Here is a 72,089-nt window from a genome sequence, read left to right as displayed (position 1 = left end):
TGAGCTAGGATTGCTTTCTCTCTTTAAGTACTTATGTAATGTCCTCTTTCATATGGAGATACATGTCACTCTCTCTCTCTCTCTCTCTCGCGTGCGCCCTCTTTCCATCCCTATCTGATGTTACCCCTTCTTCTTTGTGTGATGTGTCCATCCTCAGATCGGAGACATTTAGACGGAGTGGAGTCCTGCTGCGTAGCTCCGAAATGCAGCTTTAAATTGCAGAGAAATATCAGACACATTTCAAGAGAGTAAATAGATAAAGAGGTGAATAAAATGTTTGAATAAAAATGATAAATCCAATAGATTTATAAAAATCCATAAAATATTCATCAATACCTCAAAAATTCAACGATAATAAGATATTTTGTGCAGTGCAGTCGTTAAGATTTATGCGTGCCTTCATATTGATTAGACGGGCAGAGGATTTGTGTTTTGCTCAAGGGCACAAACTCATGCGTGTGACCACATTCTAGCTGTAGTGGAAGTCTGTGACTCTTCAGTTTTCAACCAGCTTCACTTAACATTAACTCCTTTTTCTGCACGTTGGCTTGATTGCAAACTGCTCAACCAGCAAATTGCTAATGAGCATAATTAATGTTTTTCAGCCAATCAAGCCACAGAGGATTAATTCACACGACCGAGTTTAATCCAAATCTCTCTGAGCAGCTCAGACAGTTAAAGTGGGATCCATGTTGTCGCGTTTGTTTGTTAGAAGGAATATATTTAACTCTGGACTTCATTTAGAAGTCGCAAATAATTGTATAATATTTGCAAGTGATTCATTCATTTTCTGTATTTTTTCAAGGATCATCACTCTCTCTTAATTTGCTGATTAAATTCTAATTAAATTTGTAGGGGTCTTTCTCTGTGAATAACAATTGTTATTATTGCACCAATTAGCCATAATTCATAATCATCGCAATTAATTCGAACAGCTAATATGCAAATGTGTTAAGTGGTAGTACTTGATAGAAACTGCATATAAATCCATCTCACTCTGAAAACCCACCCTGTTGAAGACAATGGGAGACATAAACAGATGTGGTCGGGGAATAAATTACCACAACACAGCAGCATGTAGCAGAAGGAATAGAAAATGTGGTGCAGCCTGGATGATTCAGAGTTCAGATCCATCCTCATGAGGTTGGTTTATATCCAAACTTCGCAGGGCTTTGAAAAATGTGTGGGTTCTTTTTGAGATGCAGGAACTTCTCCCTCTTCCTGGTAAAAACACTGTTAATCAGGATTTCCCCCGATGTCCTTCCGAACCGCCACAGCCCTCTCGTCCCCTCCAGTTGGGAGGTAAAAATGCGGGGAGAGATAAGATGGAAACGTCTGACTTGTCGGAAACTCTGAATATAAAACGAAATCTTTCCCTATCTTTAAGCTCAATGATTGCTCCTGCCAGGCACATGATATTTAATATCAGGGATGTGTTTATAAAAAGGCTTGTCTTGTCTGGTTTCTGGAGGAACAGTCTGTAATGCACTGTTGCAAACCCCAGTGGCTACAAGCCTCACAAATAAGTGTTTGAAATGGTAATGAGCACAAATAATGATGCTCATGAGATTTCTCTAAGAAACCATGAATGAATGTGTGCCACTTACAGACACACTGTACTCTTTCTTTCTTAAGCAGTTTGTGGACGACAACAGTAAGTTCCCATGGTGAAACACAGATAAAAACAGGAAATGCCCTAAAACCCCAGTGAATAATTGCAGCCCTGCCACAGCAGCATGATATTAAGGCCCGTCTACAGGAGAGAGTTTCAGCCACGAGTTTCAGTTGTCCACCTCACACACAGACCATTTGTATTTTTTATTCAGGCCCCAGTTCCCTTCTGAAACTGCATTTAAATTCACCCGTTTACTTGGATCTGCACCGAATTTCACAGTCTCATAAATATCTGTCCGCTAAACAAAAAAGAAATTCTCTCTTGCACTATTTAAGAAAGTGGAAAAAATGTACTCCCGGATCTACACCCTGATAAATCCTGTTTTGCGTAATCCTGTTAACTGTCAAACAAACAGAACGAGACAAGCAAACACAGATGAAAGCATAACCTCCTCGGTGGAGGTAATAAATCCATTAGTCTGCACAGGCTGCACAACATAACTCATAACACCTGAGTAACTGTCACGCCCCGCCCCGAGTCCAGAGGCCGTGACAAGGAAAGAGGGAGACGCAGGTTGAAAGCCAAAGGATGAGTAATCTATTTAAATAACATTGTCTGACAACGTGCATAAATCAAACTAAGGATGTACTGAGGTGTGTTCATCAGTGGAATCAGTGGTGATGAGTGAGTATGTATGAGTGAAACATATGTTGTGGGGGGGGGGGGGGGGTGAAAGGCTGAGAACAAAGGAACGACGAGGCATGAAAGACCATCACGCACACCCTTCCATCTGGCGTTCTGTTTAAGCTGCAACGATTTCCCATCTCTCTCTTGGCTTGTCAATGCCCTCGCCGGCCTGCGTCAGTATGCCACCGGTCGATTGATCCTTTCCACCACCTCAGCATCTACCTGTAGGCTCCTGTCAGGGTTAAAGACGTTTTATCTCTCTGCCACATCCATGTAATCATATCTGAGGACGTGATGAAGCTGGAGCCAATAGACACCAAAGTCTAAATATGCTGTAAGAACTATTTGAAAGCTGAGTTGTCAGACTGAAGTTCTCTCTGATTCGACACCACCTGTTCATGCAGATGTGCATGTTTGTGAGATTTGATCATTAGCACCATCAGCGCCCTTGAAGTTGTTTTTGTTTCCAGACAAGAATACATTTATACACTGAAGAGATTAAAGTCCTGCTGTCAGCCATCAACAAAAAAAATAAAAAAACACTCTTCAACGGTTAAAAATGAATCCTCTGTCATCTGGCACTAGTTTGGGAAAGGGGGACGTGGGACAAAAAGGCCAAACTAAACACTTTAAGGAAATGTGTGCACATCATAGGTGAAAAGGCATGAACAGTCTCAAAGTTGTTGTTTGGACACTTCGTCCCTTTTGGGCGCAAACTGGAAATAAGTCACTTCAGTGCGTCGGCATCTTCGTCTCTTAAACACCAGTGGCAGTTTAAAGTAGCTTTACTCAACTCTTTCTCGTTATGCAGCTCATTTGTCATTACGTAGTTTACTCCACACCATTTCTCTGATGAGGCCTCAAACCACGAAACAGACACAAAACTATAAATATATATATGTCATTTAATTTTTTAGCCACAAGCTGAATATTATGTGTTAAAATTTCTTAAAATAAGAAACGAGGCGATTACCAAACAGTTTCCCCACAAGAAGAAACTACAGTCCCTTTATAAATATGAAACAGCTTCTACACTGCTGTGAAAAGAGGAACATTTGTGGAACTCTGTTTAAACATATCATGACTGGGATTATTATCTGGAGCACACGGTCTTGACACATTTCTAAAGAGAACTGGTCAGCAAACTATATCTACAACGATTAAACACTCCTCCCAGGGTTGGTCTGTGAATGAGTGTGAATATCAGAACTGCAGAGGAGAAAATAAGATCTGCAGAGACTTTAAATCCGCCGGAACGATTTCCTGGCTGATAAACAAGAGCAGCTGATGAGACCGAAGGTAGCAGAAGAGTGGCAGCAGTAAGGAGATGTGTGAGCTTATCAGAAGGTGCCTCTTCCTGTTTCTCTTTCATTAGTTCTTAATTTTCCAACTCACGTGGATAATGCTGTTCTTAATAGATCCCTGTTGGCAAATTAGCCTTAACTTATTGATTTCAAAAGACCACATGAGTCTAGTGCATCCTGTTAGGGTCCATTTTTAGTCGCCAATGAGTCAATCAATCCATCACTCAAATTAAATTTTTACAATTTTAACAAGGTGTGACATCCTCTAACCCTCAACAAGAAATACACAAGAACCTCTGAGAAAGCCACATGTGAGGGGTCTTCTCCCAGCACGGCAGAACTGTTACTCAACACATCAATTTACATCATTGATTAGAAGAAATAGAAAAAAATGTATGATGAAGATAAAGGGAGCAGCAATGACAAATGAATTGAGGAGTTATTGACAGTGGTAGTAGAATATGTGAGTAGGCATATTGTACAAGCAGTCTTGTTGTAATCATGGTCCAGGATCAGCTGCCACCACGATCAGCATCCACCATCATGATCCACCACCACAATTATGATCCACCACCACGATCAGCATCCACCATCATGATCCACCACCACGATCAGGATCCACCATCATCATCAACCATCATGATCCACCACCACGATCAGGATCCACCATGATCATTATGAGTGCTGATGAACCTGTTGGTGCTGGATGGAAGCGCTCATCCTGCCCCAGTGGTTCAATAAATTAAAGGATAGAACAAGCGGGAGGTGGGGCAGGATTAACAGAGAATGAAGAGGGTGGCTGGGGGATTGCCCTACAGTTAAAGAGGATTGATTCACTTTTAACTGACAGCAGAATCAATAGCCCTGCTGATTATGCTATTGGCAGTATCAATTGAGCCCTTTCAGGTACAATTGAGCTTGTGCAGGTCTCAATTACACACAAAGCCTAATAGTGTATTATTGTGAACAGGTTAGACAAATGTTAAAAGCTGGTAACAGGATTTCTATTCAGTGCAAATCTATGGACTGAATCTTGACTCTGTTTGACACAGGAACCAGATTTATTGCGTGGTACTCAATTTAGCCAAAAGCATTTGGATTTAACTCTCAAAAGAAATATCCAACCCTTTGTATACTCCTAATTACTCCAGAATGTTCACCAGCTAGTCGCTGATAGTTTCTGCTCTTTGGTATCCCCTTCGCCTTTGGACAAAAATTTGATATTTGGGTTTGGGATCGGGTTGGATAGGATATCTAGTTGTCTGTCTTGAAGTCAAATGTTTCAATAATCTATCCGGTTCGAATCCCATTTCGGAGTTTGCATGTTCTCGCCATGTTTGCATGGGTTTTCTCCCGGTACTCTGAGCTCCTCCAACAGTATGAGGTTTGGGGTTATGTCAATTGGAGACTTGAAATTGACCAAGGCTGTGAATGTGAGTGTAAAAAGTTGTTTGATATATCGATACACCGGCGACCTGTCCAGGGTGAACCCGCCTCTAAGCTGAGACTGACTCCAGCTTCCCCATCAAGGGTTACCAGTATAGATGACTAGGAGCGCATAAGCACCCCCTCCACAATTTCCTGTTGCTCTCTGCACTGACTGTCCAAATAAAGTCAAAAGGCCCGAAAAACAATACTTTATTGAAGAGACAATTATTCATGGGATTCACAGAGCTGTAATAAGATTGGAAGTCGATATTGGCAGAGCTGAGGAATCTGAATCAGAGGAAAAAATTGTTTGCTGCATCCCAGTTTTAAAATGTCAGAGCATGTTTGAGGGCTTTTGTTGGAAATTGAGTTCGGGCCCCCTGAATACAAAGAGCTCAGGTTGAATCTTTCATGTGCCAATGAGAGAGCAGGACAGTGTGATCGTTGAAGGGATGCGTCACAACAGCTAAAAGCCGTCTAAAATATCTAACAGCCTCTTACCCAAGCACCACAGGGCTTTATCGACTCCACCACCCACCAGCAGCACGAACTGTAAGAGGGGTTGACATCCAGCTCAAGAGGCTGTGTGGTACCTTAGATAAAGCTCCCTCTTCGTCCTCACTGAAGAAGCCCTTGTTGTTTAAATCAATCACACTGGACTCTTATTGGCTTTTTTCCCAAGGATTAACTTATTCACAAGTAAAGAAACAACCAACAGAAACACACACAAAACGATCTTCATTCAAATGTCAGCTCTTCTTGTTGAACATTATTGTTGTTTATTTTTACATTATCCAACATGTTTCCAATTATGTTCACACATCAAGAATTCCACAATAAAAAAAAAAAAGATAAGAGTTTAATTTTTTGTCGACCTTTAATTCCGTTATATCAGCGTTACATCTGCTATTTTTGTTTGATGTGCAACATGAACAACACTTGTGTACATAGCTTCATCCATGAACATGATTTGCAGCTGAGTTGTGTCGGAAGTGAGAAACAACTCACACAATCCCACACTGCATCACAACTAGGTCTTTTGTTTTTGATTAGATTTGGAGACTCCTTGTGCTCGAAGTTACATTGTGTACGCTTAATAGTTCTTGACATGAATAAAATACAAGAAGTAATGTATGCAACTATAAAATGTGTTATTGCACCAATATCCCTAATCCAAAGTGAACTATTCCTTTATGCTAGTCCTATATGTTTAGTGTATTATGTCATCATGGTGGTGAATGGAGAAGGATAACAGGGATATGGAACTTTAACTGCCAACGTTCTAGTGATTAAATTATTTTCTATTTGTTTGAAGTCCATCGTCTTTTGAGTAAAGCCAACAAGCTTGTGAGGCTCTTCAGTTAAAAGGCATTGTGCGATCTCCCACACCATATATGGCAATAACGGCTAGTTTGGGGAATCACAAATACGATGCTGGGGCACAGGGGCTCGCACACTTCAAGTTCAATCCTGGTGCAAATATAACATGAGCTGGAAAAATATTATGTAATGGAAGAAACTGAATGCAACTATGGCAGATTCCATTATTGTAATAAAGATCCAGATCCATGATTACTAAGAGCAAAAGTAGAAGTGACTTTGTTTCCTTATACAACGTCCTGTGTGCAGAGGGTTAAGATTGGGGCGAGACCAGGAAAACGGTTAGTGTAGATTATTAAAGGGTTTTTCTCACGTTCTTTAACGTCTAAGTAAACATGCCATGCAGCTCCCTCTCTCTCCTTGCACACAGAATAATGTTGACGTTTGGGTCCGGGGCATTACGAAGATTACTCACTTCAGTTCATGTGCATTCCTGTGGGCCGTGTGACCTCTTATCCAAATGAGTCAGCGATCAAAAATAAGCACTGGTCAGGAAAAAAGACAATTATCATTCCCTTTGCTTTGTCACGTCAACATGCCCTTCTTGGGGAAACGTTCTTCATCACTCATTCCACAATATCTCTCCAATTCTTCCTCCTTCTGTCTTCCTCCCTCTCCTCCTCGATGGTTACCATTAGCGGGTCACCTGACCCAATGTGTCTAGTATCGTATACTGTTGATATACTGTTGTTTCTTATCCTTCTCCTGTGTCTTTATTTGTCAGCAATGGCTCCACTCAACTTACCCTTCTCTGCCTCTTCCCGGTTTACATTTCTCAGGTAACAAGTTTTCGTACAGACACGCCTGCCTCCTGATTGCTGGGGTCTGGTGCTTTGCTGGAGTCTTTGCTGTGGGGCCCCTGTCTGGCTGGGGAGAGTACGGGCCCGAGCCGTACGGCACGGCATGCTGCATCAGCTGGCATGCGCCCAGCGAAAGCACCGCAGCTATGACCTACATCATCTGCCTCTTCTTCTTCTGCTACATCATTCCGTGCACCGTCATCTTCCTGTCCTACACCTTCATCCTGCTGACCGTGCGGGGCTCCAGTCAGGCTGTGCAGCAGCACGTGTCCCCGACGAACAAGATCACCAATGCACATGCACTCATCATTAAGGTAACAGCATGCTGTGTAGGTCCACTATCCAACATTACTGTGCAGATTATTCAAAAGTACACATGTTCTTTACATGATAAATATATATGTGGTGTCTGTTGTTGTCTCTTTTCAGCTTTCTGTCGCAGTTTGTATTGGTTTCTTGACAGCATGGAGTCCATATGCTGTTGTGTCCATGTGGGCAGGGTTTGGGAACCCAGAAACTGTACCACCCATGGCTTTTGCCCTGGCAGCCATCTTTGCCAAGTCCTCCACCCTCTACAACCCTATTGTCTACCTGGTATTCAAGCCCAACTTCCGCAAGTCCCTGAGCCGCGATGTGGCCAAGTGCAGGAGGACACTCTGTGGAAGTCCGTGTCAGCACAGCTCTCCACAAAAGGGAACTTGCAGACAGCCAAATCACAAAGAAGAGTCCAACTCAACAAGGTTGTCCAACGGGCTACCAGAGAACCACAGGAGCTGCAGGCACTGTCCTTGCCCTGAAACAGTCCTTGGTGACAGAGAAAAGCTTACAGACATCAGCCTGCAGAAGACTGCAAGGATACTTAAAGGATCTCTGCACAACGAGGTGGCTATCAGTCAGCTCTCCAACGAAGTTCAGAGCGACTTCCTCTAGAGGAACAAACACACTCACACAGTGAGAAGGTGAACAATTCAGGAAAAGACAGCAAATATGAAGGTTGAAGACAATAACTGCAAGTGATGGAAAGCAATGCAAATAGAATTAAAGATTAAACGATCCAGATTGGCTGAAGGTAAAGGAAATGGGATGTTTTAAAAAATGAAGAACTTGCTTCATGCCTCAAATATGTGATACTGCCAAAATAAATATGGTTACAAAGTTAGAAGCCAACACAGAATTGAGTCAAACAGCCAGCGTGCAACAACAGATGTGTACATCAATATTTCATCAGGTCAAATTAGCCTGATCACCTTTACTGATCAGCACCAAGAAAATCCAGAATCACAATGCAAATCATTCAAGCTGGATTTAGAGGAAGGGGCCGATACTGCCACTTTGCGCTTGCTAAACTAGCTTTTATGTGTTTATTTAAAGTACTGTATTTGATGTTAGAAGTATTTATTCATGCATGAAGAACCACATGACGCTTGATGATGTTATCGAATAGAGAATTAGTCATGCACCCTGATTGCTGAAGATTAACAATACAAGATTTGAATTAAGACCCACTACTTTAGCGTCGGTCACTGCATTCATCTTCATAAATAGGCCTTTTAATGTTTTTAGGAACAAAGCGCTGTGATAAAGATTTGGCTTAGTGAGCCCTTAGTTACATGTGTACAAATTAACATGGACATTTTACTCCAGGGTTGTTGCATTGATTCCTCTGCAGAGAGGAGCTGCTGATGCCAATCTTTTCTAATTAGTTGTGTCCAGCACAAAAGACGTGACTGAATTTCAGAAGCAGAATAATCTGTTGACTCAGATTTATTTGGAGACTTTGTGATAAGAATCATTAAGACCGCAACAGGGAAGCAATTAAATGCCAAAATGTACACTTCCTGAAATCCACTGTGAAATAAGCTCCCCATTTTTACATGTACAAAACATCTGAAGTATTGAAACACATATTTGAATGTAAGCATCATTGTCTTTTTTACTAATAATGCAAGCAGTGTGAATCAGATTTAAATCATAGTAATCTATTAACATTTGTTTAAAGCAACCGGCACTACCGGCTGGAAGAGATTGTGGCAGAATTACAAAAAAAATCCCCAAATCAGCTGATTAATAAGCAGAGAGAAGGTGAGAGAATTGTGATTGAAAATCTTCCTGATTAAACTTAAGGTGAGATCATGCCTATGCATGGATATGAGCCACTTGCGTTTAGAGCTCCTCCTTCCTCTTTGAAGAGAGTGGGCTTGTTTTTCAATAAAAATATTTGTAACACAAGAGAGACATTGGGCCGCCCAAATTATCCATGTAAAAACAATGCACAGCGAGCATAGTAGAGCTTAACCACAATATTTGTCCAATCAAATTCAAATGGAAGTACACAAAGACCTGCCATGGACAACTCAAGCAGATCTGCCCAGGTGCATGTTGGGATTGACCCTCACGGCATGTCATGATTCCTCTCTGTACAAAGGTCAGAGGAAGTGTAGCACCTCTTTGCAGTTTCCACAGAGAAGCAAACTATAAAAGCTGTTATAACAAGTCATAACCAAAACAATCATCTCAGTACATATCGAGTTAGCTGCTGCCCGGCTGCACTCCTCCAACCACTGCTCTGACTTTGGTGGCGACCCCCTCTTGATGAAATTGATACCAAACCACCATTTCCAGTTGAACTAACACTCTGTGTCGGCTTTTCACAGAACCTCTGCCTTGGGGTTAGACCCTTGGTAGTTCAGTGCTTACTGATCTGTTAGCTGTGGGCTTAAGCTGTATTCAGACTTATAATAGCACAGCATGAACAAAAAACTAATTGCCCCTAAATTAACTTCAGTGACTACCACCACAGTGACGCAGACAGCTCCTACAAAAATCTTTACAGACCACTTTCCCATTCACGTGGTCTGCAGACCCCAATGCATGTGTCAGTGCATGTTGCTGGGAAGTGAATGAGTCATTTCTCCTGTTGTCAAATCCAATTGTTCAGACAGAGTTTAGAAGATGCACACTTGCTCTCCTAACAAGTCAGGGATAATGTTGAGGATCCATCTATATGTGAGCAGCTTTACCGCTGTGAAACTTAGCGTTTGCAAAGACAAGCAAACTTTCAACTGAGTCAATGATTCATTCAGATTAATATATTTCTTTTATCTAAGTATCTGACAGTGATTCTATACAACTACATGGGTGCACAGGGTAGAAGCTTCCTTCTGTATCACTCTCTATCGTTGTATTTACAACTCTGGTATTTCAAGAAAAAGCTGTTTTTCATTTTTGCTGTAAGACACGGGAGAACAGAGGTGAACTGCCGAAGGATCGGTAAAATGCAAGTGGATTTTTTTAAATGTTTTGCTCATCATGCTGGAACCAAAGGTTGCAGTCACCTTTATGCTCACTGTCAAAGCCAAAATGTTGTTTTGGACACTTGTATTTTTCTACCAATGCCATGACGAGGACTTACATATCAATATACCACGGCGTACAGTCCTGTGCTGGTCAGCCTTTGTTCCTGAGCAAGGATGGACACACAAACCAGGAAACACAACTGTGAAAACCAGATTCCGATGACTCTTTTTGTTTTCTATTCGGTTCTACTCAAGGGACAAATACTACAAGTAACCAAGCTGTATATTATCTATCTCTAGCCATTCCCACATAGGGTCATCTCTACTGGCTTTACTTATTCAAACGATGTACATATATATCAGATGTCAGGGATTTTATGTAAACATTGGTTTGCATGTATATATATATTGTGTGTACGTGCTGATGCGTAATCGAATTCATATATTACCATGGATATCAGTCTAAGTGTATGAGTAGGGGAGGAAGAAAACCCCTCGTAGTGTCTTGAAATGGGGAGATGGATTATATTTTTGTTATTTCAGCTTCTGACTGGTGGCGTAGAAAAGTGTTTCCATGTTTTTCTTATTTAGTGCGAAACAGCTTCTAGGTCTGTGGCTTCGCTCGCTGCAGCTGGAATCTATTTTCTTTCAGCCCTTTAATAGCTGTGCCTGAGAACTACAGACTTAGCTGGACTTGTCTCCTCATACCAAGATCAGTAATATTACACAGCCGCAAAATGATGGCCATTACTTTTGACCGTTACTACTTAAACTCTATTTCCCTCCATGGTTTTGTCGGGTTTCGCAGAGACTCAACAATCCAAGTGGGAAATTGAATCTATTATGAGGTTATTGTATATGCAGCTTCTATGAAGGTGACCGTTTCTACCTCCCAGTTGATCATGGAATGTATTTGTGGCTCTTGTTTTTGCGTAACTTGAACTGGGGATGCACAGCATTGGATATTAAGGAATCCAAGGAGCGCCGTTTGATGTGATTACAGCTGCTTGGATGAGCGAGCCTTCTCGATTATGAAGGGAAATCAAAGCTTGATGTGTCAGAGGTGCACACAGAGCGTCTCAAGCTGGATACAATTATAGTTAGCCCTCGCATCAAACGATCCAGTGTTGTCGCCCGGCACAATGTAAGGCCTCGTGTCAACACTTGAGTGAGACATGCTAATCAGGACGCTCTTCTTTCTGTGTGAATCTCACCTGTCGAGATGCATCCTGGGACAAAAACCTTGTTAATCCCGTTTGAGATGCGAGCCTCTGAATCAGCAGAACTTCTTTATGCAGCAATTATAATGGTTTATAATGCACTCACTGAACTCTATAAGCCTACACTGGGTCTGACGTGATGTGATGAATCCTATATACGCACTGCTCTCTATAATGTCTGTGCTGATCCACTGTAAATAAAGCTAAATGCGATCAGGACGATGCAACTAGAATCTGAATCTTCTGCCTGCCGGCGCAGATTTTTCCTATTGTCTTTGGAGAAACACACAATCTGTCCTCAGGAGATGCAAATTCTGACGCTGGCGTATGTGGATTACAAGTACACACATGTCAGAGGTTTTGCAGCCCGTCCCCCCCGGAGTTTCTGACACACAGATAAGGCTGAATGTATTGTGTTGTAAATCTTTGTATGTTTGCATATTGGGGGGGGGGCTGTCTACATATCTATAAAGTTTTTAAAATATATTTACATTGTAACTATTAAAATTATTATCCCTGTTGTCAGTGAAGGTTCTGATGCACTGTGAAAAAATGTTTACATCTTTGAGTTTTTCTTTGTTTTTGAAAAATATTGAGGATTGTATGAAAAGTGTTAAATACATCCATTCAAGGGCATATAATTTGTTTTGGGGGGGGGATTTAAATTTGAATAAATATAATTCCGGATTCCATGAATGACGAGATCAGTACTTTTATGCATGCTCCCTTTCTTCAGTCGGTAGAGCATGAAGACGTAACAGGAACTGGTTCATCTGGAGACTCGTGCTCGTTGCTCTGTGGGGTTGTACAACATAAAACAACAAGATAATCAAAATATATTGATATATTAAACTAATCGAGTGTCACCAAGGTCAAAAAGGATTATAGTCAATGTAAGAGGTTCACAGGTAGCAGCTGTACCTGTGCGGCTTTGATTTTAATTTATAGCTAATTTATTATTTAATTTATAGCAGAAGGTTAGGGTTGGATTTCACAAGTTAGCTGCTTCACTACACAACCTGTATGAACAGTGTCTTTACAATCCTCATTGGCCTTTCAGCTATGACATAGGACCAGAGTTACAATCAGGTAACTTCTGTAGTTGTGTCTTCAATATTCTTTCATTCACTCTAATAGAGAGCAGAGATCAGAGCAGTGGAGTTGTGTTGCAGGAAAATAAGATGACTTGTGAGTCTTTGTGTTGTTTTCATGTTGTCTTCACCCTGAACAATCTACATTAGGAGATAGCACATACTGACCATTGCAGTCATTCATGTGTTATCTCCATCTGGAGCCGTAGCCCCCATTGAGGAGGCACACATCACTTGAAACACACAAAACTATGAATCCAGCACCAAGTTGACTTCAGGGAAGCGGAAGAGGAAAAGTTAGAGGATCATAAATTCCAGCTCTTTCCTGTTCTTGGTGCCATAATAGTCAAAATGTCATATTAATCCATATAAATGTGGAGAGGTGATGACAAGTGGTGACTGATCCAATGATCCAATAAATATCTGTTTGTATGAGGCACACATATATTGAGAAACTTTCATCTCATCCGTTTCACATGAAGGAGGATGTGCAGAGTTGAATTTGGTGCGATCGGGACATGTGACACATTTAACATGAATAAACTTTGAATAAACAATCACACTTTGCTCTGTAGCCGCAGCAGCTGGAACTCGCACATGTGACGTCGACAACAGCGACAACATCCTGCTCACGAAAACGGCATCAACAGCTGATTCTCCAGGTCAGGGCTCTGCGTACTGTGTCCACCTGAACGGAACTATGAATAAAGAGGAGAACGGCTCTTTGTGCAGCAGCTTCACTTTGACAGTTTCAGGGGGAAAGCTGCGACCAGCACCACCACAGCCCCGACAAACAGCCCATTCATTACAGGCAGGTTAAGAACAGACTCTGCACTGATCAACAAGCATGAAGAATGTGGAAACCACAGTGTTGATCAAAATACACAAACACCACAAGGGGTTACAAAGCTCTTCTCTGAGCTACAGCTATCTACATCAGCTACGTGAGTAGGTCAAGTTGTCAACAATCCCACACAAAGTCACGGCATGTTCATGTCACAGTGGTCAATTTTCACAAATGCTCATTGTGTCCTGTTGTGATTTTGTGGTAATTTCCCCAGAGAGGAGAAGTGATGCCGCGAGGAGAGATGAGCTGATATCATAGTCAGCTGTTGTGCTGTTCTTTCCTGTGTCACCAAACCAGCTTCCACTCGGTGTATCTTTCCACATAATGCCCTGTGTAAAAACACACACACACACACACACACACACACACACACACACACACACAGACTCACGTATAGTGTGTGTGGAATGTTTGTTGGCTCTCTCAGCGGCCCGACATGTATTTTAAGCTCTAATTGGTTTCGTCACAGCGTTCTGCGTCTCCAAGTCAAACTTCTGATTGAGTTGTTTTCTCTGAGGGCTACTGACCACACTTCACCTCATGTTCATGTGTGTGTGGGCATGTTGAGGGGAAACAAAATTAGAAACATGTGAACGAATGAAAGAAACTTCCCCCAATTTTATTAATATTCTGACTGAGTCGTGGAATCAATAATCTCTCGTGAGAAGCTTAAACATTCGTATTACATAATAGGCTTAAATTCAATGTGACCTTTAAAGATGTGCTCAGTTTTAATCTTAATCTTTAATCACCATTTCAGAAACATCTGCGACCTTGAACAAAATTAGGAGAGAAACCTCCACTTCTGTCATTGATATTGACAATAGCTATCTTCTGCTGCTGCTGCGGCTCCTGTTCCTGATCTGCACCCGTGTCCTCTCGCTTTGTCCTTGCACACCTGGCTGTGGCATTCACCCCACAGGTTGAGGCGTAGTGCAGAGCATTTGTGTTGTATAGAAACAGATGGACCTGATCTGGCTGCAGCACCTTGACAAGAGGCCCCTGCTGAGCAACCATCTGTCAGGACAGCCCAGTCTGCCAGGTCCGCATTAGAGCAGGGTTTCAGGACGGGGAGGTAAGTGTGAATGTGAACTGGACTTCCTCAGCAAAGCATTACAGTTCAAGTCAATTGTGAGTCCTAATGGTTGACATGTAAGCTCTGCTGCTGTCAAACCTGACATAAGCTGCAGAGGACATGCAGCTTATGGTTGATTGGACATTCGTAGGAGTGAAGGTGAGTATGATTGGTTGTTTGTCTCTACATGTCGGCCCTGACATACGCTGGTAACCTCTCGGGTCAATGATTGGCTCCAGCAACCCCACGACTTTCAGAGTTTAGAGGTATAGGAAATGGAAGGATGGATATGTTACTTGTCTCCTTCTATTTTATCAAAAATAAGACTTTTCCAGTTCAGACATTAACTGTCTGAACTGGAAAAATAAATACTTTAACTTCTTTCTACTCTTAATGTAATGAGTGAAGAAGAATATTGAACAAGAATAATTAATGTTAATTCCTTTAATCGCTTGCCTCATTGTCGAGAGCGTCGTCGCTCTAAAAGGTTGTCATAGAAACAGGTGTTACTACTTTAAATAACCTACAGAATATTCAAAGCATTGATGAGAGACGATTTTTATATGATGGAAGATATATTTTATGCCAATATAGCACAAAATAGGATGAAGGACATTAAAGACGTTGTCCTTCATCCTGTTTACTGATTTACTAATTTGTTAATTTGGCATAAAATATGTGTTTTATCATATAAAAGTATTCCTCCCTACTGCTCCATAACAACATCAGACTCTACTTCCATCAGGACGTCTTGGTCATTTCAATAACGTGTTTTGGGACACTTGAAAATAAATTGTATTATGTCCTAATTTCCTGTCCCCACTCACTGGCATTAGAATCAGTGGTAGAATTTATTCTGTAAACAGATGGTTTTACTAAGCACAGCACATTAATGCCAGCCCTGCAAGAGGGACAGTCCTATGGTTCAGTGCCGACACTGTTAGCATGTTTGATTAGTATAGTCTGTGTTCACAGTGAAAATGACCTTGTTGTGTAAACACAGCTGTGCATATGTACACGTGATAAACAGATTGTCGTGTGTACACTGTCAGATAAAATCCTGTAAAAATGTATTAAAGTGAACACTTATAAGTATGTGCTGGATTTTCATGAATTAATCAATGATTTTGTTTCCCAGTGTCCTGGAATTGTCTTAATTGTCTTCCTTCACTCAGTTAAATATTTCATCTTACTTTTCTGCTGCTGATATCATTTCACTTTATGTGGAAATATTTCTGTCCGGCCCGAAGCCAGGCATTTGATGCCCATGGGCAGATTCCCTGAAAACACACAATTCATTTACAGCGAGCGTCCCCGTTTTCGTTCCTACAGTCTGTGTGAAGCACTGAACCAAATTTCCCAACATTGCCAGAATAAATACAGTGATTTTATTTTTGAACATTAAAATCCAATCTCCCCTACACGAATGTGCCATCCAATAACACAGGATATTGGACTAACTCAATTCTCTGTCTGGCAGAGTATTGAATTAGATTAGACACTTTATCTCAACACAATACGATGGTTCCAAATGTTCAAACACAAGTGAAAGTCTGTGACTGTTCAGGCTCTAATGAAAATGCATTTACTTTTTGATTTGTGCTAACAGAACGTGGTAAGTGCATTACACATAGGCCTTTGAAATACAAATAATGGCAAGTTATACTGAGTAATAGTATTGGGGATTAACTCACTTCCTTCACTCGCTCTATCCAAGACAAAACCAATCCAGAGCTACAGCTGTGATAACAACCCAGTGCTCAGGGTAGTGAAATAAAAATTGTACATTGAACAGTATCAAAGGTTGATTTACTGTCTTCATATGACTGGGGTTGAACTAAATCCTGCTAACTAAGTGATGCACCTGTCAGTTCATTTTTGATTCTGAGCAACATTCTGAACAACAGTTTTTATTTTTTCACCATCTAGTTTGTATATTGCTACTACTACTACTACTACGTAAGAAGAAGAAGAAGAACAACAACAACAACAACAACAACTTTAATAACATAGCACCTTTAAAACAGGAAATTATGCAGTATAAAAATCAAATGAAATAATACACCTTATAAAAATGAATGGCAATTAATCAAAATAACAGCTAAAAACAACCAAGTAAAAGCCATTCAGTTAAATTAAGTTAATGCTTTCTCTATAGTGGCTTCTCCTCAAAAGCGGTAGCCATTTCCCTCCTCCATTGGGCGCTCCTCTGCAGCTAATTTTAGACAAAAAGGTCAAGATTAACTTGACCAGTTTCAGGATAGCAGGAAATTGGCCAAAAAGAGGGGCTGACCCATCTGCAAGAGGAAATAAACATGAGCTCAGTTTCCCGGCTGACATTGGCTCTCTATTGCTGCTCTCAGACATGCATGAGATTATCCAGGTATCCAGTGTGAGAGAAGGCAAATGTCTGAGTCAATTGCTTTTAACATTCTTCTGAGCTTCTCCTGCCAACCCCTTAGTAAAAATTGAAAAAACAGAGTAGGAACATGTGGAAGATGACAAAAACGATGTCAACTCTGAAAGAGAACGAGATTTCTGCATTTGCATTCATAAACCATCTCCTGCCTCCTGCTTGCTCCACCCAGACGCCACCCCACATTCCTATGTTGTTATATGGATAATTTTCTGGTCTAACCGTGTTGTATTGGAATTGTTTAACTTCAGGTGAGGTGTCATGATCTGTATGAATGCTTGTGCAAACTTGGATGGGCTATAAAAAAAATAAAAAGGGAAAAATCCCAACAGATCATGATAAACAGTGACAAACTTAAATAAGACACAGTGACAGCAGTCAGACTTTGTCTAAAGGAGACTGCCGATGAAGAGGAGATATAGTCCTGCACTGGAGGATGATGACGCCATGTAATTTCCTTGCTTCTGGGAAAAACATTGTGCTGAGTCTGACCACATGACCAGGACACTGAGTAAAGGACTCTCCTTTGTTCTTGTTTGCAAGCATCATTTAGTCAGACCTGGGCCATGAAAAGACTGTACTTTTCATCATCTGTGAGTAAAACAATGTTACCCCATGGTTCACGGAAGTGCAGTGAATTACATTAGAAAGGGGTAAAATGGGATGTTAAAGGAAATTGTAATCTGTTAGATTAATGTGGACAGAACAAAGGGTTATTGTAATCTGAAGAGGAAGTGTTTGTTTGTGTCATACCAGAGCTCATAGGAACATTCTTCTGGATGGTTGATGTCCAATAATTTTGCTCGATTCAGATCACAAATGGTGATACTTTCATTTACTTATAAAATCTTAAGAAGACTGTATTAAATCATTTGTTATATATTAAAATAAACGTTCTGCTGTGATGGTTTGAACTGCTTCTCTTTGGCTAGGTGTCTGATGTCAGATGGTAGTGATGATGATGATGACAGTGATGACACACAAACATTTTGATTGTTACCTCTGCCAAGGAGGTTATGTTTTCCACCCCTCTCTGTTTGTTTGTTTGTTGGTTTGTATGTTAGTTTATATTTGTAAAGAAGGTTACACAGAGACAAGTGAACAGACTTTGATTGAAAGATGTGATATGGGTCAGGCAAAACCTGATTTGGCAGATCCAGGATTTTATTTTCTCTGCATTTCATATTGTGGGATTTTTTCAAAAATGTTGCCATTTTCCCAGGAAACATCCAATGGGCCTTGATGAAAATAGATGGAAGAGGAGGACAGATACGTGTGTGTCACATTTGGTCATTAGTATTTTAGACTTTATTGTGCCCGAAGTGACATTTGTCCCCACATTCATTCCAGTACAATCACCACAGGCAGACACAAGTACCACTCAGTGATCTGCTCTGCTACAGTTGTTTTATACAAACTGGCAATTTTGCTTTGGAACAACGTTGCACTGTCCGTGACGAGCAGCTTGGCAGCAGCAACAAGGCTCCAGGGAAAATGTTCCTTCTCAAGGAGATTTCAGCTTCCTAGCTCACTCACCATAAAATGTGTTTTCAAAACAGTTTCTTTTAGAATGCAGTGTTGTGAGGGCTGCTTGTTGGACACACAAACTCCATTGAAGAGCAATAGATTTATTCACCCACATTTGTCCTTTAAATCATCCGTGTTCGCTGCGTGTCTCCAGCTGTAAGGACACTAGATATTGGCCTATTCCAATCACTGCAACCATGTTCCTGCAAACCAGGCATACTGGCTTGGCAGCACAAAAGATAATCAATAGATCACTCTTGGATAACATGGCATTCCACACCCACCTTGTCGGTGATGACACATAACCGATACGTGTGTGTTTAATTTACCCAGAGGGTGAAACAGACAGACAATAAGGTTTTTATTATTTATGAATTGTCTCGCAGGCAAGATCAAAGGTCCTCTATGGGCTGGAAGCTGGGAGTTTCCCAGTCTTAATGTTGTCTGCACTGAATAACACTGCATAGCACCTACTGTTCATCATAAAGTTCCATCTACAAACATCAACTAACTCAGACATTTGCGTGATACAATATGGTTTATGAGCCTAAGAGGAAAATTCACACCCGTGGTTACAGTGAATAATGTCTCTACTTATGTTTCAAAGTTTCCAGATGGCCATCAGCTGTCAGTCATTAATTATGTTGTGCAATTGTTATTAGAATTTAGCTCAGATTTTGTGGGTAGGAGCAGAGCACAAGATCTTTTTGATGGTTTGTCCAAAAGGCTCAAAGAAGATAAATTTGCAATATCCCAGCCACCAGGTACATCATCATTACATCAAACAGAAGTTGCAGAAGATGTCTTCCAGGTATACATGGCAGCTTCTTAAAAGAGGATATTTGATTTCCAGCAGCTCTTGCTCAGAACTTCGCCTGGGCTTTCGGCCAGTTGGGACTCCCCCCACCCCCCAAAAAAATCTTGTTAGTCACAGGAAGGAAATTGACTCTGACTCTTTTCTGTGGTGTGCACTGCAGCATGCAGATCTCCATTCCATCTGGGAAAGAGGTGCTTAGATTGGAATATTTCTAGCAAAGGTTTGAAAGTGATTCAGATCTCTATGGAAGGATGTCATAGGTAAAAAGTATCCTGTCTCCAGAGCGGCAATCTTGTGCAACAGTTGAATTATAAAATGGAAGAGGTGCCTGGCAACTGTCACATATGTCATGCCTGAAGCGAAGGGCTGGCTGTGATGCCTCCTTCTGTTTTGTGACACATTATGCTTCTCACGAGGAGTGTCAGCTGATCCAAGAACTCACATACTTCTTCCTGGCTGACCGGACCTTATTTGTGGTTGTTGATTTTCAAGCTTGTCATTAGTAAGGGGACATTTTTGTTTGTCTTTGTCAACCAAACAGTTTGGACAAAGATGAATCTGTGTACACGTTCAAGATCATGCTACTAAGGCACTGTGTTTTTTTGAGAAAAGGGCAAACTCATGTTGTACCTGTAGTGTGAGTGCATTAGAAATCCCCTAAATCTAAAGGGACAGCTCGTCTTTTTGATGTAATTTGGCATGACTTACTACCCGGCAGAGACATTAGTGCACAGACATTAGCTGAGGCTACAGATCCAGTGCAGATGCTCCAGCATCTCTGCAGCTTGTCAAAATGAAATAAGACTGCATTAACAGTGAAGTGGAGATTTTGACATCCTTGGGTTACTTTTGACACACAGTTGAAAGAAAGACAAAGACACCTTGAGACAATAAATCAAATTTCTCTTCTCTGCATCTTCAACCTGTTTTCAGCCTCATTTTTTCCAAGAACAGCACTTGAATATTATCCGATCTGACAGGTCAGGAGGCTTCTCTTGGGTCAGTTTGGGTCGAATGTGTTCAAGAAAGTTGAAACAACAACAACATCCTTCGGCTACATTTGGAAAAAGACGTTGAAATTTGTTAACTGGAAGTATAATGCTAATAATGCTATGGGGATAGTGAGTTAAATGTGGGCCCCGCTTTTATTATCTTTATGTTTGAGCCTAAATTTGTTACATTTTAGTAAAGGGTCACATTATAGTCTGATTGATTATGTATTAGTATTTTCTTTTTGCGTTGTACCAATGGATGTAAAGACAACAATGAAAAGTATTCTTTGATTCACCTGAAAAATAGTCTGGTATTCTCTCCATCCCTAGAATATTTTTGTCAAGTAAAAGTAAATGTCAGGTAATTATGTACTTGGAGTTTTTGATGGAGGGTATGAATGTATGATGATGTAATTTGATATGATTGAACCATTAAAAGGGTGGCTGTTGCTCAAAAGGGAAAGAGGGTCCTTCACTAACCAGAAGGTCAATCCCCTAACGGCCTGTTGTGTAAATGAGTGACCGTGATTGGCACTTTTAATAAAGAGCTTGAGTGGTCGATAAGCTCTTTATAAATATACTCCAATTACAGGGTGCACATCTTATTCTATGGAACACTTCAACAACTAACTGAGATTATTGATGTTAAAGTTGAGTTTATTGTTATATATCCCTGTATGATCCTCACCCCGCACAAAATATGCCTCAATCAGCTCAAACTTTTGTTTATTCCACCTGTTATCTTCAGTTTACATTATACTGGCCTCTCTTTGCCTCTTATCTCACTGTACTTTGCAAAGTATAGCCCCGTATTCTCAACTATGACAGGGTTAAAGAGTCCAAAGAAAACAAGAATGTCTCAAGTAGAAGTTCCCAAGTAGATCAGGGCTTTTTTAAACTAAATAATTAAACCATCAAGTTCGAACTAAAAGTGTCCACTCAGACATGCACATATTGCTGCGTCCTTCTCTTTTCTAGGTGGTTTTGTTTTGTAACTTTCTAAAGGCTGCTGCACACTAAAGGATTATTGGGCCAATTTCAGACCGTATTTGAATCGTGAGGGGTTGACAAAATAATCGTTAAAGCTACTGATTAAGTTTGAGCCCCCCTGATCTTGAATATCAAAGATGGATAAGACAGAAACACGCAAAAGCGAGAGAGAGCAAGAGATCGAGCTGACCTGGAAGCCTAAAGACTAAAAACAACAATAACTTTCCAACCCACCTCCTGCTCGTGCTGCAAAATGTGTGTGCCTTCTCAGCAATGATTGCTTGTTAGTTATGTTACTTTGGTCCTCCTCCATGTTTGTTTTTCATCTGAAGTCACGTTCAATCACACTCCAATGTCTGGATGGTGGTGGCAATGTGCCTAAACTTTCCTTGCCACCTGCCATATAAAAAATGAAGAAGAAGACGAATCTCGTAAATTTCTGGGAGATTTAAACTCCCTGGTCAGTGTAAAAATCGTACCTTATATATAAACAATATTAAAAACTGGTTAAATATGTCATTTTTTCCTGTGGTCTCACACTTTTTTTAAATCGGTCAAGAGTTGAAAATCCTCTAGTGTGCAGCAGCCCTAATGATAAGATGAGCTCAACATATGTTCATGAATATTGGTATAGAATCTTTTTTGCGTGTCATTAGTTTAATCTCCCTGTCGACATTTATCATCGCCACATGTACATCATCAATAATAAGCTTTGACATTAATGCAGCACATCGTCTAAGTGCTTGAATGGGCATTACATCCAACAGACAGCAAGCATCCTGCCTTTAATTGAGATAATCAGTGGGAGCATATTTTATATTGTGTGAATGTATCAACTTTACATAATGTGTGTGTGTGTGTGTGTGTGTGTGTGTGTGTGTGTGTGGGTGTATGTTTGTGTGTGCTGACCACGCATCTTCCCTTGATTCCCCATGTTACAGCACTTCCACATCCCGTCTGTTACCGTGACAGCACCATATGTCTCCTCCTCTCTTCCTCTCTTTTACTCCCACTTTGATTCCACCCCACATTAACTTCGTCCTTAATGACTCATAATCCTTTGAACAACTGAGTTTCTAAATAACCTGCTTTGACTGCGGATGTTCGCATGCATCCTTCTTCTTCTTCACATCCTGTTTGTGATCATATCTGGGATATGATGTCTACACCTTAATGAAACATGACTGGTTATTTGTGTAAATGGCTGCAACATGATCGATGGATGAACCCTACTGCATTTGATCCTTCCCTGAAGCCTGGTGGATCCTCACGGTTAGACCAACACTTCGCCTGGTGGCCATCACTGCTGTGTGTGAACGTGTGAAACAGGAAAGAGGCAATCTGTAAAGTAGCATCACATCAATGCAGGCTACGTTTCACCAGTAGCTAAAGCCAGGAAGAACAAACAGTTTTCAAATGTTGTAACGAACTCTCACTGGTTTTGCACCAGTGGCAGGTGTCGCCGCAGCAAAAAAACAAACCTGAATCCCCAAGAGCATCATGGGCTTAGTTGAGTGTTCCAAGCAACACACCTTTTGCATTTACATATTGCAGAGTCCTTTTTTTTTTTTGTCTCGGAGTTATGCGGTTAGCATATATTGAGATTTCATTGTGGATATTCCATTTTCAATGAATAACACGTCAATGTAAAAAGCACCTGAGTTTTCAAGCTAACAAGAGATTCACGCCACCAGCTTCAATTTTATGGGGTTCCACATTTGGAATTAAAAGATGAATAAATAAAGCATAAGAGATTTGAATGAGATGTTTACATGTCCAAACACACATGTTCATCACAAATCTCATCATAACAAGTTGCTTTCCTCGTTGAAATCTCATCGCATCCTTATATTTTTTGAATGTTATTCACTAAGGTGACACAAAGAGAGAAATATTCAATGGACATTTTGCAAAATGTTGATGACATTGCACTATTCAGTGAAATTGCACAGAGGAGCCCTTTATGTACCAACCTTTTTTATAACACCTTGTCTACTCAGCATATGTAAATGAGAACTCAAATGAAGAAGCAAAATAACCTTAAAGAACGTGCATATCTACCTATACATATCTACCTCTATGTTAGCTATTCAAGTCTCAATTTTTTGTGATATCCTGATCCCCATTCATCGCCACTTTTTTTATACATCAAACAGTCCATTGCCAAGTCAGGTAAATTGGTGTGAAGCAAAGACACTGGTCTTCAAGATAAGACGGAAAGACAGATGTGTCTCCAAAACATAAAACTCACCATCTGCCTGCCTTTTCACAGTCCTGAAAAGACTATCCCCTCATTATAATGCAAGAGCGAACTGAGAAGGCTTCCAGCTGTTTTACGAATTACAGCTCATCTCCCCTACAGGGATTTGTAACAAAGATTGCCAAATATTCAGCCTCGTGGTGCCGCAATTGCTGGTCCTAATCTCCCTCCCGTTTCTCTCATCCACATTTCCTTATTTTTCACGGGACACCTCCCTCCGACGCTCCTCACGTTCATCCGAGCTCCTCCGCCACACCGGGAATGGAAAAAGGAAGGGCATTGTGAGGAGAATTACAGCTCATCTCAGGAACAAGAGACAATGTACTGGTATCTGCATCGTGCAGGGTTATAATAGGATCATTAACATTGACAATTAACATTCAATAGCTAATAATCTTTTTATCTTTGTGACTAGAAAATGTGCATGTGATGACATTATGCATCTAACAGCTGTATCTTGTTTCTCAAGCTATGTTCCTTGACCTTGATCATCATGCTTATTACATTAAAAGAATACTTGGTCATAGTTATACAATGATCGCCATCTGTTGAAAGAAATAATTTTGACCATTGGTTTGAAATGTTAAACAAACAGCTTCCGCCCATGTCGAAATCAACAATGATTTGTTGAACCTTTCCACCATTCCAGCCTCCTCACTGAGGGGACTTTGTTGCAATATAACACCTCCAGACTTCCTGCTTTTCTACCAATGCATGTCTAGAACGGCTCGGCCAGTTACATGTCGTTGTGGAGCATTTCCTGACTGCATTTATGTAGAGCTTTTCTGGTCTTAACGACTTTTTAAAGATTTTCTGTCCAAACCTGTCCAAGCCTGAGAGAAACCTAACTGAGCCCAACCCGATTTGGTTGGTGTTTCTGTCACTTGCACAATGACGGCACAGGTTTGATTCCCAAGTTCTCAGAAGACAGCCGCAGTGTCTGGCCCACTTCAAAAGGACCCATTCATCAAACCAACAATTTTCTGCTTCATAGACCTCCCTTAAGCCACAGCCTCAGCATCCTGACTGATGATGTCTCACATGACTGCCCAATATAGCTTACGAAAGAAACAAGTGTATGGGTCATATCAAGCAGCTTACACAAAATCAATTATGGCCAAAGTGGTGGCCAGCTTCTGTGTTTGACCATCTGTGGCGCCATGGAGCAATGTTTATCTGAGGGGTTCCTGGGTTAGACAGTTATTGGTGGGGAGAAAAAATAAGACTGCAACCAAAAAAACATTACATCATTTTAGATATGTATCCTGTATAATGCCTTTGGCTGAGTAACATTGAGTGTAAACAGAAACTTTAACATAAGAACAGTATTATTTCAGCACTTTGGTATTTTACAAGATGAACTAATATCATAGATCTTATGGAACTAATAAAAATAGAAAAAATCAAAACAATAAAAGAAAAGACAGTTTATTAAAGGAGCCTGTATCATTTGATTGTACTGTTTATACAGTACATGACATGATGACAGGCAAAGACATTCATGTTGTATTGAGACCTGTAATAGACTTTATCCATGAAAAAACATTTTGACATGTCAAGGTGGGAAAATCAGCGGTGTATATTTAAAAATAAATATTTGATGAAGACCCTTAAGCTGCTGCAGATTCAGGTATCGTTAATTTTGGTTCACTATCGGAGTGTCATGTTTTTTTACACCTCATAATTGATTTGTCCTTTCCAAAACCATGAAAATATTGTGTTCAAAGTTTTTGTTACTTTAAGTGTAATTAAGTGTGACTCAGTACTTCATTTTAGAGAGAAAATACTGTAATAAAGAAACTCACCAATCATATCTTACAGTTTTGTAGGAAATACTACGGTAAACATGTAGTATTTTTTACAGTGTGAACATTTTTATTTAATTTGTTTGTTTGTTTTTCAGATATATACATTTATAATAAATGCTTATATTTAAGGCATATATAATATTTATTAATATTACATTAAAATTAAAAAGATAGATATTTCTGTTTAGATTTGGAAGAAAACCCTTTTTGAACAGGGGAACCACCACCCCGGTTTGCCACTCCTTTGGCACTGTACCCGACTCCCACGCGATGTTGAATAGGCGTGTCAACCATGACAGCCCCTCAACACCCAGAGCCTTTAGCATTTCTGGCCGGATCTCATCAATCCCTGGGGCCTTGCCACTGCGGAGATGTTTGACCACCTCAGTGACCTCCACCAGGGAAATTGACGATGAAACACCATCAACCTCGAGCTCTGCCTCCAACATAGAGGGCGTGTTATTCGGATTCAGGAGTTCCTCAAAGTGTTCCTTCCAACGTCCGACAACCTCATCAGTTGAGGTCAACAGAGTCCCATCCTTACTGTACACAGCTTGGATGGTTCCCCGTTTCCCCCTCCTGAGGTGCCGGATAGTCTTCCAGGAACACTTTGGTGCCTACCGAAAGTCCTTCTCCATGGCCTCTCCGAACTTCTCCCACACCCGCTGCTTAGCCTCCGACACGGCAGCAGCTGCAGCCCTTCGGGCCTGTCGGTACCCTGCAACCGAGTCAGGAGTCCTCCAGGATATCATATCCCGGAAGGCCTCCTTCTTCAATCGGACGGCTTCCCTGACCACCGGTGTCCACCACGGTGTCCGAGGGTTACTGCCCCTTGAGGAGCCTAAGACCCTGAGGCCACAGCTAGCCGCCGCAGCTTCAGCAATGGAGGCTTTGAACACCGCCCACTCCGGCTCAATGCCCCCAACCTCCACAGGAATGCCAGAAAAACTCTGCCGGAGGTGTGAGTTGAAGATACCTAGGACGAGGGCCTCCTCCAGGCGTTCCCAGTTCACCCGCACTACTCGTTTGGGCTTACCAGGTCTATCCGGAAATTTCCCCCACTCCCTGATCCAACTCACAACCAGATGGTGGTCGGTTGACAGTTCCGCCCCTCTCTTTACCCGAGTGTCCAAAACATGCGGCCTCAGATCAGATGACACGATCACAAAATCGATCATTGATCTTCGGCCTAGGGTACTCTGGTACCAGGTACACTTATGAGCACCCTTATGTTCGAACATGGTGTTTGTTATGGATAATCCATGGCTAGCACAGAAGTCCAATAACAAACGACCGCTCGGGTTCAGATCAGGGAGGCCGTTCCTCCCCACCACGCCTCTCCAGGTGTCTCCATCGTTGCCCACGTGGGCGTTGAAGTCACCCAGCAGAAGTACGGAGTCCCCTACTGGAGCCCCATACAGGACTCCATTCAGGGTCTCCAAGAAGGCCGAGTACTCTGAACTGCTGTTTGGTGCATACGCACAAACAACAGTCAGAGTTTTCCCCCCTACAACCCTTAGGCGCAGGGAGGCGACCCTCTCGTCTACCGGGGTAAACTCCAACACCGCGGCGCTCAGCCGGGGATTTATGAGTATCCCCACACCCCTCCCGGCGCCTCACGCCCTTGGCAACTCCGGAGAAGAATAAAGTCCAACCCTTATCCAGGAGTACGGTACCAGAGCTGAGACTGTGCGTGGAGGTAAGCCCCACCAGATCTAACTGATAGCGCTCCACCTCCCTCACAAGCTCCGGTTCCTTTCCCCACAGCGAGGTGACGTTCCACGTCCCCAGAGCCAGCTTCTGCCGCCCGGGTCTGGTCCGTCGAGACCCCTGACCTTCGCTGCCACCCATGTGGCTGCGCACCCGACCCCAACGGGTCTTCCCACAGGTGGTGGGCCCATGAGATGAAGAGAGGGGGGGGTGCCACGTAGTTTGTTCGGGCTATGCCCGACCGGGCTCCGTGGCAAACCCGGCCACCAGACGCTCGCCATCGAGCCCTCCGTCTGGGCCTAGCTCCAGACGGGGGCCCCGGGCTTCCTCCGGGCTGGGTCCCATCTCCTCTTTTATCGATATTCATTGAGGGTTTTTGAACCATTCTTAGTCTGGCCCCTCACCTGAGACCACTCTGCCATGAGAGACCCTACCAGGAGCACAAGGCTCCAGACAACACAGCCCTCAGGTTCACAGGGACACGCAAACCTCTCCACCACGATAAGGTGACGGTTCAAGGAGAGGAACACAAAATGAATGTACTCTCTAATTGATCTACTATGTGCATTTCATATATGTTACACAATTCTGAATGTATGATGATGATGATGATTTCACATATTGGTAACTTACATGGTGACAACATTACTCTTGCTAAAGGGGCATGGATCTTATATATTACATAACGTACTGGGTGGCCTAAGCTTTTGCTGCTTCGTAGTAAACTGTGTTCCTCATTAAACCAGATTCACCAGCAGTGGTGTTGCTGAGCATGAACAGTAATTGTGCTGCTTCTATATCGAAAGGGCCAATGACGATGCTGAGGTGAGGCCCTCTAGCTTTCCACTGACCCATGGCTCCCAAGGCACCAAGCCACTGAAATCCATGAGAGCAGCACAACTTGGACTGTTTCACTTAACTCTAACCCTTTACTCCACTAAATCCTGTGCACAGAAATCAGGGCTGATTAAAAGATTAGAATAATCTAAATCTAAATTTGAAGATGTTCAAGAGTAGATGTTGTTTACCCTGACTGTTCCTCATTTAGGGCAGTTGTTTGGCAGTTTTTGCTGAGGACCTGAATCACCTGGAATGTGACTGGAACCAAAGTTGGATACTTTTAACAGACCTTCTAATAAAGAGTAGTAAAACTGTAATAATAATAAATGACTTGACAACACATGTCACTGTGTCCCTGTGGATTTAGAGGTGTCAGAGCTAGCGTCTGTGACTGTATTGCTGCCCTTGACTGAAGTTGTGTCCAGACTGTAATATATTTTTTATTTCCAAAGACCAGAACCTCCATGGCTGATTTATTAATTATGATCTGCGCCTGCATGATTGTTAAATAGCAATGAAACACTATGTTTCTGGATGTAGGCTGTAATAAAGCATTGTTCAATAAAACATAGAACTAGTTGGATATAAAACTGCCTCAACCCATAAGGGAGCAGTAGAATAATGAAAAATAAACAAAGCAATATTTGAGTCCTTCAGTTTGAGGACCATCTGTTTTTTACCTTAGTTAAGTTCATCAAGACGCCTGCAAGCGAGAACAAATTGCGGAGCTGTTTTGATGAAGGCATTATCAAAGTGTAATTGATCATCCACTCTATCACAGGAAGTTCATTATCTTTTGTTGTTTGAAAGTAGTTAAGTTTCTCGTCCTCGGATGTGACCAAAACTGCTGGGTTCAAATGGTGTTGTGTTCACCATGTTCCCATGAAGAGTCAACTTGAATGGCGCCCCTTGTGGTGTTCACAGCTACGAACTTCGGGATTTTCTGAAAGCTCAAAGATGTGTGATGTGTATGCTGATGTTTTTAGAAGTGGCAGAGGCCAATAGAGTTAATTTTTTGTTGGGTCATGAGTTAATATATAATAATTTTGTCATTTAAAATATGTTTACATTGCCAACTGCCTCTTCGTTTCCCTCTGCCTTTATACAATATGTGGCTGAGCAGCGGTGTTGTCACTTTACCACTTGAATGCCAAGGACACCGTTCTTTAACTGCAGATAACACAGCACATGAGAATAACGGCTGTAGCCATAACAACCCTGACAACAAATATTTTACCTTTAAAAAAAAAGAAATGTCTTCCTTTCACCATAAACACAAACTTCTCTATGACAGCGAACATCCTGCTCTGCTCCTGTTATAACTGTGACCTAACAATGTTAAGCTCCATCCACTGACCACCTATGAGGACAATCCCTCCCAGTGTCATGGGGTGATATTAATTGGAGTGTGAACAGATCCAGACCACAGTTTATCTGTTTTCGAGCTCCAGGACTTGGCTGCAAACCCGACCGGAGTCTCTGCCAGCAGGTCGGCCTCTCGCCCACCCTCCCTCACTTCCTGCTTTCCTTCTTTCTCTCACTCACTCTCCAATCTGCTCCTCTGACTGTCCCGGCCTCCTCTGCTGTCAGTCCTCATCTCGCTCTCCGTCGACACATCCGTCCCTAACTCACTCCATGTCTGTGGATCGCTCAGCAGCTCTCCTGCTGACTGCTCCCATCGGTCTTCATCTCGTCCCTGTTCCCCCGTCCCTCAGTTCCTTTTCATTTTACGTCATATTCCTCAAATTCCTTTGCCACTCGGTTGCATCAACGCACTTTCGCCGTCACTTAATTTCTCATCACTTCATTTTTATCAGCATGTGTCTCCCACTGGCTCGTCACCCGTCAACCTCTCGTGCTCACCCACAGTGATCCTTAAACTGGTTGAGGCTTAACATTCTGGCATGTCCTCTGACATAATGCACATCTTATACAAACAATTACAAAGAGCTTGTCTTTTTTTTTTACTTTTTGTATCCATCATTATAATCTGTGTATTGTCCACATTTCGTCCATATGCTAATGACCTAAATTAAGAGGAAGCTCAGTTGAATGGGTATATGTGTGTTTGTGCCCAGTTACAAACGACAGCCCACATGGCTCAGCCTGCTATGTATTCTCCTCCACTTCTTCATTATGTAGGACACATGGATGCAAATTCTCTTAACTAAGTGTAGGACAAGGTTGAAAGGACAATGACTTGTAGAGATGTAAAAAATACCGACTCTCTCACACGAGGGGACACTTTGCCGAAGATAAAGGTTTAATCATAGCAACACCATCTAAAGATCACCAGCTGTACTTTGATGCAGGAATTATTGTTGTCTCTCGTTCTGCAGCTCAATGTTTTGGTTCTGGTTTGTCAAGCTGGGCTGAGCGGGAGCACAGCAAATCCGCACTGCAAGAAAAGACTCATAGACCATGCCCATGAAATAAACAGACACAATTACCTACCACGCTCTTGTGTGTGTGTGTATGTGTGTACTCAATTTTTGTTGCTCTTTTCCAAGATAAACACATTTGAGCCCATGGGGAAAACATCATCTCTGAGGTACTAATTAAGGTTGGGAATAAGGTTTTGGTTAGGCTGTTAACAATGAATGTAAGTCAATGCAATGTGTACAGCTGTGTGTGTGTGTGTGTGTGTGTGTGTGTGTGTGTGTGTGTGTGTGTGGCTTAAAACGTAAGTGTGTAAGATTTAGGTGAAATGGATTTAATGGCAGATATTGACTATTAAATATTCCTAGCGATGTTTTCACTAGCGTGTGATCGTCTAAATTGTTAGCACCATGTTTTGTACAGTAGTCCAGCACCTTCTTTTCCACATGTGTAACAATGGACACGTTCACTTTGGCACGTTATGGAGTTATCAGTACCTGAATCACAAAGATCAGGACTGGGTAGTTTCCTAACTTAATATGTTCCTTTTCATAGTTGTTTCACACACAGTCAATTTCTGTGGGAATCACAAATTGCACCATGAATGATGTGAAAAATTTGCAAATAATTAGACTTAACAAAAAAAAAAACTGACAAACATCCGAGAGTCAAGTGTAAAACATCACACACTAGTAAAGAGGTCATTTCAACAGTTGCTGCTTTGTTTCACTGGCGCTCAGAAAACCGCAGATCTCCATCTACTACTGCATCTTATTATGAATAGCGTTTTGTGTGGTAGCGGTTGCTGTTATGTGAAATGTTTTTATATATAATCTACAACAGCATGTAGTTAATGATCTCTTCTCTCTGAATAATTTCCAAAATATTATATAAGCAGAGTCGTCCCAGGATGGTTATTTTCTCAGTCTGTTTTTCTCATGTTCATGGGTCAGTGTGTTGGAGTCTGACAGTGTATTAAACTCTCTAAGTAATTATCGGTGGTAAACAGCAGTATAACATTGACATGCTGGGTTTTTTTAGGGAGTGCACGGACACAAGTTTGACTTTAGCCTGCACACAACTATACTTTTTTGATTTGTACAGAACCCGACTGGAATCAAGTGGGAAGATCATATCAAGTTAAATTCTGTGGGTTGCTTTATCCATGTCAATTCACTTAACAATCCCCTCATGGACACTTTTTAACTATTCTGCCTTATATCCCAGGACGGCAATTAAGACATGGCAAAAAAACTGAGGTGTACTAATACATTATGTCATAAAGCATGTAGTCACAGGACGTGAAATAAGGGTTTGGGATCACAGCCAGGAAACAGAGGCTGTGTTACAGTGGACAGGAAGGTGAATTCCTGATTAGCAATATATATACAAGCAACGTTAGTAGGTGCAAACCTGAAGGATAAATGTGAGGATGTGATGTGGGTGTTGAGTGATTCATCTCAGGTACAAACATTCCAGGTTCTCGTAACTTACACACGATAACATAACATTAAATACCTCAGAACACATTCTAATGTGAAGTGTGCAGAAGAACAGTAGATTCATTTTATATTTCTTTTGTAAAAGCCTCACCTTCAGCCAAAAATACCCAGATTAACAATTTATTCTCATAATCACAAATAGCTCTCTTTCCTCTTTCCTTCTAAGAAACAATTGACCACTCGATTTATGAAAAGACACACACACACACACACAAAATCACATACTTATTGAGTCATTTTAGCAGCTCGAGACCCAGATGTGAGACGAAGGCAAACACAGCAGGGGCATTGTCTCCGGTGTGGTTCTATACATTTCCTGTAAAGAATTCACTCCTCATACAAATGACTAAATAAAGATCCAAAGTACATGCCTGCAAGTGGAACACATCAGTAACAAAGGGTGCACTGAACACTTGAAGTGCGCCTTAATTCCTGATTTTGTTTTTAATCCTGTAAATCCTGTGATATCCATGTTTTTCTTGACCTTGGAGGAAGTACTGTATGTGAGTGAGACTCTAACTATTGATTGGGATTTAAATTAAAATGTATATCTGTGTTGGATACGGGTGAAAAGCAGCAGTGAAAAGTGTATTCAGGCAATTTATGGGCACTGCACTACATCACACTCTTCACAACTCATTGCCACTGACCACGTAACACAGCAAGACCATGTTTCTGCTGGAAAATTGCTTCAGTCCTATGGAACAAATGATGTGTTACACCTTGTTCGGCAGTCACAATGACCCAAGGCTGTTTTATCATTTTGCCTATGAAAGAGATATGAAGCTGGAGTGTCACAGTCAAACCCCACTCCGGTTTTTCTTAGAACTTCAATGAAGGCCAGGGTAATGGAAAGAAAAAGGCGAATGCTGACAGAGGAGAAGATATTCGTATGCATGCAACTCCTCACCACAATTAATTAACCAGAGGCAAAGTGTTTTGCATTATTCAAAGGACCTTGATGGTCCAATAACACGCTTAGTATGAGATAATTCAAAAAAAACTACAGAGGGAAACTGAACAGAATCGGTTTGGATGTGTATTACAGGACTCAAAACTGCACCGACAATGATTGTTCACATGCAGGAGATTAACAAGGAAGTCATTGTCTAAAGTCAACATGATGATTACGAAGATGATTAAAGACATTTTTGATGAGAAATAATCCTGAGGGAACGATTTGACAGAAATGTATAACCTTGCAATGCATCGACAGAATATGACAAAAATGATCATGTTCGAAGAATTAATTCATCATTAACCATATCGCAGCATGCATCATAATCTATTGTGAGTCTGAGAGCTTGATGCACTGCAACTAAAGAAAAGACATGTTCACTCAAAAGAGAATATCTTTACCAATCTGATAAAAAAAAACAGCTGCAAAACACGACATAGTATTGAAAGGTACAGAAAATGCAGAAATTACAATAAAATACTGGCACAGGCACCGTGATCAAATATAGAAAGTACAACGAGAGAGAGAGAGAGAGAGAGAGAGAGAGAGAGAGAGAGAGAGAGAGAGAGAGAGAGAGAGGAACCCTGTGAAGTGACACGTAAGGAGACAAGAAGTACAATCCTGCTCTGACATGTAATTAACCAGCGAGGAAAGTCTTAGAGGTTTAAATCTCAATTCTAGCTCCTACACCGCTCATCTCATCCCTGTCACAGGTGCATGTACATGTGTGCATGTGCAGGTGTCTGTGCCTTGGTGCATGATCTGTCCCTGGAATAGGTGCAGCGTTAGGTAAGAGTAACATTGTATGTGCGGTCGGAAAAAAAGAAAAATACACAACACCCAGTGCGATGCAGTGTGTCAGTTATTGCCCTGATTAGTAGTGACATGATTTCTGATTCTAAATGTAGTCCATTGGAAAAACTGTGCTCACATTCCCCAACTAGTGATCAGTTGATGAGATCTCTGCCGCTGGAAATCTCACAATGAACATTTCTTGGAATTGACCCATTTTCTTCCAACAATTAAATTCCACTATGGAGATGGTTGAATGCATGGAGGGAAATACAGGGAGGTAAAAGTTGTCCTGGTGATGATAATCATTAAATGATACAGTATAGACATACGTATGCATCTCTTAATGAATTTTGTTATCTAAATTAACCATTAACTAAGACAGTATAATACTGCTGCTGGTGGTGGATTTATTCAAAGGCTAAGCAGTTTGCCATCAGTCATTATCTTTCCCTCCTGCTGAACGGCGATGTTCAGTCCTCATTATGTCTTCTGTTCCCTCAGGGCTGGTAAAGGCTGCAAGTCAGCACAGAGCGGACACGTCCCGGAGGAGAGGATGATGCCGGGTGCAAGGACGAGCACTCACTCTGCATTTCAGTCGCTTGCGGAGGTTCTGCTGATGTCCATCTCTGGCTGTCTCCTCTCTGCGCTGGGTAAACTCAGCTACTGCTATCCCTCATCTAACAGGGCTTCGTTGGAGACAGGCGCTGATCCAATTATTATAAGCAATATGGACAATTATTTGGACAAGCGATGGGCGGAAGACTCCAGTTCTCGTTTGTTAAAGGACTGTGAGCCAAAATACACGTCTGCAAGTTTACCCCAAGCAGGATTTGATCTTCAGGTGGTTTATGAAACAAACCACGTGGATCTGAAGTTCTGGCTAAATTAAGTTTGTTATTATAAAAAGGAAATCTCCCCCTCAGCTTCTGTTGGTTCAAATTAGGGATCCCGTCTTATATTTAGGAACTGGGCTGCCTGCAAGTCCCAAATTAAAGAAAAGTCTTGAACATAATCAGAACTCTCACTTTGTATCATCTATGAGACAGTTCCCACCGACTGTTTATGGGTTGGTAAATACATCCTGCTCTTGTGAAATCTCATTCATTGCTCTGCACTCACCTCTTCCGTCATTTCTCTCAGACACTGCTTCATGTCACTCAAGCTCACTCATGGACGTGGTATGGGCCTGGAAAGAACTCATTATATTTCCATTTGGATTCGGATCAGGGGGTGCATCCAGGAATTGTTTTCTTTATTTAACTTTAGGAGCATTTCTCTACACTTTTAGAGAACCTTATGCTGCTGTACTTAAAAAATTCTGTATGTTTACTTAGTATTAGGAAATGTCTTGTGTTATCTGTTGTGCCTGTGCACTTTATATGTCTCACTGTGGGAGAGTGGGAAACGTTCAGAACATACATCCTTGTATGTCCTGAACATGTAAGAAATTGACAATAAAGCTACTTTAACTTTAACCTTATTTGCAACTTTTTTTTTCACAGAGTAATGCATGGATCTCAGTGAAGAAAACCAGGCACGTTTAGGGAACTGATATACATATTGTGAGCAATTTGGTTTGATAAGAAAACAGTTGGGCTTTGGTGCAGGTAAACGTCTTTCCATTTATTCATGTACTTGGTAAAAGGAATGTCAACATCTTCTCCTCATCTTTAGCAAAGAAAACATGTTCTTTGGCGAATCCTCATTGTCAATTATGTGCCAGTACATGTTTTGCATTTTATCTTTTCTATACTCAACTCTGTCTCCTTTGCCTCATACAAGCGACACAGTGGAGTAAAACATGCAGAAAAAATGGGGCTGCCTCTTCTCTGTGGTTGCCTTTTTTTAATGAGGTACACTGAGGCATAAACATAGGCATATATTCAGTAATCCAACTGTTTACCATCTTACCCATATATCTGAACACCATAGTAAAGGATGTTTGATTTTAATTACTAATGTTGACCAACCTAAGGAGCAAATGCAATAATATCTCACTTCGAGACAGACATATTACATGTTTTTTCAGCACTGGTGAATTTTAAGCAGCTTCAGTCAATGTATATGTGGATATTTATCGCCATCTATTGGTCATATAGGGAAAAGCCAAACCATGCAGATCAGTGCAGGCGGCAAACTCCAAAGCTCTTACATGTCCTGAGTTTGTGGGTTAGGAAGTAGAAAAAAAGTTTAGGAAGTAAGCTTGTAATCATTTAAATACTGAGCTGACAGAAGGGGAACAACTGATGTTATGATCAGTGGCAGGAAAGTTGTGAGGCTTCAGTGATGTTAGATGTAGAACAGTGCTAGATTGTCATAGTACACATTTAAGTTTGTCATTCTAACCGGCAACTTTTCTAAATAACAATTCTGTAGTCATTTAAATAATCTAAACTTTAGTTGAACTCATTCAAAAGGTAAGTCTACAAACATACATAAATTCAAACATCCACACCTCCAAGACAGAAAGCAGTATTTTCTTTTTCTAGAATTTTATTCTTTAAATTATTTTATAAAATCTCATTTACATTTCTCTATATATATATATTTATATATATTCACCAATTAACAATTTTGGCTATTTTCCCTTTCCACCCCCATTTATGCCAACAAATTGATATCAAAGTCTGTACCCTTTCACATTGTGCAATGGTCCTCAGTGCCAAGGTGGAAGGGGGAAGGGGGGGTGAGGGTACATGGAGGGGTGAGGGAGAGGAGTTGGGGTGTAGGGCCTTTTACAGAGCATGCTGAGAAACGGGTTTAGGGGGGAAACAGGGAATGGTAAAGGGGGGCTGCCCTAACCACACCACCACTATCAATATCAGTAAGAACCACACAAAGAGGTAAAGGGAGCAGTGACTTCCACAATGACTTGAGTGTGGGTGAAACCGATCGTGTTCAAATGGCTCAATGTATTCCAAGACACAAAATAAAATAGCTCTTGATGCTCTTCCAACATCAGTTCTTCATCTCCACAGACAAACAAAAAGTGAGCTCCACGTCAGTTATTTACCCACGACAAGTCAGTTGTTCACCTCAAGATTTAAACTTAGCAGCAGCCCTGGAGACTGTGTAGCCCTTTGTAGAGACCTCTTCAAATGATCAGTCCGCTAATCCAAGTCAAAGCCACGTCCCAGGATGTGCAGGTAGGTATCTGTGTTGATTATTCTCCTTTTAGGCCAATCTACAGACACAAGGCTAAACTTTAGCAAAATCACACACAAGGCTAAACTTTAGCAAAATCACAGATTTCCCTTATATCAACTGTACATCCGGCCAAGCCACAGCATTCTGTTTCCTACTCCGATAGGAGATTTGTTCTTCATTTGGCAATATGATCACTCATGCAACATGGCTCAATACATGAAAAGTCGTCTTTGCTGCTGGTATGATTTGCGGTGAACAAAGTCGAGCAACTGAAATACATCTGTGATAAATATTGAAACAATTCAGAGAGGCTTCATTAGATGAAAACAAACCTCCCCGAGGTCGCTCGAGATCTTTGTGGTGCCCACGTTAGCTAATGTTGACCCGAGAACATCTTTCAAAGAATCCTTAAGCTGAATCCAAACGGTATCGCAGCATCCCTTCTTTATGTTTTTTTAGAAGAATGAAGACACAGCATGATTTTAAGGGGATGGAATGGACAGAAGTATAAGATCAGGCATTAGTCCCTCAAACCAAATGTGTTAGATCAAATTTGAAAGAAAAAGAGAATATTTATCAGATTTCAATCAGCAAAACATGATTACTATTACAGATTTTCACCCCCATAAGACTGTCTATTTATACAGAATTGTGACAATATTTATGGTTCAATATGCTCGGTTAAGAAACCCTGCTTGGTGTATAATCTATACTGACCAAGTTTTATTAGCTTTTGTATTTATTCTTTCCTGCGCGGTTCTAAAACAGGCTTTAATTCATGTAGCTTGGCAAAACCATGTTATTGTTTACAGGCTGCTAAACTAGAGTGATGTAAATGACAACTCCAAAAACCTAAACTACTACAGGACACGACAGCTGAATGAGCTTAAGGCATTAAGAGGGTTTCACTGACGGAACGTAGAGTCCACCGACGCCCAAACAGTCCGTCAAGTTTTTTTTGTTTTTTATGAAACAAAATGATTTAAAACTAACCCTTGGTGGCTGACAGGTGCATTTTACTGCATTATTCACCTTATCTGATCACAAAATCTTCCCTTTTAATTGGTGACAGTTTTAAATGTTAGTGTTATTTTAACTGTGAGCCACAAGCCCTTGACTTATACTAGTAAATGAGTTAAATTTTGTTTCTGCAGCAAATGGCCATAATGTGATGAGGACAACTCACACTAACCAAAGATGCATCAGATTAAAAGCCTTAGTTTTGGGCTTTCCGGATCTTAAATATGCAAATAACAAATAACACATTTCTTAAACCACACAGCTTAAATGACTGCACACTTGAAATCACTATGTTGTAAAGGAGGGAAGGCGCAACAACATGAATCCCTGTCAAATATAGTGCAATAGCCATTTAATTCAATTTAAGGAAATTCTCCAGGAGGCTAAAAAGATTAAATATTTTAAACAAGGTGTTAATGTTTTGAGTGAATAGTCTCTTGTATTACACTGCATGAGATTTACAAATTACAGAGCCATTTAATCAACTATGCAGAAAAGTTAAACTCAGTAATCAGGATAAATCTCCAGCGCCTTTGAGAAAGTCCCTTCAAGAAGTGTTTGTTGTTGCGCTATTGAACTAAGGCACGTAATTATAATTTCAGTTGTTCATGTTTTTGTGTCAACCCCCTGTATTTACAGAAACTGATTATCTCAGAGAATAAATAACCTCTGTTAACATGGTCTGTAAAGGTCCAGTGTGTAGGATTTAGGTGAAAGAGATCTATTGGCAGAAATTGAGTATAAAATAATCCTAGTTATGTTTTCACTAGTGTGTTTCATCTAAATTGTACAAATGGTTCATTTCGCTACACTAGAATGGAACCTTTATATTTAAATACTTTATATTTACATCTGGAAAGGATCCTCTCCACGGAGGCCGCCATGTTTTTTTTACAGCAGTCCAAACTGGATACAATAAACAACTGAAGGCTACCACAGGTTCTCTTCCATGTTTGGAAGGGGATGGTGAACTTCACCACTAGATGCCACTAAATTATACACACTGAACCTTTAAAAGTGGGTAAATATGTTGATTGCAAGAGACATTTTCTAGTCAATCAAAAAACAAAGTGCAAATCAGAATAGAATAATGTAATAGACTAAGTAATTCTTCGCCTTTTTGCGTTAGTTTGAAACCACAATGTCAAACTGGGTGTGTTCGCTGTAGCCATTTGAGGTAGACAGAAACCGCGTCAGAGGTTACACTCACATACTGTCTAAGACCAATCGGGTCAAACGCTATCAATACAACTGCAATCGCTTGACTTGTGGTCCAGCGCGAGTTTCCTTTGACCCCGCCTGAGACTGACAGGAACCACTGATCTGGTCAGAGGGAAATACAACATGTTCCATGGAGGTGTAATGAAAGGGATGGGGGGGGGGGGGGGGGGTATTGGGCTTGGAAAGGACACAACTCAACAGGCCATTTACCAGTAAGAAGTCAACAGCAGCATTTCAACCTCAGTCATATAACCAGCAACAATTGAGGGTTCATTTACAAGGCATAATCTTTTAAATAGAATATATGGCATCTGACCATCTTCTCAATATGTCCCTTTGAGATATCTCTCACCCCACGCCCCAGAGACACACGTTTATACCCGAACTCCCAATGCCACACCTCATGCCCATATAACAGTCTCACATTGTTCTACAGAATAGATAAAAAATATATACTATTGACTTATTGACGTCCAGTGTATTTTTTCTGTTTTCCTTACTTATTTTCAAGTTTAAAAAGATCTCCTTTGTCACAATGCAAGCTCAGAGGTCTTTTCTACACACACACGCACCCACACACACGCACGCACACATATACAGTATATATTTATATATATATATATTTATATATTAGAGGAATTTTTTAGCTGAGAAGTTAGGCAAAGTAAATATGTTCATTTGGGCGGAATTCATTCAAGATGAGAAGGAATTGAACTTTCTTTTCTCTAGTTTCCCTTTAGAGGAGGACAAAATTTGAGGAATTTGGGAAGCGCTACAACATCACATGACTACTCCAGAGCAGGTAGCAAGGAAAAGGAAGAAGAAGTAATAGACTAAAAAGGCCTGAACTTGTACAAGGCAGAGAGAAGGGCACACGATCTGGCTCTCTGTGGCGTGTGCATTCCAGGGTCCGACTGATAGCAAGAGGAAAATGTACAAAGTTCAAGAGAATGTTAGAGAGAGAGGAAAAAGATCATCAGATAAAGGGCAAGAGAGTGAGTTGTTTAAGTAGTAACAGAGCTAAAGCAGTAGTGCAAGATTACACCGGGGGGTTGAGGGAGGTACGAGAGGGGAGAGAACATATTCAGTCTGCCTGATTCATCGGTACACCAGGTGAGATATAGTGCCAGATTTGAAGTTGAGCTGATGGTTGGGCACAAAGCTGTGCTGCGGATTCTTTCGTGTGCAAACATCCTTTGCATACAAGCCCATGCACGAGTCACATGACACCTTAGAGCAGTTCACACAGGTGTGCGAGGCACCTGGCTTGTTGCAGAACCCGCAGCGCGATCCCCCCAAGCTTAGTCGCTCACTGCTGCCTCCCTTTGGTGTTGTCAGGGCAACAGATTTGCTTGCAAACAGCTTCGCGGACATGAGGGTTTTTTCCACCATCTGGGGGTGGGGGTGGGAGTGCGAGTGAGTCAGTGTGAGGGGGTGCGGGTGGAGGTGGGAGTGGGAGTGGGTGTTCGAGTAGACGGAGAGCTTTTCCTTGACAGGGATGTATCCATCAAGGGGTCGTGGGGATTTGGGGTGGTAGTCCTGGAGGCCACAGCAAGGGGAGGGGTCCACATCATGACAGGCAGGACAGAGGATCATGTCACACCTCTGGCAGGAAGCCATAGTTGAGCAGCCCAGGCCGCAACCCTGACACTTCACACTACCATGAGCTTTGAGCAGCCACCCGTCCCTTGCATCCCGAGGCTCTCTGGACGGAGCTCGAGAGGGAGTCTGCCTCCCTCCTGTCCCAGCTCCGCCTCTCTCAGTGTACAAGTCAATCTCATCCAAAGAGGACAGGTGGTAGGATGTGTAAACGTCAGCCGGGGGAGGCGACTGAATTGGGAAGAAATCTGCAACAGGGCTATAGGAAGGTGGGGCTACCACAGAGAAGAGGGATGTTGAGGTGTTGGGCCTGATGATCTCATCCTTCATATCTTCCTCTGCATCCACAAACAGGGTCTCCTTCCTCAGACTCAATGAGGCCTTTAAGACAGGCTTGCTAAGTGCTGGATGCCAGTGACCAGCCCCATCGGTAACATCCACAGACTTAGATGGTCGGCTCCCTCGCCTCAGGTGGTGGGCATGAGGCCTCTCTATATCCAGCGGCCGCACAGACAGACGAGCCATATCTGCCCCAAGGCTGTCACGTCTGCGGAGCGCCTCGGCACAGCCAGCTGCGTCATCTCTGCAACCCCTGCGGAGTTCCAGGGCCTCCAGCTCTGAGGCTGAACCGCGGGCCAGGGCCACTACCTCTCCCAGAAGACGACACTCTGCCTGGGCCAGGAAAAGCTCGAACGCCAACTGGCGCAGATGATTTGCTCCTCCTGGGTGCTCCTGCAAATGGAACTGCGAATCATGGTCACACGCGTAGCCAATGGTGCGCATTACAGATCGCAGCTCAGCTTCCGAAATGGCTGACTGCAGATGGTACACGTACGGGCCAGTGAAGGTCTAAAAGAAAAATGAGTTCATCAGCATTAGTGTCAGTCATTTAAAACAGCTTGACATGATAAAACTATCACTGAGCCTAAAGAAGGACCTCACATGTTATTCCTCTGATAACATATAATAAAAAGTAAAGGGTTTGATTTCTTTGTCTTTAAAAACAGAGATGTCAAAGCATAAACAGCATTAAAAAGTATTTACTCGGTTATAGATTTTGCCTTTTGTTGAGTTTTACATTTAACACACTGTAAGATGTTCTTAGAAAATAAATACTCCCAAAACAGAACAAGAGTTATTGGAGGATTAGTTGCAGATGTTAATCATACTCTAGAATTTAAATATTGTTAAAATGTCAGGTGCTTATCTTGGAGAGCCTCAATTCATGATGCTTTATATGTATTTAACTATTCATTAGATACTACATTTTTTTAGATAAGCTGATGTAATATTTAAAACACTATAAAATCATCTTATTTATATGTCAGGTCTTCAATTCATCATTTTGAAATTATACATACAAAGGTTGGGTTATTTATCATTATGATGAATACACACTGCTGGGGAAAACAATATTGAAAGCTCATGGTGATTAAATGCTCAAATATTGGTTCGAATCAGCTTTATACACAAATGTAAATAAGAACAAACTGACAACACTGTGACTCTGCTGAACTCACCTTTATACATCTGAACTCCTTCTTCCAGGGGAAGAGCAAGAGGTTGGTGCAGATGGTTTCCAGGGTATGGAAGGCTCTCTCCAGGCTCCTGATGTTCCCCCCTCTCTGGCAGCGGAGAGAGTTCTCCACCACCTCATAGAAACGCACCATGCGGAAACGTTGTGGAGGATCTGGCTGGTACGCCCCTAGCAGAGCTGTGGCTGTGGAGAGCAGGGCCTCACTGTCCTTGTATACCCCTCCCTCCTCCAGGCGCCTCTCCAGTGCCGTCACATACCTCCGAAACAGGTCCTCTTTTAACTTGGCATCCATTATTGGCAGCAGACTATCAGTCAGCTGTTGTACTTTTCTGAGATAACCTCACCCCTTTTGGCACACACTGCACCAGGACGCGACGCTCAGGCACCATTTTTTGCCACCATTATTCACCCCACACACGGGCTCACACTCAACGTGAATAACGTTTTGAAGAGGTGGAAGAGGAACGACACGTCCGATCAGCAGCACATCCTTTAAACAGGGTTCAGTTGGCGTAGCTAGGCTGCAGCCTATAGGGATGCCTTCTTACAGGCATCTCTGGTACCGGCTCATAGTCTGACTCCTCTCCAGTCAAACAGGCCGATTGTCTGTGTCTGCAGTTGAACTTATTCCGTTCCTCGGTATGAGCGTGTGCAGTGTTGAAGGTCGCTCATCATGAAGACACTTACGTGGTGGAGGGATTATTTTTCTGAGCCGTCCTCAAGCTGCAAAGAAACAAGAGAGCAGTAAGAAAATAGGGCAGGAGGGAAATTGGGCAGCATTTCATTCAGACAGAGCTAATCCAATCGACAAGGAGTGTGTGTGAGGGGGGTGTGATGTGGGGGTGCATCGTGTGGCTTATTTAACAGCCACTGGGTTGAACTGAGATTGTTATCATGATACACGCAACCTCGACACACCATCTGAATTACATGGCTCTTAACCAGGATGGAGGCTTACGGACTGGTGTGCGCTCCGGTTTGCGCCAGTGACTGTGTGAGCTACGTTGCAGTCGTGCAACCCATGGCACCCTGCACTTAGCATCGGTTAGCTTAAACTTACATCGCAATAGGAGACGTGTGTGTGTGTGTTTGTGAGCCTAAAATCTGATAGGACCCTTGAACCACAGCGGAGGGAGGGTCGTGCTTCCCGTTCCCAAGCGAGCTGACCGGCTATTCCAGTTACCAATACACAACGACCCTAGCGAGCGTCCGTTTAGCGAGTTAGCATGTCTGAGCTAACAACAGCATGTCTTACTACTGCGCATCACACGCAGCCACTACACCGCGACCCACGCCAACAATAGCAGACAGGGAGAGACTCTCCCCGCCGACATACCCTGATGCTGTGGCTGGCGCGGGCCCCCAGCTGAGCACAGGCTGAGCAGTGAACGCCCATTTCTGCGCAGCTGTCTAGCTAACAACCGCTGTAGCTAGCATGGGCGGCGTGTAGCTAGATGGGAATATGCGACGGCTCTTACAGGCAACCGTCCGGACATTCCACGTGACTGCGGCCCCAAGTCTAACGCTGCCTCGACGGAGAGATCTCGCCGTTTTATCCGCTGAAACAGCCCCAATCCCCGCACCTCTTACCTTTAGCACCTGCTAGCTGCGGCTAACTACGCCTCCTCCACTGTTGGAAATGCCCCTCGTCGCACCGCGCATGCGCAGAGTTGTGACAGTTCAGCAGCATCAGGGGCCCACGTGCTGAGGAGGAGAGGATGCGGAGTCCACGAGCTGCAGCATCACCACCACAATGTTCAAGTGACAGGTTTATCTGCTGATGATTACACATCATAGAAAAACACATAGAAATATTTTACTATACTGCTGTGCAAAAGTTTTTGAAGCAAAATTAATAGGTTTTATGTTCCAATTAACGTCATACAAAATACACAAAAGAAAAACTTAAAATCAATATTTGATGTGAACAAGCTATGGCTTTGAACAGGCACTATTTATACTTGTTTTTTTAACATGCCTGGTAGGTTATAGGACAATATGTTGAATATTCCTTGTATGTTTGAAGGTATTCTGCACAAATTAAGTCACAAACTACCAGTGTATGTTGTTAGCAGCCACCAGTGGATGTTAGGGACATATCTTCAGTTGTCATCAAGTGTCTTAGTCTTGTAATCAACAATACAGGCCACGCTGAGGGTACGCTGAGGCTTAAGGATGATCTGACTGGCTACTGGTTTGTATGGTAATACTATAAAAGCCATGTGGCCTGATCAGTATATCAGACATCATTACCTCCTTGCCATTTTAACATGAATGCATTTCCATTTTAGAATGTAGAACAAGATGTATAATACCATTTATATGTTCTAATGCACTAATTAATGCCTACCACCAGTTGATGTTATCGGATGCATGACCAACAGCAGATGTTAGGGACATGTCTTCACTTGTGTACCTAAGGGTCATCACGTGTTTCTGCCTTTTGATCACAAGATATCCTCTTCTAAGGCAGGCCCACCACAAGTTGATCAGACTTGGGTGCATGTCCATAGCATCTGGTTCCAGAGCCATCGGCTGCATCATTGTGCAGTCTATGAGGTTTCTTTTATGGTCTGGCACAAATTATCTTGGAGATCTAACCCCAGTTTGTTTGTGGGTTCATGTGGTCTCAGTGTCTTCTGTGTCTCTGTGAAATCCCAGACTGACTCTGTGATGCTGAGAAAAGGATTCTTTTCAGGTTACAAAACTCCTTATGCATGAAGATAGTTTCCGCATGACAGTGTTGTCATGCTGCAGAATGAATATGGCATGGACCAGATGTCTCCCCAATAGTACTGCATGTCGGGTAAGAATCTATACATCTAAAACATTTACAATATCTGCACAGCACTCCAACAATAATCACGTCCATGAAGGGAGTACTTTTAAGAGAACTATTATTTTCTTCACTTCACTGTTATGGTTCAACTCAATACAATATCTTAAGTTAACAATTAACTGATAATAATATATAATACTAGTAGTAGTAGTAGAAGTACTACTACTAGTAGTAATAGTAGTAATAATAATAATAACAATAATATCAATAATAATAATAATAATAATGTAAAGCATTGGCTTGTTAATTCAAGAGCAGAAGCAAAAGGTAAAACCATTTAGCTCCTAGGAATTGTGCAGGCAGTGGAGTCTGTTTCATTGTTGGCAAGTGTTGGCCTTTATCTTTACCTCAATCTAACCTTATCTCTATCCCGAACAGGTTTTGTCCCATGATGCATAACCTGGCCCCAACCTGACCCTAATCTGTTATATCTGCCTACCTCAAAGCCTTGTTACCACATGCAGAACACAGAAAATGAGTGAAAGTAATGAGTGAAACCGCAGAAACATAACCCACTGTATCTTTCTACATCGTTTAGCAGGCTATATGAGAGCAAGTTAAAAGCCGCCACTTTACCAAGCTCTGAAACCCACTCCTGTTTTTGTGGTAATATTTTTCAGGTATAAAAAAAACAGGCAGCTAACCAGTGAGTTGGTCAACTGTTCGAGACTCACGGCTAGGCCAACAACAGACACCAACAACTCTGAGAGAAGATTATTCATCTCTGTTACATGTGCCTTACATTTTCTTCTCAGCAGCTGAATTTAAAATCGCTTGAGGCAGTCACCAATTTAAACTGGGGAACTGGCTGAGATCACATGTTATTAACACGTTGTGGACACGTTGAGAAAGAAGGGTGATGACATGCGATCAATGTGTTGTTGAGGCATTGAAAAGTCTTCACTTAAACAACGTGCAAACACCTGCCCCATATAAATAAATAATAATAATAATAAATCGACCCATATTTTTGGAGCGCCTCTGCACTCTGCACTATTGTTCTCCGGCTGTTATTAGGAGTTTATTGTCTCTTGTCCACTCTTGCACATTTTGTTTCCCGTTGCTCTGCTGTCTGGTACAGTTTATTTCTATTGCCAATGGTGATCACGTTCATTTTGAAAGGTTCTGGTAGTTAATTGTATGTGTATTTGTGTGAACACACTGAGCACAGCTACCGCAGCGTCCAATTCCCAGTATGTGTACACATACATGGCAAATAAAGCGGATTCTGACGACGGATAGCCAATGCGTTGTTAGTTTGCGCCTGAAAAAAAGAAGAAGAATGCACTTGCGTTTGAACCGTTGCGCTCTCCGTACCCCGCCCTCGCGCTTTAAAACAACAGAGCCAAGCGCCAGTGACGTCACGCGGACGAGCGGTGGGCGACTGATCCAGTGAAGAAAAGAAATGGCGATGCTCGGAGGCTTCAGCGCAGCTCAGCACAAGAAGAACGTGTCGGACGGCGGCGGCGACGTGTCAGAGTTCGTGTGTCCGGTCTGCCTAGAGATCTTCGACAGTCCCGTCAAAACACAATGCGGACATACGTGAGTATCATTGCCTTTATCTCCGATTGGCACCCCCCCCCCCCCCGAACCGACGTTGCAGTCGTACGAGCAGAGAATAAAGCGACACAAAGCTTGTTTACCGACATGTCGTGCAGCCACACTCGCATCACACCCTCCCCGCGTCTCTCGGCCTCTATCACAACCCTCCGATTCTCTCCTACTCATTTTAATGTTGGATAAAACCCGTTGGCAGCTAGCTCAATCAGTTTCAGTTTTGTTTACACCGAAGAGGAGGCCTCACCTGGGAGTTGTAGTTCAGATCTCCGCTGCTGGAACTCGTCGAGTCTTTTGAGAGGACTACAAGTCCCTGCGCCCTCTTGAGGTGGGGACTTCCCATCTGATTTTACAGGAAGCTCTGGTCTTGAGCTGCAGGGATCATCCAGCTAGTGTCCGTATCCAGTTCCTCATGTCAGACAGTGTTTTGTTCCTGGCAGCACAGAAACAGTCAGTGCAGGTCAAGTTAAAGCCGATCACACATGATCAAGTGTCCAGGGTCCCATGATGAGTATCACACGTCCTCACAGCTCATACTAACATCGCATTGAGGGTTTAGAAACTTGGGACAGGCCCTTTCCCACAAACCAGCACAGCTTAGCCTTTAAACATCCGATCCTGGTTCCTGAACATTATAGTTTGTGAGACTGTGAGAAAACAAAACCCAACCGCCCACGGATGATCAGAAACCTGGATAACCTGCTTTCTCACGTTCCGTGTTGACCTCACATCCTGAGAATGAAACCAGTAAAGAGCTTTATTCATCATCGCGCCATTTCTCTCATCCTCTTATCAGGTTTTGCCAGAGTTGTCTCCAGGAGTGTTTGCGACCACAGAAGCCCGTTTGTGCTGTATGTAGGGCCACGCTGGGCCAATGGACTAAGGCTGCTGACCTAGAGGCCCTCATCCAATCGTCTGTGGCAGCTTGCAAGGGATGCGGAGCTCAGGTATGACCTTTGCAAAAGCTGTCCCAAGGTATGAAGCCGTGCATCTTCCGGTCCTGCAAGAACAATTCAAGCCTTGTTCAAACAAATGAATGGATACAGTAACGGGCGAGTGCTTTTACTTTGAAACACGCACAGGAAGTGTTGCAAATATTAATGTTTTTGACATTCAACGGACAAACATTGACGCTGTGATGAAAGATAATTTTCACTGTCTGTTTTGCTGTGAACCGTGCGCGGTGCACAGAGACAATAGGCAAGACCTTGACTCTAGAAGAGCAATATAGAGAGAGAGCCTTTTTTTTTTCTCGATGACCTCTAAGTGCTTTACAGTACAGTTTTTTTTTTGTCACTCACACACACATTCATGCAGTGCATCTATGGGCAGCACTTTTTTTTATGAGGGGCAATTTGGGGATCGGTATCTGGCCCAAGGATTCTTTGGCATGCAGATGGGGACGGCTGGGATCGAGCTGGTTAGAGGACGACCGCTCTACCCCCTCAGCCACAGACGCCCTAATGGATGCCGTTATGAAAAAGCAAGATATTCCACATTGCACACGCGCTGCTCACACGGCACCCCCATGCACACGGCAACCATTGACATGATATTGATCCTTGAATTCCCGTCTTTTTATTCAGTTCAAGTCACACACGTGAGACATGTTGCATGATTTTGGTCATGCAGTGGTAGTAACTGATATGTGTTCTCTCTCTCTTCAGATTGGCCTTTCTCAGATGAGAAGCCACACAGCTGGCTGTTCAAAATACCAGGATTACATTGAGGAGGGGGTGAGGACCACTGCCCAGAGCCAGCCTGCCATCATCAGGTGATAGAGAAAAACACAACTCTCAGTTGCTCGACACTACACACTACGCTATCATGACGACAAAGTTACTGATCTACACTTGATGGGCTGACTCAGTATCTGCAGAGATGTTGGCAGAATCCCTCTACCACTCTACAGTGGGGCGATCGTACAAAAGTCTAGGTTACAGATCTTTTATATTATTATGAGAATTGTAAAAGCTTTCCGGAACAAATTAGACTATGGTGGTCCCTCAGTGTCCCTGTAGTTCATAGGAAACACTGCACACACCTTTAACTTGCTCTCTCTCTAACTAATCCTCCACATTTTTGGTCACCTCTGCTCTCCTCTTTAGAAGTGACTCCTCTGATTTGACTCTGCCGCCACTTGGAGCAGACACTTTCACTTTGTAACTGCACAGACAGACTAAAGTATTTATAACGAGTGCTTTACAAATCAGAGGGTATTTTTACTTTTTGCCGAATGTGGGAGCAGCTGCTGATACACGGAAATATATGATATCTTCTTTTTTTTTTGCATCTGGTGAGCCTTTTGAACTCTTAGATCTCTTGCTCAGACTGGACTCCTGTTTCATCTCCTGTCTTTCCTGACTCTTTGACTCTGAAACAACACTTCTACATCAAGTGATAACAGCCTCCCTGTGAACATGTTTCGAAGTTGAAGCAATGCATGGTGGGATGTTTTTGGGAGGCACAAAGTAGAGGTGGTTACAAGGCCACTATATACTGTGTATTGGGAATACCCATTTCTACATTTTATTCATTTCACAAAATCCCTGATGTGATACAAAATAGGTCTTACTGGCCTAGTTTAGATCTGTATAATGTTTTGCTCACCACCCTTTTGACCTTTGTATTTGTTTCACCCAGTTGGTTGTATTCATTCAGAAAATACATTGCTTTGCTGTAAAATAGCATTTAGCTTATGGATCAGGATATGAGGACATTAAATCGTGAATGATTAAAATGTCTGTACGATCTGCTGTTACAGAGGGATAGTTAGATCGGCTGTGACCTCATCTTAAACCACACGTATGCTTGACTCATCCACCCGTCACACACCCAAAGGAAGTATTTTCTCTGATTTAAAGACACACACCCGAATGAACGTTCCACTCCACCTCTACTGGTGATAATATGGTAACTTATTACACCTGCGTCCGGGCCACACTGCCTGTGCGCCTGCAGTGGAGCTGTATAGTTTCTGGCCTATATAAATATGCAAATATATGTATTATATAATATAAGAGGCTACAATTCTTTCACCTTATATAAAGACCACACGCACTATATTTAAGGGAGAAGCATATCTGACAAGCTGTGTACAAATGCTGCAAATGTACCTGCTTACAATAATTGAAAAATGCAAAATTAGACCAGAAATCCTGCTCTTTATCCCATTAAAATATAAACACACATATCTTGCAAATATCAGCTTGTATGGAAGAGGATTAAAAAATCACATGTCCCATCTGGACGACAAAACAAAACAAAAGCCATGTAGCAACAACCCAAACAATACAAAAACAAACATTTATTTTCCCAAAACCCAAAGTTCTTATAATGTCCCCAGTTCATTAACTTCACTCACATGCGCGTTCCCTGAGGGACATCACTTCCTCATTCATAATATCAGAGATAGAAAAATCTTGTAATTGAAAGCTACTTTACTATTATCTGTTTGGCCTTACTGGTCTGTTATTTGTAACCATGTGGGGCTGTATTTTGATCCTGCCTGAACAAAATATGATATGATATTTTTGCAATATCGCCTGCCTCTACCTTTAAGATCTTGTATAATTGCATTAATCTTAGATTTGTATTTTCATTAATACTTTCTCCTTCCATCTAAATGTCTTTCTAGTCCAGTGCCAAATCGCTACACCTTCACATGCCCATACTGCAACTGCCAGAACCTCGATCAGGACGGCCTGGTCGAACACTGCACTTCCCAGCATTCTCGAGATACACGCCAAGTAGTAAGAAGTCAACATTGCATTGCGATTCCACCAGTTGTTCTCGGTTTCCAACTAGAAATGTTTATGTTGATGTCACTCTCACTTTGTCTGTGTTCAGGTTTGCCCCATCTGTGCCTCAATGCCCTGGGGGGACCCGAACTACAGGAGTGCTGACTTTTTCCAGCACCTGAAAATCAGACACACCTTCTCCTATGATACCTTTGTTGTAGGTTAAGCTCCTAAACCCTACACTGAGTTTCTGTTTTTGTGTCATTCGTCAATTAACAGTTTTTTTTTTATTTGAAATCTTGTATTTGCAGGACTACTCTACAGATGAGCACACGATGATCCAGGAGGCTCTACAGCGCTCCCTCTTGGACAACTAGAGCGTGAGGACCAACCCGTCAGAGCAGGGATCCAGTGACGTGAAGGGTAGATTGTGAAGTCTTGAGAAGACCAAGCAACACACTTAAATCATCATTCGTCGATCATAAGGTTGTTGGTACTGTATTACTATGGGTAATCAGTTTCACAGGGAATTGGTATTGTAACTAAATCTATTAGGTTTATTATACAGATAATAAACCAAGCAATATGGTTCAAGAAGCATATTGTACTGTTTGATTTAGGATACAGTGTTTCTGGTGTGATAATCTTTTATCTTCCCCCATGAGTTGAGTCTGTAGATTTGATAGTTTGTTGAATATCTATTAAACTATGTTTATTGAAGCTGTTCATCGATGACATGTTGGTGTCATATAGCCAAAAACTTCCAAAGTTGTGATTAAAATCAATACTTGATGTTATGAAAGGGTTTGACCACTACGTGGCTAACTATTGCCAGCAAACAACGAGCTTCACTCAGTGAAGTCATCGGTCAAGTGATGTTAACGGTAATATATAATAAAATACTCAAGAGTGACGATGCATGTTAACTCTCAAAAGAGAAGAGGGTTTTTTTTATTTTTGGTTTATTAGCAGATGGAAGCTCTGTGTTTTTTTTATGTTGTGTCTGGGTGACGTGTGTGTGAGAGAGTATGTGTTCTCTCTGTTTTCAGAGATCTACTGGAAAGAATAAATAATACAAGGGTCGAACAAAGCCTGACATGGCTGTTTGCTTTATTGTAATGTTTCTCCCACATGTCTTTGTGCCTGCTGGTAGATCTTGTTTCTGACTTCCAAAACGCATAGGGCTAATACTTCATCCCCTGAACCAACCGATACAAGGTGAACCCTCAGTGTCCCGCACGGTCAGCGCCTGTGATTCTCTGTTTTATTTGGTGAGAGTTCTTCTGCACGCGAGTGGCCATAGGAGGGCAGTAGAGTCCCTTCTCTGGCAGGTCGATGAATGACAGCGCTGACTCTCACCAGCCTCCCTGCTCGATTTGCAAGACATAACTCAACACAGATTTCATTCTAAAAACAATGTGCTCGGCTCAAATGAGCTGTCACTGGTCTTTTGAAACGGAGGATTTGGTGGAGTTACATGTTATAGTTTTAGCAGAATAACCATTTCTTCACCTTTTTTAAACAGTCGATGACGTGATATGACTTTTACTGTACCTACTGTTGTGTGTTTTTTATTTTCATTTCGAATGTCTCGGAATCCTTCTTTTAAAAAAAGAAAGAAAACAATCATATTCCTTAACATCACTGCCAACGGTTGTGAAGAAAAAAAAAAGAATTGACAGTTTATTATTTGTGTCCTTACAAATACTGTCGGCATGTGATGTAATGAGAAATTTGTCTGACTTTGCTTTTTATTTGAGCTAGATGTGTGTATTTCAATTTTTAAAATGAGAAAAATGTGTCTCTTGTTTTACATCAGTGTTGTTTTCCAATAACTTGTAATTGACCATATACAGTAGCACAAGTCTTCACGCACGGATGCATTGCATTTGTCTTCGACCACCAGGTAAATAAAAACTGCATTCACCCAGATCAAGTAGCTCTAGAGCAGAAACTTAATGCCTTCTCACTTTAGTCATTGGTGCCACTTAGGCCTCAGTGTCCGTTATTCTCTCCAGTAAAATGTGTAATAATTTCTGTATGTGTTTCTCATGTATGATGACCTTTTTTTTTTTCTTTCTCTAATATATCTCTCCTTCTCTTTTGTCAGCCCTACTGTCGGGGGGGTGCTAAATCCTGATAAATTAAACCTCTTTAATTATTTAAACCCTGGCCCCAGAAATCAGGCACAGTGATTTATACCTGTGTGTATGAGACTTGTGGGGGGAAGAAACAACACTCGCTGCTTTGATGGATGACCAATGTGTGTGTGTGTGTGTGTGTGTGAAAGAAAGAGAGAGAGAGGGCGGTTAAAGGGAGCGTAATGTCATCAGTTGAATCTCTTGATTTGCTCCAGTGTCAAACGGGCGAATAGGAAAAAGGTGTGTATTATTGAAAAGAACAAATTGTGAAATCTATTAAATGACACAAGCAATATACAGACTTTTGTCCATGCATTAGAAATCAGGACGGCGCTCTTGTCACACCTACAATGATCATTGCAATGTGTTTTTTTTGCACTTGTATCTGTGCACAGTTAATGATGAAACTCGGGCCCTTCGGTGTACATTGTCCACAGGGAGAGAAAACCCTCTCATCTCCACTCGTTTCCTTTGTGCGCCTCTTGTTTCTGTAATTACTGTAGTTAAATGATATTACAGTCTCTCACCTTTAGCTCTACGGAGAATCTCACCCACCAAACTTCTGGATGTAGTCCCCCCCACCCATTCCTCTCTTTATCCCCCCCCCTCTCCCCAATCAGGTTTTTGCTCCTGGCAGAGAGAGGAGAGATGTTAGCTGTGAGAGAACTAACGAGATACTTGAGCGCTTCTGGGCAGGAAGGAAGTCGAGCTGAAAAATATGGCAGAGAGAGAGAGAGAAGTCTTTCTTGTCTGTTTGGTGGCGGAGCTAAAAAAGAAGAAGGAAAAAAAAGGCAGGGGAGGGGGGGGGCAAGGTGGGGAATAGGAATAGGAAGAAAGAGGGAAAAGGGGAAGACAAGTGAACACATTGAATAAAAATTTCATAAAGTTCAGCATGTGGTTTCTTTGATGCGAGCAATAGATGGTGTGCGCAGTCTGCAGGCTCCGTGGAGGCAGCAATTAATGCTACATGTACCCAAAGGCGCAGAGCGAGAGGCGTGGGGACGGTGGCTGGTTTTAGAAGTGTGTCGCAGCATCACTCCACCTCAGACACCCCTCCACCAGCCTTTTGTTTTCTTATGTGTTTAAACCTCCTCCTTCCACCCGATCAAGGCGCAGTGAGCGAGAGCCATGAACCTGTGAGTTCGGGCCTCCCGCTGTCTCAACTGATTAAAGGCAAGAAATTTGAACTCGTGAAACTATCATAAGCTCCGTCAATATTTTTCTTCTTTTGTTGAAATTGCACAATTCTGGAGGCCCCACTGGCCCCGTGCACACTCAGACAGCTCCTCTCTGTCTGTCTGCTGGTGTTTGGCAGCAGTCCTCAGACCTTTCCGTTTGAACCAGGTCCAGAGAGATGTTCTTCCTCCTGGTATCACACGTATCACAGGGAACATTCTGCAATGACTCACCCAAGAATAACCTTTTGGAATATCCATCACCCTGGTGCGTTCATTGCGAGGATATTTATCTAACAGCAAAAGAGTGAAATGTAGTTTTGTGAAGGGTGACAAAGGACGGGAACTCCTCAAATGCCTGGAAAGTTCTCTCTCTCTCTTTTCGGTCGATCCCTCTAGTTTATGCTGAGGCAGGTATCTGTGGTGAGTCGTGGGGCGTGTGAGAAGAGCACTGGGAGTTTGCTCACAGTACAAAATTCCTCAAAGTAAGGAGAAACAGGAAGAGCGGGAATCCTGCCGCTCGGCAGGCCAGTCCTCTCTAATGTTTGAACGGAAAGTGCCAGTGGGCTTCCCTGACATCAATCCTGGTTCTACACCAACTCTTCTTCCGCTTTTAAACTCCTAACAACCAAACCCCCCCACCCACCCCAGCCACACACACACACTTCTTGTGTTGCTATAGCCTAAGAGCGACGAGTCTTAACTTTGATTTTATAATGCCTGCAACCAACATGGCCCTGTATCAGCTGAAGTGAGACTTGCACATTGTGTGTGTGTGTGCCCTCTCAAATATCCCAGTAATATGCCAGAGGTACTCAGAACTACAAGGATAACACAGTTTATATGTACACTTGTCTTTAACACTATACTCTGTGTACTTTACCATTAACAAATTGCAATGTGTTGGGGGAGAAGAACCATTATTAGATCTGTTTTGTTGAAATTCAACCAAATGATCCAGAAGCTTCCCTGTAGTGGCTGTAAACAACGTGGAGGTGAAACTCTTTGCACCACTTTTCCGTGGCCTTTCTGAAAGCTTGGAAAGTTCTCAAAATCCCTGTTTCTGCAGAAATGTTCTCCTGGAAGTGAAAATGAATATGAAACACGTTGATAACTATCAGGAGAATTGCTAATCATTGCATCCTCATTTATTTATTTATCTATTTGAAATCTGCACTGTACTAATATTTGAAAGTTAAGCCCTCTAAGGTGTAAGCGAAAAAGTCCCTGGTGTATGTGGGTGTGTGTGCGCTCATGCACTGGTGTGTGCGCTTGTGTCACAGTGGAATAGCTGGGCCAAGTGAGGCGAATGGATCTAAATATTATCCCCCACCCTCTCTCTCTCTGTGTGTGTGTGTCCCCCTGTAGACCAACTAAGATGTGTGTGTGTGGAAGAGAGCGAGGCCCAAGGCTATTATTCTCCCATTAATTTTTCCATTTGAAATCAAACCTCGGTGGGGGTGCATGAGGGAATCAGAGGAGGGGGGAGAGGACCACAGTGGGCTTAACCTATCATGGGGGGGGGGGGGGGGGGTGTATATGGTTGTATTAGCGTTATTGTCCAATAGGGGAGGCAATTTCACTTTCAAAGGGAAGCCTCTGTTCCTGCAAATCCCTGAGTCGTCATCCTCGTCCATCAGGCCCTGAGAGAGAACACCGCTGTTCAGATACTCTTAGAATGTTTGTTTCACAGCTGCACAGTTATGAAAATAGTTGAGGACAGAGTCATACAATTTCAGCTTTGATTAGTTTGAGATAATTATGTATTTATCAGGTAGCCTACCTGAACCATGCACTTGCACCAGCACAGTCCTGTGAATGTTCTCGTCCTGTCTGTTCCACTTCCACTGCTACAAACTTTCACTTCACACAAATACCCTCACATCTTTATATTCCTCAGCATTAGATAAGACCTGTTGACCTGTATTCCCCCCCCCCCCCCCCCCCCCCCCCCCCCAGCCTTCCCACGCAAACACACGCCTCCTCTACCTCACGCTTCCCTTTTCAGCCTCCTTCAATTCCAATCACGACTCTCCACGCCGTCTTTCTTTGGAAAAAGCGCCAGTGCTTGCTAATCTGTCAATCACATGTTGTCCTGTTGTGGCAATGATAAGGGGTAAGGGGTGGGGGGGGCACGGTGGTGGTGGGCCGTACACCTCCAGCAGCTCGCGGCTCAGAGCAGGTTGATGATTAACCAGACAGGTAGTGAGTCAAACTGCTGACAGCAGAAACCCACTGACAGCTGATTTGGAAGACAATGGTCCCGCTCCCTCTACTTAACTTGTCACGGCAGTCAAAGCACCTTCTCCATTAACCTCTGACGTATCCGCAAAGATGGAGGGAAACACTCGCGTGCTGCTGTTATTGCTGCAGATCTTAAAATCTTGCACGAAATAGTGATCATACCCCTAAGATATTAATTGGCCATAAATACTAAAGAATACAATCCTGTTGAATTGTTGATTCACATGAAAAAAAAAAATGCAGCACAAAGATATTAAAACGGAATTGATTAGTAATCTGAGAAAGTTTGTTCTGATGCACCGTGTTTGATCAGCGCTTTAGAAAGTATAACAGTAAGTATAACATCATTTAGAGTATAATGTATAATGGCATTATTTAAGTAAAAATAAGTTGTTATTACCTCCTCAAAGGAGGCTGTGTTTTAAATGCCACTCGGTGAAAAGTTACGCAAAGACCATTGAACCGATTTCCACGAGGTTCGGAACAAAACCCAAGAAAGAACATATTTGATTTTAGAGCGGAATCCGGACCAACGAATTGTTGTAACTTTAAAATCTTAAAATAGGGCGTAAAAGCCTTGGTGGAAGTATGCGCTCTCTTACTGCACTTATGGTTTTGATAGGACTTTCAATAGCGTCATCATGGGATCAACTTTGTATCCAGGAGTAGAGGCTGTAGTGTCAGAGCCGACCCAAACCCAACGTTGCCTTGTCTCCCGGATTAATAGTCCAACACTTCCCAATTATTAACCGCCCCTGTAGTGTACCATTCATATTCACGGCCGTTTACCTCCCTCCACTTCCTGTGCTTTGTGTCCTGTGTCTTTATAGGATGGGAATGGATGACACAGGCAGATCTGTCAGTCAAAACGCCAGCCGCTCCCCCAAACAAGAAGTGATTGCCCGTAGACAGCCGTCCATACACCTCCACTGGCTCTGGTCCCTTCTCAGCTCAATGAGTAACTAACCTGCAGGTACTGAATCAAACTGCTGACAAGCATGTGGAGGGGGAGTGGGTGGGTGGGGAGGCGGGGGCTGTGTAGGTGGATGGATGGAAAGACAGAAAAGGAAGGGGTGGGGGGGGGGGGGTGCAGGGTGTAAAGATGACAATGGTATCATTTTATACCCTGCACCTTGGTGACGTAAACTTTAAAAATCTCAATCCCCAAAAAACTATGTGTACCTTTCCCATCTGTCCAGCCACGGCCTCAAATTCCCCTTCTCCCCCCTCATTTCTCCCTCTAAGTGATGGGCTGTCCCGCTCTCATCTTGTCTTCTTAGACAGATGAGTGCTGTCAGCGCTGCCATCACTGCCCAGCTAAACATTAATGACTCTCTTGCCTGACAAGTGTTGGCGGGGAAGAGGGGAGGTGAAAGGGGGACGCCCCTGGACAAAACCAGGGACGAAAAAGGAGAAGTGATGGCTTTATCTGCTTGACAGATTCCCCTTTGTCTCTCTGAACTTGCGTATATGTTCAGTGCCATCAGCAGATTCTTGGCTCGGCGTGACGGTTTTATTGCCCTGTTTTTCCCTCGCCTCAGAGGAGCTGGACCTCTTTGTATTCCCACTGCCCCTCATCCTTCCTACTGGCATTGCTGGCATTCCTTCAAGTATCTGTGCAATGTGCGAGTGTGTTTGCGCTGCTACTTATTTGTGGGTATTCGCGTGTGCTTCCTTCGTATCCTCGTGTGCGTTTCTTGGGGAGAACATCCTGGACTTTGATGTTGGCAACGGGGATGGTGGTGACGGTGCAGGTCACAGGGAAGAGTCATCCCAGAGGGACGGGTAGTGAGAGGAGAAGAGGATGGAGAGGAGGGGTGGGGGGGGGGGGCTGGAGACTGGAGAAAGGGAAAGGCCTATGCTAGTGTCTATGGGTCAGTTTGAATGTTTTCAGTTTCCAAAGTTATATACTTGGAATATTTCTTTATTTCCCTCGGCTGTCTCCCTGCTTCCCGCTGTGGTCTCTTTTTCCACACTTTCACTGGTCTCTGTCTCTCTCTCTCTCTCTCTCTCTCCCTGTTGACACTCAGGCCTATGGTCTCTCTCCCCCTCTCTCTTTTGAATTATTAACTCCCCAGCTCAGGGGAGTGAATGGGTACTGCTGAGTAGACGCAGCACAGATCCGGCGTCACGTTGCCCGCTTTTCGGAAGTCCGTCCATTTAAAGGGGTAGAGTAGCCGGTCCCTGCAGCCCCTGCCTCATGCACACTCACACACACAGAGACCCAGGTCTTCAAACCAGCTCAGGACCATTTCTTGTATTATTATGATCAGCTGATAATCGGACAGTGAGATCAACAGACAAGTGTTCATGTCTCCGTGCCAGCATTCCTTTACTGTAGCGCCACAGGCCTCCTGTGGTGCAGCCGCCCACTCTCTTGGCTTACTTCTCCCCAGGCAGCCTCTGTCTCCTCTGGATTCCCGGAGCAATGATTAACCTTAGTTCTGATCAATGCTTCTGCTGACTCTGATACATCACTGGAGCCTTGCAGCTGCCATGTAAAGGAAGCGTCAACTCTGCGCTGCCCGTGACAGAGCATACCCACTCCATCACTTGCAGCCGGGCGTTCACACAGACACACACATGCAAACACAGGGGGGGTGGGCAAAATGATAGGAACACCTGACATTACCATGCAATTCAGAAGTCCTGCTTTAAACACTAATTGTACTAATTATCCGTTTTACTTGAAAATGTTAGATGTTTTGTTAATTTCTCATGCTGGATTGTATACAATATTAAAGACTCTCTGGGGAATATATTTTTGAAAATTGGTGAGTTAAATTAAATTATAATCCAGTGTTAAATATGTGGTTCAGTTGCCGCACAGAATCTGGGATTCCTCTGGACTCCATACTTTACTAAAACACAGTTTTTGTATCATCAGTTTTGTAGGAAGGAGTAAAGAGAATTAAAGAGAATGGGCTCGACACAGAAACAGAAGAACAATATGAGAGATTGGCATCACTCATCACCCGGTGGTGCTTTACCTCGACAGCAGGGGGAAGCCCTGATTTCCTGAAGATGACAGGAAGCACAATGGCAGAGTGTTCTGTCAGCACATCCTACTCACAGAGCCAGGTTAATGATTCTGTAGCCAGAGCTGAGCTGGGGAGAGAGGGATGAGCAGAGGGAGGGTACGGGAGGAGAAGAAGAGGTGGAGAGGGCTGGAAATGCAGCTACACTAAGGCCGTCATTACAGCTGCATTAGGAATGATGGTGTGTTTTTGTCATTTTAATTACCTTTAATCTGATCTCTTCATACTCGGGCCGTTCGTTAATGAGGCAGAACAAAAACCACATGTCACACATGTTTAGCAGGGATCCACGCTATCAGTCATACAGCTAAACATGGCACAATGGTTACAGCAACTCACATGTGAGTTCTGCATCTCAGCAGAAAACTATATAATACTGTAACTTGATCAGTAATTAAAAAAATAATGGATTTAAATGCACATGAATCAATCAGTGTACAACACATATCACTGTTCTATGAATCCAAAACTGTGAGATTTGCAGAAATGTGTCTTAAGATTCTGCTAAAGATTAAAGGTGCAACTTTACAATCTTTGTCTGATACATTTGTACTTGACAAATACTATATTATAATTATCATTGTTGTTGTTCTTGTTTTTATTATAATTATTATTATGCATACAAATTATAAAAGTAAAAGAAGAGTTGTGTTAAAAGAGTTAAGAGTTAAAAGAAGGAAATTGAGACTTGGAATTCATATCATGCAATACTCTGATTCTCAAATATTTATGATGTATAACATGGCTTTTTGCACTATATTTCTTTATTTATTTATTCTCTCTCTCTCTCTTTATATATATATATATATATTTTTTTTATTGTTTATTTTTGTATGTTTAGCACTTGGTTAACCTGTAGTTCTTTCAAATGTGCTCCAATAAATAAACTTTTACTTGACCTGTCACAATCTTTCAGTCTTTTGAATGCTAATTGCAGCCAAATAAAATGTCAAATGTAATTATTCATATTACAAATTTCCTATTATACTGTACATGCAAAAATTCCTGGTACTTGTACTTGTATTAACTTTTTTATTTTGTAATGGATATATTCAGTTCTTTATATATTTTCTCCTTGTTACTGTAAAATCGTTGACAGAGATAATGACAGATGATGTCTTTTGACATGAACAGATTTAGGATCTTCTCATGTCAAAAGAGTAGAGGTGGGGGGGGGGGGCTGGGTGTTCCCCCTTCCCTCGTCTCTACACACCAGGACTTGGTTAAAGTATTACCCCACTGCTGCCAAACAATATTGCTGACTGGTGTGTGGAAACAGGAGGGATCAAAGTTATCATGTAGAAGAGAAAGGCGCCTTTCACTGGGCCCATAGAGCCTGTCCACTCCATCTTCCCAGTCCATTCAGAGCAGCTCCCCACAGCAACACGCAGGACACCATCCTCCCACTCCTCATCCGCCTCATCCTACTCTCATTTTTTATTCCTCTGCCTTACATTTAACACGTCCTCCACCTACTTCTCCACTCATCACCCCTTCACGCACATATTATTAAATAATTATTTATGTCCACCTGAAAAGCATCTTAACCCCCCCCCCCCCTTCCCCCTCTTTGCAGTCCATCACTTTCTCCAGGACTGTCCATCCATCTCTCCATCTGTCACCTGGCGAGGGAATCACATCCACATTTGATAAGGCTGGGTAGGTGGGTCATAAAAAGTTTATGCTTGTGATGCCGGAGTCTCATTTATTATCCCTGCTAATGTAGCAGTTGGGAGTGGCAGGAGGAGGGGGGGGGGGGGGGGGGGCAGAACGAGAGTGAGAGGTTGAGAGAGAGGGGCCACCACATTAAGGGATCATTACTCGTCTGCAGGCTCTGTCCCTCGCTCTCAAGTCCTCTTTATGCTTTATGGCCTTGATGTATTTAAGTGTTCCATAGCCACTAAGAGTTCAAGATGCTTATGGCACAGGAGGTAGTTACAGTTGTCTCACCACAGAACTCCTGGCTTCAGCCCCTAATGCCTGTGTCTATTTCCCTTAAGTTTACTTCTCTGGTGGATGTGGAGATGTGCGGCTTTGTAACTCGTATTTTTCAGAACTGTACGGGTCAGACCTTATATCAGAATGTACATTAAATTGTCAGCAGGATTACGCAAAAACTACTGAGCAGATTTCCACCAAACTTGCTTGACAGAATTTGAGGGACCTTTTGGGCCTTGGCAGAGGTATGCGCTCCACAGAGTGCTATTCTAGTTCTTAGTGTCATTGTCTATCCCATGAAAATGCCAAAACCAACAATAAACCGATCCAATAAAAGTATTTAGTGTGTTTCCAAAGCCTGATACAGCTTATTCCTCTGTGCCACAGAGCTCCGTTGTTTTTTTTAGTTGTTCCAACAAACACTGTCCTATTGCTGCTGTAAATATTTGAGCTCCCCCAAAAATAATCCCTAACAAATTCACAAATTTCTCCTGTTTGAGCATCATTGGTGTAAAACTACAGTTAATTTAGGGAATCATCTCATTTGTTTTATTGAAAGTAAATATGTGTGATGTGTTTGTAAATATTAATGTCTTCACTAAATAAATTGATTTGACACTGAGTGGCAGGTCAGGAAGTATTGAGAGACGGACTAACAGGAGCCTTTTCATGGGATTTGTTTATAATGAGAAAAGTATAGATTATAGCCGTCCTGCTCTGGTGATGAACTTTTCTTTCAAAATGTGCTCCATCATTCAAACAATAGAAGTAAAAGCCTATGGCTTTATGGAAAAAAGAGAGAGAGGGAGATGATGATGGGAACGTGCAGATGGGACGGCGAGGGAGTATGAGCATGTATGAGTGTGTTAGTGTTGGGGGGGGGGGGGGGGGCTACCCAGAGGCATAGATAGTGATAGATTGGCCTGGGAGAACTGTGATGCAGATCCACTCATCAAGATTGATGTTCTGCCATTCGGCTTTAAGTGCAATTAAATTGGCCCCTGTGTTAAGAAGCCCAGCCGATAACGTGGCTGAGGCTGAGATTACGCTACATTTCCCTCGCGTTTTCCTCCACCTGCATCCCTGCCACAGCTACTCACACATTTACTTTACATTCTCTGCCTCCAGTGGAAGGGAACTTTCCCGGCATCCTGACCAGTTCACCGGTTCACCGGCCTCGATTTACTTTAAGTACGGCTCGCTTTTTTTTTCCACACAGCCCGCAAAGTAGTTTTTAAATCAATGCCCCCTAAAAGTTTTTAATCACTTTCTGGTTGTTGTCTTACCACAAAATTGATCACTCGTACATTAGTGCATGTTTAATGTGTAATAATGCATGGTGATTACTGAGGGGAAGGCAGTTTAATGTCTCCGTGAACAATTCCAACATAACTCATATCTGTCGGGCCAGGTTGACAAGCTGTTCTATTCAGTCCAGGAGCAAAACTCTGAAGTAAAGACAAGGTCACCGGGAGACACATCACCACTTGTTTTCACTTCTGCAGCATCGGGCCCAGTCGCTGGAAATTGATGCAATTTGTGTGCAAACGGTTTTGATCAAACAGTTTCTCTGAAAATCGCTCCCACGTGTCCAGCGGCTTGTGTACATCACAATCCACTCCGTTTCCTGCTAAATGGAAATGTTTGCAATAATTCAAATTGAATGTCGATCACAGTCCAATCCATCTCTCTCTCTGTCTCACTCTCCATTCGGCCGCGGGCCTCGCCCACCTCTGTCAGTGTCAAGTTGTTAACCCCGTGTCAACAGTGGCGCAGGGCGTATTTGGACCCGGTTGATGGATGGGTCTTGGTGGACTTGTCCCACGCAAACATATTCTCAGAGTCAGCTGAGAGAGGTGGAGCGTGTGTGTGTGCGTCGACCCCTCCACCCACACACATCCACCCGTGATCAGGTCCCCCAACTCGGGCAGTGTGGAGCCCCTCTCCGTCCCCTCCAACACCCCATGTCTTCAGTTTAGACCCAGATGGGTGGGGCTCTGACCCCACTGTCACACAACGAAGGAAAACAGATTCAGGATTTTTTTTTTCTTCCTCCAAATGTTCAACTTGACCCATGTCCTTCGCATCATTATATTTCCTTGTGAGAGCTTGACATCCTGTTCCCCTAACAAACCGGTAAAATTAACTTTGCCAGCTCTCCCCGAGGGAAACATATAATAATCAAGGGGAGGGCCATTACAAATTGGCGTAGTTTTATTTGTTTTGTCATCATCTGAACAGACTTTAATTGGATATTAGAGCCAGTGTCTGGTTTTCAATTTTTGCTTAATAACTAAAACCGTGTTTCCATCAGGTTGAGAGAATACCTGAGTTTAGATGGAGAATTCCCGCCATTTTAACTGATGTTTTTCTCATTTGTAAACGATGAAAATGAATTAAAACAAAAAATACTTACAAAAAAAATGTATTGATTATTATATATTGATTTAAAAATTCAAACTTTTGATCATGAGTGGCGTTACTGACTGCATACGTGTATATAACCCACAGAACTCACAGTGTTAAGATGAAATATTTTATTTAGTTCATTGTAAGCGAATTATAAGCTAAAGTATTTTATTTAAAATGAGACCAGCGGCAACATTACATCACCCTGCAGCTTTGGAACACTGGGTCCGGGGCAGAGATGGCATCAGCATATGACTGATCACTCGTCAATATCACGAGTTCATCCAGCACCATTAGTCATCCTCACTGCGTCCTGTCACTCCACACAGCTGCTCGCCATCCCTCTCCTCCACCGCTCATTTTTCTCCTCCTGCCCAACTTTCTCGGTTCTTTTTATACTCCCTCGCCAAACGCACCCAGATTCTAGAGGCATTCCTGTCGTGGTTTATGGAGCCGGGGGTGAAAACAGGCTGAGTAAAAAGGAAAAGGGGAGAGTGCCGCGGCTCGCATGTAGGCGTGTGAGTGGAGTTTCATGCCATGTGTTCTCCTTTTTTTGCGTTGTGGAGGGGGGGTTGTCATAATGTGTTGCGTTGTCTACTCTGGCTCAGAGGGTCAGATTAACAAGGAGTGCGGGTCCCTCTTTGCAGTGCTCCCCTCACAGGGCACAATGACAGGGGCTATCCATCACTTCTGTCCCTAACAGGGTGGGGGTCGGGGGGTGGAGGCTGTGGGGCTGGGGGCCCGGCTCTGGCTGGCTGACGGAGAGTTGTGGGGAACAGGATGGGGCTAGTTAAACTTTAACCAGCCCTCTTCCTACACACTGAAGACCACATTCAGCCTCCTTTCTCTGCTGGGGGAGATTCTGATGTTTCATCAACCCCGAGATCCATGACCCGCCGCCCACTGGGGACCCCCTCTCGCCCACTCATGGCCCCCGCGCCCACCTGCTTCCATATGGATCTCTACAGCGGAGCTCCAAACATGTGGCTGTAGCGTGGGAAGAAAATAACTCGGAGGTCTCCCCTCCATCTGCGTGCAGAGCAAGTGGCTATATTAACCCAGCCCTCTGCACGCGCCACACAGGCCTGATATACTCCCCAGGACTGCACTGTTTCGCCTCTATTTGTCTGAGGCGCTGTCATATCCGCTGTCACCACATTTTAACAGCGCATCAATAGCAATAGTCCTCTTTGTGATCATAGAGGGGTTATTCCTTGGCCACACCATGGTTATGGCATGAAAAATGATGGCCGGCCTTTTGATAGTCATTTAATACACAGTTGCACACTTTGATAGAATTTGGCAAAAGCCTCTCCCCGGTGAGTTAACAATGCGTACGGAAAATCATATTTCCATGGCGGCCCATTCAATCTTATCCCCCTGTCCCGGGGAAAACTGCAGTGACAAATGGGATGTGAGCGCGCTCCGGGTGGCTGTGGGTCACATCAGGTGCAGAGCAGGTTGGAGGTGTTAACCCAATGTGTTCCTGTTCACTGGTCCAATCATCTTCATTGATTGCGCCGATGATTGAGAGGCTCACACCTTTTCTTTATGATGCCCGGCAGGACGAGGTAAAAGCTTGAGTTTCCTGGAGATGGACCATAAACGAAAAAATGGCAAATATAGAGAAAAAAACCCTAAGCAATGTGGATTTTCGTACACATACAACACACATTCACAATCAATTTATTAAATGTATTAGAGCCCGATTAAATTAGATCTGATGAGATGACTCGAGTCTCCACACACTTAATAATGCAGTAATTTCTTCCCGTTTGGCATGGCGAGAGCGAGGGAGTGACACTCTTAGGGGGAAAGGGTGAGGGCGAGGTGGGTGTGGGGGGGGGAGTGGGCTCCAGGGGCAGAGAGGAATAAGGTGCTGCTGGGTGGAGGAGCCGGGCGGTGAGAGGGAGGGGAGTCGGGGAGCTGTCCATTTGTACAAAGCTAAGAATCTGTCATGTGTCGGCTCGTGTTTCCTCCGACGCAACGCTGAGATGGCTTTGACAGCCAGGACTTTCTCTCCTTCATCCACGCTGCAAATGACATTACGGAAATTGTGTTTGTGGCGTTTGCCTAGGCCAGGGACTCCTGGGAAACTGCCAGGGTCACGGGGGTCTGGGGGAAGGAGTGCGGATGGAGAGAGAGCGAGCGAGAGGAAAGGAAAGGAAAGGAAAGAAACCAAGACAGAATAAACGACAGACTCATTTGAAAACTTAAATTGAACATAAATAGTAATTAGTAAACTGGAGGAAATAATAGGGAAAATGCCTGTTATTGAAATACGGCCAGTTTGCGGCGATGCTTGCCAAACATACATTTGTCACAACGTTAGCAGTAATTTACTTGAGCATTAACAAAGCTCACCTGGGCCAGGATGTGCAGGGATTACTCCTTCACGCTCATCCGCACCGCTGTGTATTAGATTTGCTACTTCTAGTCTCTTAGGGCAGGCTCAGACTCCTAAATATTTCAGCAGTAGAAATGAACTGCTCTCTCAGGGGGGCAATCCTGTGCCTGATTGCCCCGGCCTGACGTTTATGGCCTGGGTAGGTCCGGGTCGACCTGGGCCTGGCCATGGTCCCCACCATGCAGGTTTACACATCCCTAACCTTCAATAACAAGGACCAGGGGATCGGCTCGACCTCTTCCATAAAGTATAATTACAAGCTGAAGGAAGGAGTTTGTGCTCTCACATGTGTGTGATTTCCCCCTTTACAGCTCACAATCAATCTTTAATGAGCCATTGAATATTAACTGGATTTGTAGGAACTGAGTGTCAACTCCCATGAGTGTAAGCTGGAGGCCCAAGGTTTAGCAGACAGTGAAGATGGAGGCAAGAGGGGGCACGGGGAGCTGTTCCAAAGTGGGGGTGGAGTGTTTTACATGGGCCTTATATGCAAAAAGTGGTTATAGTCAATTACAATTACAATAATTCACCACGGGAAGGACAACCAGGGTAATTGTAGTCTCAGTGCCCCCCCACAAGCTGCTACAGTAACTGCATTACAATGGGGGCAACCACTGGTGCAAGAGGGACAGACAAGAAAGTGGCATGATCATAGATCTTAGAGATTTGAGAAGTCTGATAAATCTGTAAAATCACGGCTCAGTCCCAGTTGTTGATTAATTACTCCGACCACAACAGAGCCCCTTGTCTGGTCCCTCATGAAGACCTCCGCAGGCCTGAGGAACAGCCTGGACCCTCCAGCAGGACTCCGGCAACTCCCTGGACTCTAACCCCCTGCCAGGCAATCTCTTTGTCACTGTGCTGCCTGCTACTGATTAATGGACGTCGGCTTGTGATCAGAAGGCTCAGATGTGGCCGAGTTCCTGCGCTCTCTGTCTGAGAGAGCTGCTCATGGGCCTGGCGGACTGAGACAGATTAGGCCTTGATGCCGACCCCTGCGGAGAGACCTCAGGGGTGGAGGAGCACGCCAGGGGGCCGAGGGATAATGGGACCCCTCTCACACCTTTTAAAAGAGAACATGTTTATGGCTACTTAGAGGAAATTGATTTGATTGTGCCAGAAATGCATGTGTGAACACCCCTGGCACTTTTATTGGCTATTTGTCTTTTAAGTCACAGCTGGAAAAATTTATGCCCACGTTGGGGGTTTGGAGAGTGGGTGCGTGTGTGGGTGTTTGTGTGTTTAAGAGAGTAAATATGAATACGTGTGTGCATGTGGTGCCCGAGAGCAGGTCATGATAAGCGATGCACTGCAGTGTGCACTTTAACTGGGTGTCAATCATTAAGTATCAGCCCTAATGAGTAAAGCACATTATGGCACTGGCGGATATAAAAAAGCAAGATTTGTTGGGACACATTAATTCTGGGAACCGATGTCAACAGGCAGCTGCTTTCCCCCGCTCGTGTTTTCCTGCTCATTCATCCTGACTCTATTCAATGACACATGTTTGAACATGAATTTCAGCTCATGATGAACAGTCTGTGTTTTGGTTTGTTTGTTTTCCACCGCTCTCTGTGTAGGACACAAATGTGAGGCACTGAGGGTTTGAGAATTTAAACTGCAGATGGATATCTTGATCCAGCTCTTGCAGCTGCACACAATTTCTCATCACAATAGACAAACATAGAACCGGCGTAGATGGTTTGTGGCTATTTTCAAACCGTACAGGTGCACGTCCGAAAAGCTGCTGCTGCTCTCATCTCACTCTCTGTGCTGAGCTTTACGTACAGCCTGTTCTCCTCCTCTTTCCTTTCTGCAATTCTGTCCCTCATAATCAATCAGTGTTTCTCATTTGAGTTGTGACGTCAACTCGCGATCCATCGTCACAGAGTGAACGTGTAGTGAGCAGTTTAACCAGAGTGCAGTTCCCTTCTTTTTAACATATTAGACATATTCAATATTTCAATGTCACACAGAAAAATAGAGAAAAAACATAGGGGACATACGTTGTTTTGTTTTGCCTTATCTCCTTATGACCAATGAACAGTGTCTCACGCACTCAGAATCACCTGCTGTGGAGTCATAACCCCAGTTTAACATCAACTGCTTTACAATCATGGGAATATATACATAATGAACTATTTGTTAATTAAGCACTTTCGTTTATTTTGATTTGTAAAATATAGTACACGGTAAAGAGAAGAATAGTTTACCAACTTAACAATTGGAGATACAGGAAGAAATGAAGTTGCCTTAAATTAAAGTTAACAAGTGATATTGTTAACTTTAATTTGGAAAGAACTTTTATTCCGACTGTAAATCGGTCTGGAAAGAGTATTTTCTTAAGGTCAAGAGAGGCGTGTTCATCCGAACTGAAAATAGAACAGCGTAATGGGCTGATGCGGCTCTCCGTCCCCATGAGAACATTACATTCTTTTGTAAGCAATGTCACATCAAAGTCGGGCCGCGTGCGAGGTGAGATGGAGGGATGATGGACTGAGAGAGTGAAGGTGAAGAGCGTCCCCACTCCGTTTGAAACAGAGGCGACCAGGGGGAGGAGGGGGAGGAGGGGGAGCTTTATGCTGCTCAAAACACTGTGATTTATGCAAATTGAAGAATGGTATCGATTGGTAATTGATTTACCTTGATACATGCATTCACGGCTGTGCTCGTAATGCGCTGATGTAGGGCCCCGCCACCTCCCGGTTTGTCTGCATTAAGACAAATCAAATTCATCTGTCCATCCTTTTTTTCTCTGTTGCCATCCATCAGGCTCATTGCATCGCCGCTGACAAAACCCAACGTACGTGTGCGTGTGTGTGTGTCTCTCAGTGGTTGTGAGGACAAGTGTGAGGATTGTTCAAAACTCCAAACTTAAAAGTGCTTTTTGAAGGTTAAGAGTTCAGGTTGGGATAAATGGTGGGTGCATCATTTAGTTTTGATGATGAAGGTTAGAGTAAGGGGCCAAGTTTTCCTCAGACAGAAAGACCAATGCGTGTGCAAGTGTGTGTGTGTGTTTGTGTGTCTGCACGTTCGTGCGAGGGCACACGTGGATTTAATGTGTGCAAATCTGACCTGATCCTATGTAACCTCCACTCGTCTCTGCATACTCAGAGACTGCATGTAAGGGCACGATGGAAACACACATAGAGCAACACCTGAACACAAACAACCACAGGCAGTGAAACAAACAGACAAAACAGCAGCACAGGGAGAAATGTTATTCACTAAGTCATTGTGATCTAATGTCTTTCAGCAACTTTATTATGGATCTATTTAGTTGCCATTTATTTACATGCAGTATTGATTCTATTATCCTGCTGGTAAAAGGGGTTCATAGAAGCCTGTGTTCATCTTAATGATTGAGTGTGTTTGTGTGCGTCTCTGTACGTCTGCACACTGACACTGAAATCTATTTAGTCCATAGAGTGTATGTTAATGGGAGTGTGTATGTGTGTGTGTTTGTGCGAGAGAATTATTTGGCCATCCCCCGGGGAACGGGGCTTGTGCTCCTCTCTCTTAGGTAATGGAAGCAATGTGTCCGTAATCCCAGTGAATGACTAATAAAAGAGAGTAGCGCCTTGGGCCTGTTCCCTCAGCAATATTATGGCTGGGTATTAAACTGAGTGCCTGTGTAATACTGTCAAGTCACTGTTTTCTCCAACACATTCCACGTACACTTTATTTATTTATTCTCTCTTGCATACATCTGTGTGAGCAAATGAAATCAAAAGTGCTCTTTATGAGGAGAGATTGTTCTCATCGGTGTAAAAGCTGTTTATAAAGTCCCGGGTGCGTGAATCATCGCGCCGCCGCCGTCGGTTCCATCGAGACACCTGAGGTGCGCGTGAGCGCCGCCTTAATGGAAACCAAACGCTGCTTGAATACTAATAAGCCATGACACCATCACCCGCAGCCCTCCACCTGATACCCCTGTACTCTCTTTAAATGCTCTTTAATGGCCGTGTCAGTGTTATACAAGACGCTCATTAGACACTTTAATTGGTTTGCCCAGTGTTGACAGCAGTGTTGATTGGCCGAGCCAGAGCGCGGAGTTAGCGTGGTGGTTTGTGGGGGTCAGTGTTAGGGTGCTGCTGGTGACTAATGTGGTCGTAGTGGACAGTGCGTGCAGGCTGAGGAGCTGATTAGGACGGGGCAGCAGGCGGGGGGGGGGGGGGGGGGGTGTCTGTGGCACCATGAGGTCATTGTCTCCTGTTCCTAACTATTGAGGTCTGTGAAAAATCAAGGCCCGGAGCCACGGTTGAGTTTGTACTAATTAAGGGAGTTTTTAAATGATCCGCCTCCTGGTTCGTATCGATTATGCCAGTTTTGTGGCGATGATGTCACTCTGCCTGTCTCTGCTGTCATGGCTGATATCAGTGATTGGAGGAATGGGGTGTTGCTGCTTTCTGACATCAGTGCAATCTGCAATAGCAAAGAGAACCCTCAACCGTTTTATAGACATCAAAGTCGGTTTATGAACGGACAAAGTTGTATGAAACCATTTGTGGCTCCAGACTGAGCTGAACGAACCCTGATAAGTTGCACCAAGTGAGTCAGTGTTGGTCGGAGCTGGAGTTTGAAAACAAAACCCCAAAAACGGTGGGAGTGGAGTGAGACAGAGGAGACTCTGTTGCCCCATGAGGGTAGCAGCTCGAGACCAATGAGCCTTAATTAGCACAACATACATGAATCTCTGACCCAACCCGTTTGAGTTATACTGTGGGTAATGTAGGTTAGAAGAGTCGCAATACTAATCTGGTGGAGCAATTTTAAAGGAGCAGTCTAGCCCTTGTTATTATGGCCCCCTCCTTTAGGATATTCTCCAGCATGAACCCTTCAAAACATGTCATTTAATAGAAATCAACTTTAATATCCGTTTCTGACTCACACTCAAAGTAAACAGATGAGTCAATGTTGTTTTCCTGTCTTCTTTCAATGGTCTTTTATTTTGAGGACATTATTTCTTCATTTCATATTCAGATCTACTCTAAACCCAGTTCTCTCTCTTAGTTTGAATTTCTTGAATTGAAAAAAGATAACAACTGCTCACATGCAAATTTGCTCAAAGCTGTTTGTCTGCACTCAGATTTCTTACTCTTTCTGTTTTTGTGAAGTAACCCCGTCAACATTCCCCCAACCAATAGAATGCCAGGTTTGACACTGACCAATAAAATTGTCACTGTCTCATTATGGGTTAGTGTGTGTTACTTCTCATTGCGTTCCGGTTTCTGTTAAACCAGGCTTTGCAGATCACTCACCAGCATGAATCATTTTTTTTATTGTTTTTAATTTAATTAAACGTATTTATTCGGTGATGTCATGCTAGTTTCTACGGATGTTGAAGATCTGTATATCCATCATGGCAAAGATACTTCAAACATATATGTGAAAGAAATATTTTCCTCAAAACGTTATAAAGTCATGAAACCACATTAAACAGAGATGCACATATAGAACACGGCTCGTGTGGATTATCAACTTCTTATCTGACACTTTGACACGTCCCTGGAGGACGAGCACAAGTGTAAATGATGGAATCAATTCCAATTGAACTCCAACTATGACAAGTTAAAATGTCTGCGGTGGGAAAAGGCCTATACCCATCTGTATTTCCCCTCAGTGAGCGTCTAATATGCAATCCTCTTTTTACTATTCATCTTTGATCAAACTATAAAATGAATGAATGGAGGAGTGGAGTCCTGTCACCCCTCTGTCCACTCAGTGCACCGTCCCGGCCTCCGCGTGCGATGATTGATTTGGGTTTGGGACATATATTGCCTTGGAGGGTCTATTCTGACTGTACTTCATCACCAGGCACGGCTAAATGCTTTAAAAGCATTGATTTGCCTGAATTACAACATGGCATCAGACCTCTCACCTGTCTGTGGGCCGTTGTGTGTGCGAGTGTGTGCGTCCGGTGAGTGTGAGTGTGTGCGAGGGGAGGGAGGAAAGACAGATCTGGCCTCCACATATCATAACACTCGGCTCTCCTCTCCCTTTATCCCCGTCATCTGCCACCCCTCCCATCGATTTGCCCCATAAAAGGTGTTTAATTCAATCAAGGGGAAAGTGAGTGCCTGTTTTTCTGGGTCCCTGTCGATAGCAGTATAATCAGTTAGAGTGGGCCGACTAGACCTCCCTCTCTCTCTCCTTCTCTGTCTCTGACACTCACTTACACCAGCCGGGTTTATAAAAACTCCATACTATCTATTTCCGTTCCGTCCTAGGACTTCCTACCCACTCACCCACACACAGACACACACACACACACACACACACACCACACACACAGCAACAACTCAACATGTGGGGGTTCATTGATTCAACTCCACATTCC

General features: G+C 42.9%; 3 protein-coding genes across 3 annotated transcripts in view; 2 read left to right on the top strand and 1 right to left on the bottom strand.

Annotated features, from left to right (window-relative positions):
* The window catches only part of opn7b (opsin 7, group member b), a 13,926-nt gene extending 5,782 nt beyond the window's left edge, over positions 1–8,144 (top strand). Inside the window, exons 4-5 of the mRNA XM_062392280.1 lie at positions 7,194–7,528; positions 7,644–8,144. Coding sequence (XP_062248264.1) covers positions 7,194–7,528; positions 7,644–8,144 — 836 coding nt within the window. The remainder of the gene's footprint in view (positions 1–7,193; positions 7,529–7,643) is intronic.
* A 27,205-nt stretch (positions 8,145–35,349) lies between these two features.
* On the bottom strand, positions 35,350–43,946 carry spata2 (spermatogenesis associated 2). Its single transcript, XM_062392284.1, has 3 exons — positions 43,852–43,946; positions 42,245–42,984; positions 35,350–41,573 (listed from the first exon to the last, which is right to left on the bottom strand). The coding sequence occupies exons 2-3, from the start codon at positions 42,551–42,553 to the stop codon at positions 40,224–40,226; spliced, it is 1,659 nt and encodes a 552-aa protein (XP_062248268.1). The 5' UTR covers positions 42,554–42,984; positions 43,852–43,946; the 3' UTR covers positions 35,350–40,223.
* A 2,506-nt stretch (positions 43,947–46,452) lies between these two features.
* On the top strand, positions 46,453–52,434 carry rnf114 (ring finger protein 114). Its single transcript, XM_062392112.1, has 6 exons — positions 46,453–46,642; positions 47,454–47,604; positions 48,325–48,431; positions 50,295–50,409; positions 50,507–50,614; positions 50,709–52,434. The coding sequence occupies exons 1-6, from the start codon at positions 46,506–46,508 to the stop codon at positions 50,772–50,774; spliced, it is 684 nt and encodes a 227-aa protein (XP_062248096.1). The 5' UTR covers positions 46,453–46,505; the 3' UTR covers positions 50,775–52,434.
* The last annotated feature ends 19,655 nt before the right edge of the window (positions 52,435–72,089 follow it).

The sequence above is a fragment of the Platichthys flesus genome, chromosome 7 (assembly GCF_949316205.1).
Source record: "Platichthys flesus chromosome 7, fPlaFle2.1, whole genome shotgun sequence".
Taxonomy (NCBI): Eukaryota; Metazoa; Chordata; class Actinopteri; order Pleuronectiformes; family Pleuronectidae; genus Platichthys; species Platichthys flesus.
This window is presented reverse-complemented; position numbering and strand designations above follow the sequence as displayed.

Excerpts from the sequence above, each read along its gene's own strand:
- rnf114 (XM_062392112.1), top strand. The coding sequence starts at position 46,506 with ATGGCGATGCTCGGAGGCTTCAGCGCAGCTCAGCACAAGAAGAACGTG. Across the intron at positions 46,643-47,453 it reads AAAACACAATGCGGACATAC|GTTTTGCCAGAGTTGTCTCC; the intron begins GTGAGTATCATT and ends TCCTCTTATCAG. Across the intron at positions 47,605-48,324 it reads GCAAGGGATGCGGAGCTCAG|ATTGGCCTTTCTCAGATGAG; the intron begins GTATGACCTTTG and ends CTCTCTCTTCAG.
- spata2 (XM_062392284.1), bottom strand. The coding sequence starts at position 42,553 with ATGGATGCCAAGTTAAAAGAGGACCTGTTTCGGAGGTATGTGACGGCA. Across the intron at positions 41,574-42,244 it reads AGGAGTTCAGATGTATAAAG|ACCTTCACTGGCCCGTACGT; the intron begins GTGAGTTCAGCA and ends TTTTTCTTTTAG.